The sequence below is a fragment of the Moschus berezovskii genome, chromosome 14, assembly GCF_049115385.1.
Source record: "Moschus berezovskii isolate FMDL1 chromosome 14, NW_MosBer_1.0, whole genome shotgun sequence".
In the NCBI taxonomy this organism is placed as follows: Eukaryota; Metazoa; Chordata; class Mammalia; order Artiodactyla; family Moschidae; genus Moschus; species Moschus berezovskii.
Window position 1 is genome coordinate 52,412,882 of NC_142473.1, and position 72,089 is coordinate 52,484,970.

The window sequence follows — 72,089 nt, forward strand, 5'->3', positions numbered from 1 at the left end:
CATTTACTTAACCAAGCCCACTGGAGAACAAATATTCAGAAAGGAAGAAAACATTTAAACAGACCTTTACTAAAGTCATTGACACTTATTTCATTGGCAGATAAATGTGCTAGAATCAGATCAAATTGGATCCACAGCTCTTCTGGATAGAATGTTTGCTGCTAGTTTTTCCCAGAACAAAAATCTGATTAAATCCAAGATCATGTCATACCCCCTTAAAAATATGATGGGATTTTTTTTTACACTCTCCATTTAAAAAATTTGACTATACTCTCCCTGTAGACCTATGCCTGCAATTTCTGTGTAGTTAAGCACATTCAGTCCTTCACCTTAAATGCGTGTTTCTTTGAGAAATGAGGTGAAAAATTCCCTGGCGGATCTGCTTAGTCTTTACACTGTAGATGATGGGGTTCATCACTGGAGGCGCCAGCAGGTAAATATTGGCCATGATAACCTGTACTAGAGGAGGGGCATGCTTGGCAAATCGATGGGTCATAGACACCCCAACCATGGGCACATAGAGGACCAGAACAGCCAGCATGTGGGACAGACAGTTATTGAGGGCCCGCAGTCGCTCCGTCCGCGAAGCTGTGCCCAAGATACTTTTCAAGATGAGTGTGTAGGAGAGCACGATGAGCAGAGGGTCCATCACAATAATGAGCAAAACCACAGCAAAAGCATACCAGTTGTTGACTCGGGTGTCAGCACAGACCAGGCGAATCATATCCTGGTGGAGGCAGTAGGAGTGAGAGAGAAGGTGGGAGCGGCAGAAGGGCAGGCGCTTGAGTAGGAAAAGGGAGGGAAGAACAGCCAGAACACAGCGGCAAAGGATGGCTAGTCCCATCCTGCCAACGACACTGTTGGTGAGGACGGTGGCATAATGAAGGGGGCGGCAGATGGCTACGTAGCGGTCAAAGGACATGGCCAGTAGGACTGAAGATTCCATAACGGAGAATGAATGGAGGAAGAAGAACTGGGCAAAACAGCCCTCAAAACTGATCTTCTGATTGTTAAACCAGAGGAGCTGCATGACTGTGGGCAGGGTGCTGAGGGTGAGACCCAGGTCAGTGAGGGCCAGCATGGAGAGGAACAGGTACATGGGCTGGAGGAGGGATGGCTCTGTGCGGATGACAGCAAGAATGGTGGTGTTTCCCGTGATGGAGATGGTGTAGAGACAGCAGAAGGGGATGGAGATCCAGATGTGGTAGGCCTCAAATCCAGGGATGCCCGTGAGGATGAAGTAGAAGGGGTCTTGGGTGGTGTTCATCACCTCGGACATGGTAGGCAAATGTAGTTTCCTGTTGAAGCTCTTCACTCAGAGGGAACCAGAAACATTAAAAATAATCTTTATCTTTGCCTTGTTTGATCTAAACTCTATCTGAATAGAGATACAGAGCTGTTGAGTGTTACTAAGGAAGCTTAGGAAGACAGTGGTTGCTCTTCCCTGCAGAGACTGTTTCCACACAACTCATATTCTCCTGATAAGTCTATACACATTAACTCATGAACAAATCTTTAATTATTTTCCTGCCTGTAGTTTTCAATTCCCATTGTTTTCTTAGTGCCCTGGAATCTTCCTTTTATCCAAACCACATTACTAATATTATTCTCACAAAGACTTAGAATGAGCTCTTAACTGGGTAAGACCTAGCCCTCAGCTTTTCACCCAGCATCTCCTTTTGAAATTTTCTTTGAGTGTTATTAGACTTCTCACTTGTTTCACTTATTCTAAAGTCATCACTGACTCTTCCTCTACTTCTTATTCATTTCATCATGCAGTAAGGTCATTTTTCATCTTGATCAGGTCTTATTTCTAATCTATCTTCTTATTCTCATTAGTTGATATCATCTGACACCATAGACTCCATGTGTGTAATATTAGAAGAGAACTGGAGGCAAAGGTTGGGATACAGAGGAAAAGAAAGAAAGTAGAGTTCAGGTGAGGATAATCGTATTTACTGGCTGTCTCAATACTTCAGCGCTGTTCTAAGTGGATTTCCTGTGTTAGTTTAGATCATCCTCTAACAATAGTTATCACCCCTCCTTCCTTTCCCTCAACATTACCAGAGAAATATTATTTGTGGTTTCTCCTACTTGGGTGGTTCCCTCTCCACCGCCTGTGGCTTCTGTTTTCTCAGTTTGTCACACAGAGTAGATGTTATAAGCTCTATGCAAATCTCTAGGCTAGCAGTGGAGAGGTGTGGCAAGTCCCTTCAGAATTGCATGGAGAGACATAGTGAGACCTGGAGTCCCAATGGGCAGGCAGAAAAGTTAGCTGTCACTGTAAGAACTTTGTTGCCTCTGGTGTCCTTGTGGAGAGACAACTCAAGAAACCACATCGATACTCTGTTTTTACAACTTGTTAACTTATATGCAGAGTACATCATGAGAAACGCTGGACTGGAGGAAGCACAAGCTGGAATCAAGATTGCCAGGAGAAATATCAATAACCTCAGATATGCAGATGACACCACCCTTATGGCAGAAAGTGAAGAGGAACTAAAAAGCCTCTTGATGAAAGTGAAAGAGGAGAGTGAAAAAGTTGGCTTAAAATTCATCATTCAGAAAACTAAGATCATGGGATCTGGTCCCATCACTTCATGGGAAATAGATGGGGAAACATCTATATTCTCACTTCATGGGAAATAGAGTGTCAGACGTTATTTTTTGGGGCTCCTAAATCACTGCAGATGCTGACTGTAGCCATGAAATTAAAAGACGCTTACTCCTTGGAAGGAAAGTTATGACCAACCTAGATAGCATATTAAAAAGCACAGATATTACTTTGCCAACAAAGGTCCGTCTAGTCAAGGCTATGGTTTTTCCAGTAGTCATGTATGGATGTGAGAGTTGGACTGTGAAGAAAGCTGATCGCCGAAGAATTGATGCTTTTGAACTGTGGTGCTGGAGAAGACTCTTGAGAGTCCCTTGGACTGCAAGGAGATCCAACCAGTCCATTCTAAGGGAGATCAGTCCTGGGTGTTCATTGGAAGGACTGATGCTAAAGCTGAAACTCCAATACTTTGGCCACCTCATGCGTAGAGTTGACTCATTGGAAAAGTCTCTGATGCTGGAAGTGATTGGGGGCAGGAGGAGAAATGGACGACAGAGAATGAGATGGCTGGATGGCATCACCGACTCAGTGGACATGAGTTTGAGTGAACTCCTGGAGTTGGAGATGGACAGGGAAGGAGTGCTGCAATTCATGGGATCGCAAAGAGTCGGACACAAATGAGTGACTGAACTGAACTGAGCTGAATATGATTTGAAACTACATGTTTATGCTTGAAGAAAACTGCTTAGGATGTCAAAAACTAGGCTTAAAAAGCTTTGGTCTCTAAGCAGTCTGAAGCTGGGGCAGCACTAGAAGAGCCAGGTGAGTTGTCAGGTGGAAGAAATATCACATACCAGTTATCAGGAGCATTCACCTTGCAGTGATTCTCTGGACATACTAAGATGACATTTTCTAATATGTTTATAAGATAAGTAAATGCTGAGAACTTTATCAAACCTAAACTAGAGGGCTTCTGGTAGCTCAGTGGTATAGAATCCACCTGCCAGTACAGGAGATACAGGTTCGATCCCTGATCTGGGAAGATCTCACATGCCTTGGAGCAACTAAACCCATGTGACACACTATTGAGCAGTAGTCCACCTGCCCCAGCTACTGAAGCCCATGTGCCCTAGAGTCTGTGCTCTACAACAAGAGAAGAAACTGCAGAGAAAGAAGCCTTCACACCACAACTAGAGATTAGCCCCCACTTGCCATGACTAGAGAAAGGCTCATACAGCAATGAAGACCCAGCATAGCTAAAAATAAAATAAATAAATGTTTTTATTTAAAAAAAACTAAATGAAAAAGGAAAATTGTTAAATTATTATTTACTTATTTGAAGATTCACTTAACAATTTATACAAACCTGAATTCCAAATCAATAAAGATGTAAATCGTTAACAAAAGTTAGAGAAAAAAAATATAAACATTGATTACAGTTCTCACTGGGGAGACTATTTAAACAGCAATAGACAAAAATCCAAAGAAAAAGATGTCTGAATGTTAGTACAAAAGTTAAATAATTTTTTATGACAGAAAAATGATGAAATTTAAAATAAACTTCCAAAAACATTTATGAAGATATGACAGAAAAGGATTCTATATCTTAAATGTATCAATATACATACACATAGGTAAAAGTTGAAAACATCACAGAATAAGATTAGTGAAGGGAAGAAAAATTAAAATTTATAAAGAACAATCTGCACGCTAACATTCACACAGATCCCCTCTCATCACTGCCTTCATTTCTTACCCCACATTTGTATTCTTTACATTTATTGAGAGTGCTTCTTGATCTTAGCTTCCTGTTTCTTCATCAAATGTATTCCTACAAACCTAAGGCAGTTTACAGGGTATTTCTATTTAATATTCATTCAATCTTGTCATGGAGATATTTTATACAATTCACAAATGGAAAAGCTCTGCTTCCACAAATTTAAACAGTGTTCTCTGCTCACTTATTAACAAGTCATGATGGTAACTCAAAGGAACCCAACAAAATAGGAACACAGTTTGAGCCAGCTTAGAACACAAGTCTAATTTTAAAAAATTCTCACTGTTTCTATACATCATACTCTTAAACTCTTTTTAGGGATTCCCTGGTGTTTCAGACAGTAAAGAGTCCGCCTGCAATGCAGGAGACCTGAGTTCAATCCCTGGATCAGGAAGTTCGCCTGGAGAAGAAAATGGCAACTCACTCCAGCATTCTTGCCTGGAAAGACCCATGGAAGGAAGAGGTTGGAGGGCTACAGTCCATATGGTCACAAAGAGTCGGAAATGACTGAGCAACTTCACTGTCACTTTTCAAGCTCTTTTTATGCTTGTCTCCAGAGATGGTTGTCATAACTTCTCCATGTGCCTGCCATCTTCTTTCAGCAGGAATTCCATGTGCCTATATCCATTTCTATCATTGAATTTAAGTGAACTCTGCATTATAAATGTGTTCAATGCTTTCTCAAATTCTCAGGTTGCTTTCATTTTGGTTTTTGATACTTGGTACTTTTTCCCAGTAACATTGATATCCAGAATGGTCTCTCTTTCTTCATTGACTTCCTAGTTGATGAAGATTCTCTTTCATTATTTCCAATTGAGTTGATATGTATACCTCCATGTAATTAAAAGCTGACATTTGCCTTAGTAATTATTTATGAAGGCATGAATACTTTATAGCTTTCATAAAAATTTGTATACAGTAATTAACCTCTTGAGAAACCTGTATGCAGGTCAGGAAGCAACAGTTAGAACTGAACATGGAAAAACAGACTACTTTCAAATAGGAAAAGGAGTACATCAAGGCTGTATATAGTCACCCTGTTTATTTAACTTACATGCAGAGTAAATCATGAGAAATGCTTGGCTGGAGGAAACACAAGCTGGAATTAAGATTGCTGGGAGAAATATCAATAACCTCAGGTATGCAGATGACACCACCTTTATGGCAGAAAGTGAAGAAGAACTAAAGAGCCTCTTGATGAAAGTGAAAGATGAGAGTGAAAATGTTGGCTTGAAGCTCAACATTCAGAAAACTAAGATCATGGCATCCGGTCCCATCACTTCATGGGAAATAGATGGGGAAACAGTGGAAACAGTTGCTGACTTTAATTTTCTGGGCTCCAAAATCCCGGCAGATAGTGATTGCAGCCATGAAATTAAAAGATGCTTGCTCCTTGGAAGGAAAGTTATGACCAACCTAGACAGCATATTAGAAAGCAGAGACATTACTTTGCTAACAAAGGTCAGTCTAGTCAAGGCTATGGTTTTTCCCGTGGTCATGTATGGATGTGAGAGTTGGACTGTGAAGAAAGCTGAGCACTGAAGCATTGATGCTTTTGAACTGGGGCGTTGGAGAAGACTCTTGAGAGTCCCTTGGGCTGCAAGGAGATCCAACCAGTCCATCCTAAAGGAGATCAGTCCTGGGTGTTCATCAGAAGGACTGATGTTGAAGCTGAAACTCCAAAGCTTTGGCCACCTGCGAAGGTCTGACTCATTTGCAAAGACTCTGATGCTGGGAATGATTGAAGGAGGGAGGAGAAGGGGACGAGAGAGGATGAGATGGTTGGATGTCACCACTGACTTGATGGACATGAGTATGGGTGAACTCCAGGAGTTGGTGATGGACAAGGAGGCCTGGCATTCTGCAGTTCAGTTCAGTTCAGTTCAGTCACTCAGTCATGTCCGACTCTTTACAACCATATGGACTGCAGCACGCCAGAACTCCCTGTCCATCACCAACTCCTGGAGTTTACTCAAACTCTTGTCCATTGAGTCAGTTCATGGGGTTGCAAAGAGTCGGACAAGACTGAGTGACTGAACTGAACTGAACTGAATCAGCATTTAGAGTTTATAAAGCAAAATATTGTATTATACTATGTGCTTAAAAACAGCATCAATGTAAAGAAAGCAAAAAGGAATTATATATTGAATTATGGTTTTAAATATTTTTTCTTCAAAATCATATAGTTAGTGAAGGGCAAAAGGTGCTTTAAAAACTTCTGTCTTTTAATTTCTATTAAAAGAAATTTTGATTTCTCTTTATTTGCATCAGAAGTTTCTTATACAATGCTGTTATTTCCCCTATCAATGCTACTTACAGTTTTGATGGTACTTGGCCCTGCTTTTGACTCCATCTTTGTAATAAAATTATTCCCATATACCTCAAATCCAGTCCTTAATACATTTTCCTTTGGAAGAGTAGATGGAAGATTCCCTGGCGGATCTGCTTAGTCTTTACACTGTAGATGATGGGGTTCATCACTGGAGGCGCCAGCAGGTAAATATTGGCCATAATAACATGTACTAGAGGAGGGGCATGCTTGGCAAATCGATGGGTCATAGACACCCCAACCATGGGCACATAGAGGACCAGAACAGCCAGCATGTGGGACAGACAGTTATTGAGGGCCCGCAGTCGCTCCGTCCGCGAAGCTGTGCCCAAGATACTTTTCAGGATGAGTGTGTAGGAGAGCACGATGAGCAGAGGGTCCATCACAATAATGAGCAAAACCACAGCAAAAGCATACCAGTTGTTGACTCGGGTGTCAGCACAGACCAGGCGAATCATATCCTGGTGGAGGCAGTAGGAGTGAGAGAGAAGGTGGGAGCGGCAGAAGGGCAGGCGCTTGAGTAGGAAAAGGGAGGGAAGAACAGCCAGAACACAGCGGCAAAGGATGGCTAGTCCCATCCTGCCAACGACACTGTTGGTGAGGATGGTGGCATAATGAAGGGGGCGGCAGATGGCTACGTAGCGGTCAAAGGACATGGCCAGTAGGACTGAAGATTCCATAAAAGAGAACACATGGAGGAAGAAGAACTGGGCAAAACAGCCTTCAAAACTGATCTTCTGATTGTTAAACCAGAGGAGCTGCATGACTGTGGGCAGGGTGCTGAGGGTGAGACCCAGGTCAGTGAGGGCCAGCATGGAGAGGAACAGGTACATGGGCTGGAGGAGTGATGGCTCTGTGCGGATGACAGCAAGAATGGTGGTGTTTCCCGTGATGGAGATGGTGTAGAGACAGCAGAAGGGGATGGAGATCCAGATGTGGTAGGCTTCAAATCCAGGGATGCCCGTGAGGATGAAGTAGAAGGGGTCTTGAGTGGTGTTAGCCATGCTTGATGAAAGCAAATCCAGGATCTGCAAGTTCCGCATAAGAATCCCGTCAGTGTGTTACTGCCATAGAGACATCTTCTGTTCAATCCAGGCCCTAAATGTGTGTCTAGGATTGTTCTTCAAGCACCATGGAGCAGTACGCCAGTCAGAGCATGAACAACAGAACTGTGGTTCTTCCTGCCCTACATCCTTATTTACAGGGACCTTTTGGGGACTTTCCTCGTGGTTCAGTGGCTACGATTTCATGATCCCAATGTGGGAGACTGGGCTTTGAGCCCTGCCAGTGAAGTAGATCCCACTTGCTGCAACTAAATGTTTGCAAGCTGCAACCAAAGACCCGCTGCTACAGTGAAGATCCAGTATGCTGCAACTAAGATCTAGTGCAGCCAAATAAATAAGCGTCTTTTAAATAAATAAATTTTAAAAATAAAATCACCTATTTTTTCAACTTTCATGCCTGACCCTATTCACTAAAATTTAGCATTATTCTTCCTATAAATCTTGTTACACACCTCTGACCTGCTCATGTATAAATATGTATGTACATACAAAACTTATATGTGTTTCCCAAGTAGCGTTAGCAGTAAAGAACCTGCCTGCCAATGCCGGAGACAAAAGAGATGCAGGTTCAGTCCCTCGATCGGGAAGATTCCCTGGAGGAGGAAACGGCAACCCACTCCAGTGTTCTTGCCTGGAAAATCCCAGAGGAGCCTGGTGGGCTAAGGTCCACAGGGTCACAAAGAGTCAGGCCCGACTGTAGCGCCTTAGCATGCCCACACATAAACTAATACATATTCATTTTCTAACTGAAACCTCTCTCATCAATATTTCAAATAACTTTTCTAGTAACCAAATCCAAAGACTTAATTATATTAATCTTATACTTGACACACAGAAAAATAAGCTTCTGCTAACTACTTCCTTCATTTCAGTTGAATGGAACTATTATTGAGAAAATAATTTATGGCCACATCACGGTATCTTGTTGAGCAACTGTATGGTTGCAAGAGTCAGACACGACTTAGCGACTAAACTACCGCCATTATAGTCCCAATTACTTTTGTCACATTAGAAGAAGAGACGGGGGAAAGATTATAGGCTTCGTTTGTGCATGTTGAGTTTGATGTTTGTAGGTGCTATCCAAGAGAAATGACAACTAGGCAGATAAATATAAGGCCTAAGAAACAGAAAAATTCTGTTGAGCATTTTCAGAGTCTTTGGCATATTGGTAGTAGCCAAGAACCTGGAAGTTGATGTGATCATCTTGGCAAGAGATAGGGAGAAAAATGAAGAAGGTTGAGGCGAGATCTAGATAAAAATGCAAGATGTAGCAATAAGGTAGATGTAAAAGGTAAACTAAAGGATACTGTGAAAGACTGCCAGTAGAAGTAACTAAAATATAAGGGAAATGGTAGCCACAGAGGCCAAGCAGGTAAAGAATGTGCTCCATAGTCTAGTGCTTTGTAGATATTCAGTAAAATACCTACTAGAAAGTGTCTATATAATTTAGGGATGTAAATGCTAGTAGTAATCTTTTGGAAAGACATTTCTGTAGAGCAATGGGACAAGAAGCTAAATTAAAGTGGTTTGAGAAGTGAATTAATATGAAGGATTGGAGACAGCTTCTGTATGTCATGTATTCTAAAGGGGAAGCTATACTGTCCCTAGAAGATTAATAGAGACTTTTATTCTTTAAATACAAGGGTGAATGTAACTTGAGGAAATGAAAGACAACTAATGTTTGAAGTGCACTGAGAAGGAAAGCTGTGAACCTTCTTGTGAGGAGATACACATAGCATTTAATGGGTCCTAGTATTTGTGGAGTCTAGTCAAACTCCCCGTAAAGTGCCCATAAATGCCAAACTAAGAATCCTTCAAAAATCATTATACTTATGAATTTAGAAAATAATTCTAAATAAAATTAGGGGAAAAGGGAAAATAAAGGAGTAAAATGAAGGAATTTTTCAATTAGAAAAGCAAAAAGATAAACATTCAAAAATTATGTGTTTGAAAGGATCTATGTAATCTGAATTCCTCTAACAAATCTGATAAAGAAAAACAAACAAGCAAACATTTAGAAATGAAATACAATGAAAGAGGTAAAACTGTTGAGGAATTCTGGAGGTCAATGAGAGGTCACCGATAAAATTTTAAGTAATAGGAATTATTTGTAGGACTTTGACTATAAACCAAAAGACAGGAGATCAGGACAAAGGTTTTTTAAACTTAGCACTGAGTACTAATGAACTTGATTAATATGGCTATTAGAAATACTTTCTAAAATATTCCAAGCGAAAAACATGCTTATCAGAGAGATGCATGGTCTTTATGGAAGCATAAAGGAAAGAACATTGTAGGTACAAATGGTGATGGTACCTATTCAAATACTCATGTCCAGACTCACTTTTGTGCTTTCTTGTTCTTTCAGTGTTCTCTGTGGCCTTTATTCTCTATTCTGGCAGAGTATGGTTTTATGCTCCTGAAGATCCCAGGCTAGATTGTAAGAGGTGGATGAAGAAACCTCTGAAAGAATCTTATAAGAATACAAGGACTGTGCTCTGAGACTTAAGGCCCCAAGGGACAGAACCAGGAAAAATACAGTAAATATAAAAGATAACTTTTACTGAGTGCTCAACATGTACCAACCACTGAGCTAACCAACCCATGGAAATGTGTAGATTTTGTGAGGTGATGTGGAAAAGACATAGCCTATGCACTGGCAGATTTTTTTTTTCTTTTTTCTCAGCAATCAGTTCCATTCTGCTTACTACAGTAAGAGAGAGACTGTTACGTTGAAATAGTGCTGCTGGCCTTCGATGTTGTCATCTTGAATGTGATTAAACTCAGTTTTGATACAGCTAGATTTGGGGAAAGATATCCCAGATCTCTTGATAGATTCAGAAGTCAGAGAGGCAAAATGGATTTTTTTTTTCTCTTAGGGTCTTACAGATAATAACCTGAACATACATTGTATTACTTTTTCCCCAGGAAGAAATATATAGAGATAATTGACCTAGGGTTTTATGTGTGAGCTTATTTAGAGTATGCTTTTCCCTGGTGACTCAGATGGTAAAACATCTACCTGCAATGCAGGAGACCTGGGTTTGATCCCTGGGTAGGGAAGAGACCCTGGAGAAGGAAATGGCAACTCACTCCAGTATTCTTGCCTGGAGAATCCCATGGACAGAGGAGCCTGGCTGGCTACAGTTCATGGGGTCGCAAAGAGTCAGACAAAACTGAGCGACTTCTCTTCACTTCACTTCACTTTCTCCAGACAGTGGAAATCAGCAACTGTTTAGGTATTCACTGTGAAATCTGTTGTTTCCTACAACCAAAGACAGTGTTTCCTGCAAATGTGGCTTATCTTTGTGATTCCTCCTGTATCTGGCTTACTTGACTTTTGAGACCTTTTTGGTTCCAGGGAAGACCCCTCCCACAAGAGATACGGATTCAATCATTGGGTCAGGAAGATTCTCTGGGGAAGGGAATGACTACCCACTCCAGTATTCTTGCCTTTAGAATTTCATGGACTGAGGAGCCTGGCAGGCTACATTCTATAGGGTCACAAAGAGTCGGATATGACTGAGTGACAAACACAATTGAGTATTTAATTTTAGCTATTTGTAATTTTAGTATTTCCATTTTATTTTTAATAGCTTTCAATTTGTTGCTTAAATTCTACATCTTGAAACTTAAGTCCTAGGCTATATTAATCAAAATTATTTTAATGTCTGTGTATGCTAACTCCAATACCTGGATCACCTGTGGATCTTATCCTTTTGTTTTCTTTTTTGATCTCTTAATTTATGTTCAAATTTTGTACTTTGCATTCCTGTTTAGGTTTTAATGAATGTCATGAAAAATTATGAGAATAATTTGAAGCATCAATTAATAACTTCCTGCTGAGAGTATTTAATTTTACTTCTGGTTAGAGTGACCAACCATCCCAATTTGTGACTGAAGGATTTCTTAGGATTTGGTACTATCTGAGATACAGTTAGGGAAGTTCTGAAAAACTGAATTGGTTGGTTGCCCTAATTCTTACAGACAGAAGAGTAAAATTAGGTAGTGAGTTGATTTTATAAAGAAAACTAGGGACTTCCCTGGTGGTCTAGTGATTAAGACTTCACCTTCCAATGCAGGGGGTGTAGGTTTGATCCCTGGTTGGGAAGCAAAGATCCCACATGCCTTCCAGACAAGAAACCAAAACATAAAACAGTAGGAATATTGTAACAAACTCAATAAAGACTTTAAAAATAAAATAGAGAAAAGAAAATGTTTTTTATTTTATATAAATAAATTTTATAAAATAAAATGTTTGTTAGTCTAGTTTGTTTCTAAATTTCTCTATTCTAAGGTGAGAATTTTCTGAGATAAAAATAAATGCCCAGGCATTTATTGGTCCCCTTATTCTTGGAGATATTCGTATTCTAATTTTTTTTCCCTTTGCAATACAGTCCTTTGAGAATGCTGTAAGTGCTTCTGATTTTATAAGTTATTACTTTTGAATTGACAAATTCCTTAAGTGGGTGAAGTGCACAAAAACAGCCTCACTCTTCTATGTCTCCCTTGTATTTGGAATCTCATCCTTTACATCTTCCTGGCATTGGATGCTCTTTGAAGTCATTTACAAAACATTTCTTTAACTTTTCCAGTTGTTCTTGACAAAAGGATTGGTCTGAAACATCAATATTCCCTTGATGAAGGTAAAAATGCCTATATTTCTTGCAGTTTCCAAAGTGTTCTGATTAGTAATTTAGCTTATGCCTACTTGAATATGATTACAGAATTTTGTCCTCTTGAGAGAATAAACAATCAAGGTGGTGTCAAAGGTCTAAATTTTAAGTTAGGATAGTAAATATAAAGAAAGAAAAATATAAAGACAAATGATATTTTTTCATAGTCACATTGGATTCTGCTTATTATTCAATTTTATAGACACCCAAAGAGTTCCCATATGGATATGGTAGAGAATCTGTCAATGAAGATGATGCAGGTTCAGTCCCTTGGCGAGGAGAATGGCAATCCATTCTAGTATCCTTGCCTGGAAAATCCCACGGACAGAAGAGCCTGGTGGGCTACACTCCATGGGATCTCAAAGTGTCAGATATGACTGAGCATACACAGCACAGATATAGAGACTTCTAAATTATTTTCACTGTGTGATTTTCTAGAATTTTGTCTTATCTTGAAGTTGTGTTTGAGTCTGGACGTTAGGAATATAGAGTGATTCAGACTGGAAAGATTGGAGCTAGCTGGACAAGGCATGGTGTACAGAGTTCTTTCTAGGAAAGAGTTAAATTAACCATGATCTGATAACTAATGATACACTCTGACTATAACAGAATATAAATGTCTTTGATGGCCTTGAATATAGAATTAATAATATTCTAGAAGCCTGAGGATTCATCATGTAATCTGAGAGAGAAAATGGAAGTGAACACGTAAGATCTTCATTTTATGTCAAGCTACTTGACAACCTGGTCCCATCATCTCTTACTGAAACTTTTAGCTATAGAATATCTTTCTCCAGACACTCTAATGATATCCTGTATTCCTTCCTCCTCCCAGGGAATCACCATTCTCTCACTTCTCTGGTCATCTATGGGATGCTCCTTCCTGTGCGTTTACCTGCTTGGTTTCATTTGATATTTCTAAGTCATAATTCTCTTCAGAGTTCTACCATCCATCAGCAGGCTGCGAATCTAGGATATAGTTGCATATGACTGAAAATCCCTAGGTCACAGTATATGGAAAAAGTATCTAGAAACCTGGTGGTAGAGTTACAGAATTAACTTTTACAAAAAAAAAAAAAAAAACCTTTCAATTTTTTTTGGCACCTCTACAACATACAACACAAGCAAAGATTTTAAAAATTAAATTCATATTCAAAAACTTTAATTTTATTCAAAAGTATTACGAGGTTTATTTAAAATTGGTTCTAAACACCATTTTGGGAAGCATAAACTTGAACCCTGTAGTGGCAGAAAAAATATAGTTTCTAAACTCCATGAGGAGCTTAAGTTCTTTTGTCCTCACATTGTACCTAAGGCCTAGATTTGTGGAATAAGTAAACAAAGATAAATTTCTTTCTGACCCATTGAGTTTGTTCAATTAATGATATTTGACTGACTACTGAGAGGATTCAAAGAGCTTCAGTTCTTGCTTAGCTGACAATATAGTTTAAGCTTTTATGCTGGAGTTTGGTCCAGCTGGATTCCACTGCTAATTTTTGGATGTATAAGTTTCAGTAAGATACTTACTATATCTAAGCATCAATTTTCACCTGAAAAATAATAATTGCATTGAATATAACTCATAGGATTTTTGTGGGGAGTAATTGAAATAATAAATATAAACTTCCTAGTGTACATTTTCATCTCAAAATTCTTAGTTACTTTCCATAAAATATAAATGTTATATTTTTACATTATTCCAAATATCTGCAAAGAAATATCAAATCAGATGGAGCATATTAATGTCTACAAAGGGGATTTTGCTTTTTTGAAAGATCCTGTGTTATGGGTGGGAGACCTTCAGACTTCTGCATAATGAGCAAGATTTGTAATCTTCAGACTCCCGGAGTCTTGGTGAGAATGAATGAATGCTACATTGGAGCCAGTATTGAATGTCTACTCTGAGCGAGCTACTTAGTATGTCCTTCAGCTATTGAGCTATATTGTCACCTTGCTTATTTAACTTATATGCAGAGTACATCATGAGGAACGCTGGGCTGGAAGAAGCACAAACTGGAGTCAAGATTGCTGGGAGAAATATCAATAACCTCAGATATGCAGATGACACTACCCTTATGGCAGAAAGTGAAGAGGAACTCAAAAGCCTCTTGATGAAAGTGAAAGAGGAGAGTGAAAAGGTTGGTTTGAAGCTCAACATTCAGAAAACAAAGATCATGGCATCTGGTCCCATCACTTCATGGGAAATAGATGGAAAAACAGTGGAAACAGTGTCAGACTTTGTTTTTTTGGGCTCCAAAATCACTGCAGATGCTGATTGCAGCCATGAAATTAAAAGACGCTTGCTCCTTGGAAGGAAAGTTATGACCAACCTGATAGTATATTAAAAAGCAGAGACATTACTTTGCCAACCAAGGTCCGTCTAGTCAAGGCAATGGTTTTTCCCGTGGTCATGTATGGTTGTGAGAGTTGGACTGTGAAGAAGGCTGATCGCCGAAGAATCGATGCTTTTGAACTGTGGTGTTGGAGAAGACTCTTGAGAGTCCCTTATACTGCAAGGAGATCCAACCAGTCCATTCTAAAGGAGATCAATCCTGGATGTTCATTGGAGGGACTGATGCTAAAGCTGAAACTGCAATACTTTGGCCACCTCATGCGACGAGTTGACTCACTGGAAAAGACTCTGATGCTGGGAAAGGTTGGGGGCGGGAGGAGAAGGGGACGACGGAGAATGAGATGGCTGGATGGCATCACCGACTCTGTGGACATGAGTTTGAGTGTACTCCGGGAGTTGGTGATGGACAGGGAGGCCTGGCGTGCTGTGATTCATGGGGTCGCGGAGAGTCGGACACGACTGAGCGACTGAACTGAACTGAACTGAACCAATAACTTAAGAAAATGTAAATCCTTGCACTTTCTCCTTTCCTAGAACAGTTGAATCAATAGATTTCAATCTTCCAATTTCTGATTACTTTTTTTCCTTATGTGGAGTTCTATGTCTTCTTAAACAATCCTTCTTGCATTCTTGTTCCATCTATGCAAGGTATGCACACAACATGTTTTAAAATGACATCAATTCTTTATACTGTTCTGTCATACATAATCCCTGTCCACTTGCACCCTAACTCCTGTTCACTGCCATATTATGGATAACCTCCTCTTGTGCTCAGTCGCTTCAGTTGTATCTGGCTATTTGCTACCCTATGGACTGTAGCCAGCCAGGCTCCTCTGTCCATGGGATTCTCCAGGCAAGAATACTGGAGTGGGTTGTCATTTCCTCCTGCAGGGGATCTTCCCATCCCAAGGATCAAACCCACATCTCCTGAGGCTCCTGCATTGCAGGAGGATTCTTTACTACTGAGCCACCAGGGAAGACCAACCTCCTGTTAGATACTATATTTTAAGGTAACATCATTTGTATAACATGCAAGCTGGGACCACCTGTGATTATAGAAAAAGTCTCTTTCTACTTTGTCCTTTGTCTAAACTCTGGCTTTCTTCTCTGATAATATCAAGGAAATGCCACGACGGATTTCCTTGGTCTTAATGCTGTAGACAATGGGATTGACAACAGGTGGTAAGAAGAGGTAAGCATTGGCCATCATAGCATGGAGCAAAGGGGACACATGATATCCAAAGCGGTGCACCATAGACAAGCCAATCATAGGCACATAGTAAGAGAATACAGCGCAGACATGTGAGCTACATGTGCTGAGTGCTTTCCTCCGCCCCTCCCCAGTGGCAATGCTTAGTACAGTGTGGAGTATGAACCCATAGGAGACCACAATGAGGAGTGAATCAAGCCCAAAGGTGGAAGTAACAATGAAAAGCCCATAGATATTGTTGATAGTAGTGTCCCCACAAGGTAGATGGATAAGGTTGGGGTGAAGACAATAGGAATGGGAGAGGATATTATGGCCACAGAAGGTCAGGCGCCTTAGGAGAATGGTCAGTGGGGCCATGAGCACAATGCTTTTCAACCCAATACTGGCTGCCATGCCAAAAATGCGGGGCAGGGTTAGGATGGCTGCATAGCGCAGTGGGTTGTAGATGGCCACAAATCGGTCAACAGACATGGAGAGCAACACAGCGGACTCCATAATGGAGAAAGAATGGATGGAGAACATCTGGAGAAGGCATGCATTGAAGCTAATCTTGGTAATACCAAAAAGGAAAACACCTAGCACTGTAGGCAGAGTGGATGCAGAGACACCAACTTCAGCCAGTGCCAGCATGGCAAGGAAAAGGTACGTGGGCTTGTGTAGAGCAGTGTCTGTCCTGATGACATGAAGAATGGTGCCATTCCCAAGGAAGATGATAATGTACATCAAGCAGAAGGGGATGGATATCCAGATGTGCTCTGCCTCCAGGCCTGGGATGCCAACCAGAATGAACATTGTAGGTAGGAACTCCAAAGTACCACTGGAGTTCCTCATGTTGAAATCTCATTCAGTAAGATCAGTGCTTCCTTGATAATTAAAAGCAAACTAGTGAGATGACACTATAGTGGAGACTGACTCCTGGACACTAAGGAAAGGGAAGAACAAGACAAAGTTACAGATTAATGTGGTTAAATGTCTCATGCCTGAAAACTGACAGATGATCATCATCAGGAAATTCCCACTTACAAGGAGGGGATAGTAACCAACAGAAGGAAGTTGACTGAACTGAACTGAGCTGAACTGAACCCTTTCAAGGACCAAATAGAGGTCTGCCTCTGGATAGAATCTGCCTGTCAGTGTAGGAGAAGAAAGAGACTCATGTTCGATCCTTGGGTAGGAAAGATCCCCTGGAGAAAGGCAAGAAATCCACTCCAATATTTTTGCCTGAAAAATCCCAAGGACTGAAGAGTCGGATGCAACTGAGCACACACCTGTACTGTTAATCCTATTGCACCCTATTTCTTGCCTATCTCACTCCCAGTGACCTGATATTTGGAAGGGACAGTCTTGAAGGATACTTGAATCTAGAGTTTCCCCTCCCCGTTAGAAGCTGTCTTCTCTGCTTCTTCATGCTCTCTTTTGTTTTCTTTCTTTTTTTCCCCTTACCTTTATTATTATTATTGTTTTTTTGCATTCTTCCTATCCCCAAGAATCTTCTCAAACAAAACTCATGTCTTTTTAAAGAAGATATTAAAAGGCAATTATTCCCCTGACTTTAGGATTTGTATGACAAGAGTGTTTCAGTTTTAGAGAGGTTAAAAGGCATAATTTAGTCTATCGCACACATAAGAAACAACAAATCCTTAGAAAGAAAAGTATGCGATCCAGTTCATACTACATCTCTGAAAGTGAACAGAATTAGAAATGAATGCTATGTGCAGAGTACCTTTACTTAAGCATTTGTGAAGCTTCCTTTCTTTATGTTTAAAGATAGAGATATGGATACCTACATCTCAGAGTGGCTCTAGGTGTTTAACGTGAGCTTTGAGTAATCAGTGAATATTATTACCCCTTGCTCTTTCTACCTTCACCTTCAGGCATTATGAGAAGGAATCATCCAAAGTCAGTTCATCCCCACATTTCTATTAATATTGATATATTTTTGTCATTGTCTCACTCATACTCAGACCATATCTGTGAGGGAAACAAGGACACAAGGAGTTTCCACTTAACAGATGAGAATATAAAGAAGATATATACATTGCATGACCAACTGAAGACAGTACGATGACTAAACTCTTTCTGAAATCCATGACAGTTGGATGATTTTATTTTGTTCTTCATCTGCTACCAAGTTTAGGAACATCTTCTCATCCTGTCACATAGGCGCAGGAGGCTAGAAAGATGGCCACTGACTATAGAAATATCTAGAGGGCAAATTGCAGGGTAGAGTTGAGACTCTTGGTAACTGCTTCTGAAAGCTGCTTCAGGGCTGAAGATTATGGGCTTGAGTACTCACCACAAACAGACCTGACCTCTGAACATCAAGTGGGACTAGGGAGCTCAGTTTACCAAGTCCCAGCCATCTTGGTTTTAATGCTTCCTTCATCCTAGGGGGATGCTGTGCCCTTCTTTGTAAGCTGATCAGCTCTGGTGAGTGGAGGAAGAGAGAGGGATTTGTGTTCCCCGAAGAGCAATTACTTAGGTAATTACATTGCTTCTTTTCAACATCCAGGGATCCTTGAAAGAAACAAGCAAATGTACTGAGTCAGTACCTCTGTGAAATGAGTATAATAATAGCAATAATAATTGAATGCATCCTGTATGAAAATGAGATAATTCATATATACAAATTGCTTAGAAAAGTGTCTAGATTATCAGAAGTACATCATAAGGGCTAGCTATTATAACTATTATAAGAAAATTAATCCCAGAGAAATTATATATTCCTCTACTATGATCATTGGCTATGGCTTTCACAAATATGTATTTAATATATAAGGAACAGGGCACAAAAATGTTGATATCCATAAATATCAAGGATGTTTAATATCAGGAGATGACAGGATCCAAGGGGTTATATTATTGTGAGAAAAAGTTCCAGATTGAGTTAGGGTCAAGGGAAGGGGAGATTGGTCAGAAAGGTGTGATGAACAGGGCTTCCCAGCATAAAATGACTGTGGAAGATCTAGTAGAAAGTGAGCATTTCCAGAATCCAATGTTAAAATGATTTTAAATTGCTGAGCAAAATGAGTTTTGATTATATGTAGATGGCTGCTTAATTTGCTAATTTTCTGACTGACAAGAGGGAAAAAAGAGTTGGCTTAAAAATTCCACCATTTATAGAACCTTTTTAAAGTTATTGAGGTATAGTTGGTTTACAACATTGTGTTAGTTTCTGATGTACAGCAAAGTGGAATATGTATATATATAGAGAGAGACTGCAGCCCACCAGGCTCCTCTATCAATGGGATTCTCCAGTCAAGAATACTGAGGACTACTGCTCAGGAAAAAAAAAATAATAATAATGAGTATGACTGCTCATTGGCAATGTACCTGGTCAATAAAGTGCTATAATTGCAATATATAGTGATTCTTCTAATGGTTCTGGGAAAAGGAAATTGAAAAAAATTTCTGGAAATTATCCACTTTTTTAGATGCCATGATGCTAAAGCTGAAACTCCAATACTTTGGCCACCTCATGTGACGAGTTGACTCACTGGAAAACAGTCTGATGCTGGGAGGGATTGGGGGTGGGAGGAGTTGGGGACGACAGAGAATGAGATGGCTGGATGGCATCACTGACTCGATGGACATGAGTTTGAGTGAACTCCGGGAGTTGGTGATGGACAGGGAGGCCTGGCGTGCTGTGATTCATGGGGTCGCAGAGAGTCAGACACGACTGAGCGACTGAACTGAACTGAACTGAACTAAAGAACATTTCTAATTCATGGGAAGAGGTCAAAATGTAAACATTAACAAGAATTCGAAAGAAATATTAACCCTCATGAGTAATTTGGAGGGGTTCAGGACTTCAGTGGAGAAAGTAATTATTGAAAATCTAGTTGCATAAGACACTCATCTTATGGCAGTGTCCTAGGTCGTGTTGTATTCTAAGGCTCATGCCTTGGGATTCCTTTGGTAGGATTCCCACTCCATCATAGTTGCAAGGAGATATACAACTTGATTTCCCTTTATAAGCAACCTTGATTCATTTAGATATTGCAACCATCACACTTCTCAGTGTGCCTTTATATATTTTGTGGCATCTATAATCCTTTGTTCCCCAGAGATAGAGAGAACGACTAAGCAGCTATGTTGGGATGGTGAAGTCTTGGCAAAACCTTGTGCAGCATTCAGGTTTCCCAACAAACTGTTTAGAGGTAAGCTTTCCTGTGCCTCCTCCATAGCTATCTCAACTTACACCCTAAGGAGAGTTCCATTCTTCTTCCCTGGAAATAAAATAGATTAAATGGCTCTGTTTAATAGGAGCTTATGTATGTGGAGCACCTATTATGGTCCAGCTAGAGCTTAGAATCCTATCATACATCCAACCCTCCTACTCTGCATAAACATTGCAATCTGCCAAACAAGAGCTAGAAGGTAACTTTTATAAATGAGAATCAAGAAGGACAAATACTTCATAGATGAAAGACTAAAAGATAGAGCAGACGCATTTCAAAAGTTATTTTATTGTACTTTTCTCACCTATTCTTACATGCTGTCCACTTTATTCATTAGAGTCCTTGGCATATTGTTCATAGCTCATTTAAATTTCCCATCCAATACTTTCAGCATTCTTTTTTTTTTTTTTTATTTTACAATATTATATTGGTTGGTTTTGCCATACATTGACATGAATTCGCCCCGGGTTTACATAAGTTCCCCCTCCTGAACCCCCCTCCTACCTCCCTCCTCCCTTTATCCTCCCTCTGGTTCATCCCCACATGCCAGCCCCGAGCATCCTATAACATGCATTGAACCTGAACTATTGATTCATTTCACATATGACAACATACGTGTTTCAATGCCATTCTCCCAAATCATCCCACCCTCACCCTCTCCCATAGAGTCCCAAAGACTGTTCTATACATCTGTGTCTCTTTTGCTGTCTCGTATACAGGGTTATCATTTTCATCTTTCTAAATTCCATATATATGCGTTAGTATACTGTATTGGTGTTTTTCTTTCTGGCTTACTTCACTCTGTATAATAGGCTTTTGGTACATATACACAATGGAGTATTATTCAGCCATTAAAAAGAATACATTTGAATCAGTTCTAATGAGGTGGATGAAACTGGAGCCTATTATACAGAGAGAAGTACTTTCAGCATTCTTGTCGAATCTGATTCTGATTCTGGTTCTGTCTTTTAAAATTGTGGGATTTTTGCCTTTGGTATGACTTGAACTTTTTTCCTTGATAACTGTTCGTGATGAACCTGGTAAAAGGAACTGTGATAAGTGAGCCTTTATTAATGTGGTGATGAGGTGTGAGGGCAGGAAAGGCATTCTATAGCCTTATGATTAGGTCTCAGCCTTTTAGTGGGTCTATACCTCTGGACTGTGAACCTCATAAGTGCTTCTTATTTTTTTTTCTCTCTCGCCCCTTAGGTGAGACAGGATGGGTCGAGCCACCTGTGAAGTTTGTTATGTCCCTTCCCCACTTAGTTAGACATTGATAATATACCTTAGCTGGTTGGTTAACTAGTTTCCCTTGAGGACAGACTTTATTAAAGAAGAAACAGTGTTCTGACATATCACAACACGGTTCCTTTTCCTCTTCTTTTGATGAAAAAGCCTGAGATAATTTTTCTCAGATATTTACTGTGGACTCAAACAGAGCTAGTTGGGGGTAAATCTCTCCTAAGACTTAATCCTTTGGGAATTTTTTATTCTGTTGTCCCCATTGAGCCTTCAGTAATACTCAATTACAGATCAGTTTTTCCTGTCCAGACACTGGTGGCTGCACTTGCTTCTGCTCAAGGGGCTCTGCATTGGAGGCCTGGCGTGCTGTGATTCATGGGGTCGCAAAGAGTTGGACACGACTGGATGACTGAACTGAACTGAAGTCATGACTTATCCATCTGTCTCTTTATTCTTGGGAACAGCATTTTGCTCTGTATCTTCCCCTCTCTTATGGATCTAAGAAGAGTTTATTGATTTTTTCAGTCTGTTTTGCTTCTTATTTGTTATAATGGAGTGATATAATCAAGCTCCCTACATATGGAATCAGAAAACAAGAATCCTTTTCTCCATTAAAAAATTTTTTTTGACCCCATATTCTTATATTGTTCCTCTTGTCTCATTAATCTTCGCTCTGGTCTCCTTTTCTTGATTGTATACTTTGGCCACCTCATGCGATGAGTTGACTCACTAGAAAAGACTCTGATGCTAGGAAAGGTTGGGGGCAGAAGGAGAAGGGGACGACAGAGAATGAGATGGCTGGATGGCATCACCGACTCTGTGGACATGAGTTTGAGTGAACTCCGGGAGTTGGTGATGGACAAAGAGGCCTGGCGTGCTGTGATTCATGGGGTCGCGGAGAGTCGGACATGACTGAGCGACTGAACTGAACTGAACTCTAACAAAACCATAAATATTATGGTTCTATTAAACAGCATAATAAATATTATGTTCTATTAGTATTCTGTTGAAAACTATTTTGGCTGCCTATACTTACTTTCCCTAAATGTCATTTTCACTTTTATGAATTTTAAGACCAGCTATATGCTTATGACTCACAGAGTTATAATTCTAAGCTTGAAACTCAACTGTCCAAATATGAATCATCCAAATATGAACAATGAGGGTAAAAAAGCAGTGTTGGAAGGTTTTGCTTAAATCTACATGGTTACTTTGATGAAAGGATATAATAGAACTATTATATTATGAGGAATTGTGGTATATCCATTAGTTAATCCAAGGAATATGAAATGATGATTCAACTTTCCACATCATCAGAGTAATTTATCATTAATGCCATTATTATAGAATTAATGTTCTAATAAGTCAGTAGAAGATAAAATACAAAAATCACGTTAAGGGCGTCTCTGGTGGCTCAGTGATAGAGAATCTACCTGCCAATGCAGGAGACACAGGTTCACTCCCTAATCAGGGAAGATCACATGCGCCATGGAGCTATCCAGCTGGTGAAGCACAAGTACGGAGCCTGTACTCTAGAACTCAGGAGCTGCAACTATTAGAGCCCATGCGCCACAACCAGAAAACTCACCACAATGAGAAACCTGTGAAGCAACTAGAGAGTAGTCCCTGCTCACTGCAACGAGAGAAAAACCCGAGCAGCAATGAAGACCCAGCACAGCCGAAAATAAATGAATAAAATTATAAAAAATAAAGTGTTAGTATCTCATGCAGTTTATGAAAAAGGAGAAAAAGAAGTCACTTTAAACTTGCAGACACTTATGTAAAAGACAATCATTTTTATGTAAGAAAACTTTTTCCTCTATATTTATAACTACATATGCAACTAGCAATATAAGTATATACAAGTAGCAATAAAGATACGTTATATCTCAACGTTAGAGTGAATTAATGACGTACAAAGGGCTTCCCTGGTGGCTCAGAGGTTAAAGCGTCTGCCTCCAATGCAGGAGACCCGTGTTCGATCCCTGGGTCGGGAAGATCCTCTGGAGAAGGAAACGGTAACCCACTCCAGTATTCTTGCCTGGAGAATCCCATGGACGGAGAAGCCTGGTAGGCTACTGTCCATGGGGTCGCATAGAGTCGGACACGACTGAGCGACGAAATGGAACGGAATGACGTACAATCAACAGATCAAACTAAGTGAACAGAAATTGTTTTGTGATAGGAAGACTCTAGAAAGAAGCTTTACTGCATTCCTCATTTTAAATTGCCCTGGTTCATCTCTACTGTCTCACTGTATCTTCCCTAGGTAGAGCACCTCGAGGATGGCCCTGCGGATCTGCTGGGTCTTGACGCTGTAAAAAACAGAGTTCATCAAGGGTCGGAAGAGCACAGAGACATGGCCCATAGGGTGTGCACCAGGGGTGAAGTGTGGCTCCCAAACCTGTGTACGATGGACAGACCTAGTGTATGCACAGAGAAGCAGAGCACGGCCAGGAGGTGGGAGACACAAGTGTTGAAGGCCTTGAACCTCTCCCCAGCAGAGGCAATGGCCAGCACAGTACTGAGGATGATTGTATAGGAGAGCAGGGTGAAAAGAACATCAGAGCCCATGGCCAGCATGATGATGCACAGTCCATAGAGTCTGTTGAAATGTGTATCTGAGCCAGTCAGGTGGATCATGTCCTGCTGAAGGCAGTAAGCATAGGACAGTGCTCCACGGTGACAGTAGTCAAATTTCAAGAGATGCAATGAAGGTGCGGTTGTGATGACAGCGCTCAGCAGGCACAGCAAGACCCTGACCAATGCCACACAAGGCCCCGTGAGCATAGATGCGTAGTGCGGTGAGAAATGGATGGCCACCAGGCTGTCCAGAACCATAGCAAAGAGCACGGCAGAGTCCACGAAGGAGGAGTGTAGGAAGCCCTGTTGCAGAACACAGGGCACCAGGTCCACCATCTGGGCCTCTAACCACAGTGCACCCAGCACTGAGGACAAGCACAGGCCCAAATCTGTCACAGCCAGGATGGCCAGGAAGTAGTACATGGGCTGGTGGAGGAAAGGGTCCGTTCGTACCCAATGCAAGATGGTGGCATTGCCCAGAAGGGCCACAAGGTAGCCTACACAAATGGGCAGGGAGTTCCAGAGGTGAGCCCACTCCAGGCCTGGGAAGCCCGTCAACAGGAATGTAGAAACTCAGGTTGGCGCTTGGTAAGGTGGACACATCATCATTCTCAAGAGTCCTCTTTGTTCTGTGAAAGGTGGCCATGGGTTCAAGTTAACTAGGCCAATGAACATGAGCTGTTATGCTGTCATAGGGGAATAATGCCCTGCTGGCTGGTCTGGCCTCTCTGCTCTCCCTGGAATTCAATGACCTTGCAGTAAACCCTTGCCCTCACAGACAACCTGTCCTTTTCCTGTTTTTTCTTCTTTCCCTTATTCCCATGTAATCTTTTACTTTGATGACATAAGATCTCAGCAAGGGTTTTCTGTATTCTTATTCTGAACCAGCTAGTGAAAGACAGTTGTTTTTTTTTTAACTTCTATTAAAAAATCTACATAGCTCAATCTTAGCAGAATGCTCAGATTCTCAGAAATATTGTTACTCCCAAATTGCCTTCGTTTGACTTTAACACCTCAAGCTTTTCCTATGGAAGAAATGATCTCTAAATTTTAAAGTGAAGTGAAGATGCCCATAAAGGGTTTCCTCATGCAATCTGCTCTCCCCTCTATCTCTTCATTGTCATGATGTGAACCTTTCTGCATGTCCATGCGATCAGGAGAACTAGTATTTTGCTAATCTTCTCAAAGAACCCAGGTCTCTCTATCAAGTATCTTATGTCTCAAACATCTTCGCAGGTCCCCTGGGAACCTCATTTTTCCTCTTACAAACTCACACTAATTCATCTTATGTAGGCTACATCTTTAAAGCTGCTACTTTTGCTCTAATTCCTGAGATGTCTTTTTTTCAAATCTATTTTGAGTACACTGATGGGCCAGCTCCCTTGATTTTTTGTTTGCTTTGTTTTTGTTTTCAATATTCATTTCAGTCTTTGTGTTTTTAAACATATCTCTTCCTCAAATCTGAGGTGGAGGTCCAACACAGCTTACATAACTTTAATGAATTGGGTAAATTGATTAGCATTGTTGACTCAATGGACATAAGTTGGAGCAAACTCTGGGATACAATTAAGGACAGGGAAGCCTGGTGTGCTGCTTTCTGTGGGTTCTCAAAGAGTAGAACACAACTGAGCAACTGAACAACAACAAACTTATTAGAGCAATGTTTCCTAAACAGGTATTTCAAAAAGTTCATATTGTGTGTGTACCTTGAAACAGAAACAACAATAACAAAGCCTTTTCCTTGCTCAAATCAGTTTATTACATACTAAAAACCAGGACTACCTAACGAGAGGCTCACAAGAAAAGTTCCCAAAGGAGGACATGGCAACCCACTCCAGTATTCTTGCGTGGAGAATCCCATGGACAGGGGAGCTTGGCGGGCTATAGTCCATAGGATCGTAGAGTCAGACACAACTGAAGCAACTTAGTTGTTCATGATTAAGGGATTTAGTCCACGCATGCACGGCCTGCTCCCAAACCAAATGCTGATTTTCTTGTAATTTCCCTTATTTTCTTTGCACTTACCTTCTCCTATTATATACAAATATACTCCATCTCCTTTTTAATGTCGGGGTGCTTTTGATATCAGCATCAAGTGCCTTATACCTTTGAAAGATCAGGGATGTTCAGAGAGACTAATGGACTGAAGAAGGAATTGAGGGACAAGGATAAAAGGGGATCCTGAGGAATAGACCACAGCTTACGCTGAGAGACAGAAAGCAAGGCTGAGGGGCAGAATGAAGGATGAGGATGGGGAACAGGAGAAGGTATAGTGAGGGTCAGACAGGGGAAGAATGAGAGACGGTGAAATGGTGGCCTTCACAAAAATATGTCGAGAGGCAGAGATGCAGATAATCATGGCTCAAGAAGCAGCGGAGGCTTCTTGAGAGAGTGGAAGAAGAAGAATGGTGATGAAAGTTGATGAGAAAGATGAAGGATAGGAAAAGACAAGCTGAGTGTAAGAGATAAAGAGGGTTGTGTAGGTTAGAGGAAGAAATCGAGGAGCAGAAGATGAGGGGGGTGTGAGGCCTAAAGGGTTGGGCTAAAGGGTCTGGAGAATGGAGAAGCTAAGATCAGAGAGAAGAGAGAGGATGATGGCAGAAAGACAGAGAGAGAAAACATGGGATGACAAAACAGACGGAGGAATTATGAAGGGAAAGGTCAAGTAACACATTGATAGGAAGCCCAGGAGGTGAAAGTGGTTGGGAGAGAGGCAGAGGGAGACGCAGAGAGAGGAGGAGAGGCAGTGCGTGCATGCTGAGTTGCTTCAGTCCACGGGACTCTCTAGGCCAGAATACTGGAGCGCGTTGCTGTGCCCTCCTCCAGCGGATCTTCCTGACCCAGGCACTGAACCCACATCACCTGCACTGGCAGGCGGATTCTTTACCACAAGTGCTACCTTTAAAGCCTGGAGAGCAGAGTGGGAGTCAAATAAAAGAGGGCCGGGAGATTCAGGAAGTAAATCTCTTGTGAGACAGCAGAAGACAAAGGGCAGGGCTGAGTAACTGGGAAGATAGGAAACAGGGAGGCGCTCAGACACCAAGGGGCTGATATGGGGAAGCCTGCGGAACAAAGGGAGGGACTTGGGAGCTTGAAGCAGGTGCCCAAGGGAAGGAGGCCAGGGACTCTCTCACAGCCCTTTGTCCAGGCTTCTCAACTCTAGACACAATTTCAATATACAGTGTGGTGGTGAAGTAGCTTCCCAGGTGGCTCAGTGGTAAGGAATCTGCCTGCCAATGCAGGAGACGAGGGTTTGATTTCTCAGTTAGGGAGATCCCCTGCAGGAGGAAATGGCAACTTACTCCAGGATTCGTGCCCGAAAAATCCTGTGGACAGAGGAGCCTGGCGGGCTACAGACCACTGGTTCACAAAGAGTCAGACACGACTGAGTGAGCACTCAAGCATGCACGCACATAGCATGCATGCCTGCTCTTCCCTTTATGCCTTCTGTGGGCTATAAGTTAGTAACTGATCTGATGACACTGAACATCAAGAAATTCAAGGGACTCAGAGCTCATAAGTGGTTTTTGGACATGCCAGCCACATTTGGTGAAAGGACCAGATACTCTGCAACTTAGCTTCTTTTTTGATGGAAGATTTTTACCTGTTCCCTGCCTCCTTTCCAGGGAAACTATTGGGCTTAATAGTAATGAGAAAGAATTGCTCTGAAGTGTTGGAAGGAGCATCCACTGGGGGAGGGGAGAAAGTTGTTGAGATTATGATTCCTTGTCTGCTACAATCCTGTATCACTCCATTCCCGAGCCCAACCTAGTGATGCCAAAATGATCATGGAGAACTATCATAGAACAGGTCTAACCACAGACTTGCCATCACCCTGGAAGCTGCCCTAGTCTATAACTTACAGACCTGCAAGATAAGAAGTATCAGAGAGGTCATTGGATTGGCTGCCTCTGTCCACAAACCAAAGGGCTTTCAACAACTTACTGGCCCTTTGCTGCCTGTAGCTGCTTTCCTAATCTCTGCGGCTCTTCTTAGTCCTCACTCCCATCCCAGCCTTTTCTGATTGACTCAGGATAACAGCATCTGTTGCATTTGCACTTGTAAAGCTATCTGTTCTCCCTTGAGTCTTCCGGCCTCAGAGAAAACTCTTTAAATGGATGCAGATCTTACAAACACCAAAGAGGGATCAGCGCTGTCCCAGAACTTAGTCTTTGGAGCACCATGAGATATACCAGCAGATCAGATGCTTTTTCTTTCTGTCCTCCCACTAACTGCTGTTATAAAAAAAGTATCAGTTGACCCTCAGTCCTTCATCCTCTTCCCCAGAGAAGCCTCCCCTTTGAGAGTCTCCTTCCTACCAAGCAGTTCTTCACCCTCATTCGTTCAGTAAATATGTAGAAACTACAAGCTTTGGGTCATATACTTGGATGCAAAGATAAGACACAATCTCTGTCTTTGAGAAAATCTTTCAATTCTGGTTTCCTCGCTGTGTATGCCCAGGAATGCGATTGCTGGATCATATGGCAGTTCTGTTTCCAGTTTTTTAAGGAATCTCCACACTGTTCTCCACAGTGGCTGTACTAGTTTTCATTCCCACCAACAGTGTAAGAGGGTTCCCTTCTCTCCACACCCTCTCCAGCATTTATGTTCATCGCAGCACTGTTTATAATAGCCTGGACGTGGAAGCAACCTAGATGTCCAACTGCAGATGAATGGATAAGAAAGCTTTGGTACATATACACAATGGAGTATTACTCAGCCATTAAAAAGAATGCATTTGAATCAGTTCTAATGAGGTGGATGAAACTAGAACCTATTACACAGAGTGAAGTAAGCCAGAAAGAAAAACCAATGCAGTATACTAACGCATATATATGGAATTTAGAAAGATGGAAATGATAACCCTGTATATGAGACAGCAAAAGAGACACAGATGTATAGAACAGTTTTTGGGACTCTGTGGGAGAAGGTGAGGGTGGGATGATTTGGGAGAATGGCATTGAAACATGTATATTATCATATGTGAAACGAATCAACAGTTCAGGGTTGATGCATGTTACAGGATGATCGAGGCTGGTGTGCGGGGATGACCCAGAGGGAGGATAAGGGGAGGAGGGAGGTGGGAGGGGGGTTCAGGAAGGGGAACTCATGTACACCCGGGGCAGATTCATGTCAATGTATGGCAAAACCAACCAATATAATATTGTAAAATAATTAGCCTCCAATAAATATAAAAAAAATAATAAAATTTAAAAAAAAAGAGAACATCTTTGTCTTTTGCAGGAAATGGATATAAAAAGTCTGTCTATGCCTGCAAAAGCAAAACAACAAAATTGAACATGCCATAATTTACAATTTTCTTCCTAGATATTTGGGGTATTTATAGGTTTGGAGGGATTGATATGGACACATTCAGTTCAGTTCAGTCGCTCAGTCGTGTCCGACTCTCCGCGACCCCATGAATCACAGCACGCCAGGCCTCCCTGTCCATCACCAACTCCCGGAGTACACTCAAACTCATGTCCACAGAGTCGGTGATGCCATCCAGCCATCTCATTCTCCGTCGTCCCCTTCTCCTCCCGCCCCCAACCTTTCCCAGCATCAGACTCTTTTCCAGTGAGTCAACTCGTCGCATGAGGTGGCCAAAGTATTGGAGTTTCAGCTTTAGCATCAGTCCCTCCAATGAACATCCAGGATTGATCTCCTTTAGAATGGACTGGTTGGATCTCCTTGCAGTATAAGGGACTCTCAAGAGTCTTCTCCAACACCACAGTTCAAAAGCATCGATTCTTCGGCGATCAGCTTTCTTCACAGTCCAACTCTCACATCCATACATGACCACGGGAAAAACCATTGCCTTGACTAGACGGACCTTGGTTGGCAAAGTAATGTCTCTGCTTTTTAATATACTATCAAGGTTGGTCATAACTTTCCTTCCAAGGAGCAAGCGTCTTTTAATTTCATGGCTGCAATCAGCATCTGCAGTGATTTTGGAGCCCAAAAAAATAAAGTCTGACACTGTTTCCACTGTTAAAACAGATAGTCAACAAGGACCTACTGTATAGCAGAGCATACTTGGTTCAGTATTCTGTAATAATCTAAATGGGAAAATAATTTGAATAAGAATGGATTCTTGTATGGGTAAAACTGAATCACTTTGCTGTACATCTGTGAGTAACACATCTTATTATTAATAACTATACTCTATATAAAATTAAAAAATTAAATTATGAATAATAAAACAACTTGTAATTTTATTTATTAATTTAGCAATATTTATTGAGTCCTGATATAGATGTTAAAGTTAGCTTTGTTACCAAACAGAAAAACAAATATTTGGGAGTTTCCTGGTTGCCTAGTGGATAGGATTCTGGGCTTTCATTGCTGTGTACTGGGTTTGATCCCTGGTGGGTGAACTGAGATTTCCACAAGCTTCATGGGATGGCCAAACATTTTTTTTTTCTAAAGAAAAGATAAAGAAATATTTGTTTCCAAGGAGCTTACACTGTTGTTGTTGTTGCTGCTAAGTCACTTCAGTCATGTCCGACTCTGTGTGACCCCATAGACGGCAGCCCACCAGGCTCCCCCGTCCCTGGGATTCTCCAGGCAAGAACACTGGAGTGGGATGCCATTTCCTTTTCCAGCTTACACTGTAAGATCTTTATTTTTCCATTTTTAATTGTTTTATTAAGATAGATTCAAGGAGTGGTATTTCCGAGACAGGACATATGAATATTTTTAAAAGTCTTTTAATACATTTTTTTTCCTGCGGACACTGAAAGTCACTATCATGTCCCACTCTTTACTACACCATGGACTGTAGCCTGCAGGCTCCTCTGTCTATGGGATTCTCCAGGCCAGAATACTGGAGTGGGTAGTTGTTCCCTTCTCCAGGGGATCTTCCCAGTTCAGGGATTGAACCCAGGTCTCCCACATTGCAGGCAGATTCTTTACTGTCTGAGTCACCAGGGAAGCCAAATCATATTATGTTTTCACACCAGTGTATAAAAATCCTTCTTTTACATATACTTGTCAGCACAGACTTTCATTATTAACTGTTTTCTTCAATATTTACTTGTTAGTATGATTTAAATATGTTAATTTGCATTTTAAATTTCAGCCAAGTAGAAATTTTAAAATATGCTATTATGTATCCATATTTCCTAAGTTCAAAAATAAGAAAACTTCAGTGCTAGTGGCCTATTTGCTAGTAAGTGACAGGAATTGAACTCCAACTCTAAATCTTAAATCTATTCTTTAGACCTCATTCTACTAGTCGGATCCATAGACAGTAAAGTTCCACTCAGTATGGAGAAGAACATTCTGAGTCTTAGGATCGCTCTTCAATAGTGTGGCCTACAGTGTGGATTTCAACTGAAGTTCAGTGTGGAATCTGTCTGTGCAGGAGGCCTGCCCTGAAAAATGTCCACGAGGAAGCAACCTCAATGCTGAGACTCCAACATGAATTTTGTTTAGTCAACAGTAGGGGAAATTTCTGCCATTTTTAGGTTCACAGTATCATTAGCAACAGGAACATGACTTAGATGTATTTGTGGTAGTTTCCTTTATTAGAGCTTTGTCGCATTTCAGGTCATTGTGCAAGACCTCACAATTCAAATGCCCAGAAGCAAACACTGACTTCAGTTAATGTCAATAAATCCATACAGAAGATAAAATCAGAAATGGTAAAAGCCAGGGGTGGGGTCCAGGGTGTCTACTAGATGAATAAGGCTAGAAGAGAGCACATCATTAGAAACATTTGGAGGAGTTTAAATTAGAAAAGAGTACAGGAGTTCTGATTCTTCCAATGTGACTCAAGAGTCCAAAGGATATGGGTTATGCAGGATAGAAACTTAAGTGAAAGATTTTGGCCAGCTGAGAAAGGAGGCAGTCCCAAGGAGCCATGGAAGAAAGTACATTTTGTGAAGTGAATTTAAACAACTGACACTTATCTGTTCCCTTGTAAGTTCTGTTCTATGTGCTTCTTTGCTGATTACTCTTCAGTATTTGCTTAGTTTCACTTTAGTTTTTACACTTTGATAGCAGTCTTCCTCTGGGCAGTTTTGCTGCTACCAAAATATCTAAGTCTTATATAGAGAGGAAGGCATTGTATTTCAAGCAAGAAAAAGTCAGCATTACCAACTCATAACTCAAGAAAGAAATTCACCCATATTTTATTTAGGGCAGTGGAAAAAAGCCTAGGGAAACAAAAGGTGTGATAACAGGTACTAAATACTGCCAATCTTTGGCCTGATTTGAGACTTTCTTCTGGGCACTCAGTGGAATTTTTAACCCAGGAGCTTGCTGATGACATGGCGAATCTCCTTGGTCTTAATACTGTATATGATTGGATTAAGCATGGGAGGCACAAAGAGGTAGACATTGGCCATAAGAAGGTGGACAGCAGGTGGAGCATGCTTTCCAAAGCGGTGAATCAAGGACAGCCCCATCATGGGCACAAAGAATACCAGCACAGCACAGAGGTGTGAGGTGCATGTTTGGAAGGCTCGGAGACGCTCCTCTTTGGAGGCCAGTCTTGCCACTGTGTGCAGGATGACCCCATAGGACAGTGCAATGAGCACCAGGTCCAGCATCACAGTAAAGACCACCAATGACAGTCCGTACAGGTTGTTGAAGGTGGTGTCTGTGCAGGCCAAGTGTATCACCTCCTGGTGCAGGCAGAAAGAATGGGAGAGGACTTTAGCCCCACAATAAGGAAAAGTCTTCAGGAGGAAAACAATGGGAATGAGGGCCACAGGTCCCCGCAGAATGACAGTGAGGCCTACCCTGACCACTCGCTGGCCAGTGATAATGATTGAGTACCTCAGGGGATAACAGATGGCCACAAACCGATCAAAGGACATGACAAGGAGTACTGAGGACTCCATGAAGGAAAAGGAGTGGATACAGAACATCTGGATTTGGCAGGCTCCAAAGTAGATGCCATGGGACTTGAACCAAAAGATTCCCATAGTAGTGGGCAAGGTGGACACTGACAGGCCCAGGTCAGTGAAGGCCAGAAAGGAGAGTAGATAGTACATGGGTGTGTGCAAACGAGGGTTGGTCTTTATAATTATCAGGATGAAGCAGTTGCCTGAGATGGCCACGAGGTACATAAAGAAAAAGAAGATGAAGATCCAGTGCTCGATGGTTTCCAATCCGGGAAAGCCAGTGAGGTAGAGCATGGGGCTGAACTGCGTGATGTTGGACAGGAGCACAATGTGAGGACGGAGGGGATATTGGACTGGCATTCTTCAGGGGCTGAGCTGAGAATAAATGGAAGTTCTGGTTATTAATTTTTCAGCTTCACAAACACACCATCATCAGCTTTGATGACCATCAAAGATCAAAGATCATGACCATCATCAGCTTTGATATCCTCTACTTCACTGTTATCACTTATTATACCAAACTATCTGATTAACACTTTCTTTGAATATAACAGATTTTCTCTACATTTATATTTCTTCTCAGTCTTCTTTCCTGACTTTTTAAAAATTTTAATTGGAGGCTAATTACTTTATAATATTGTATTGGCTTTTGCCATAAATTGACATGAATCCACCCCGGGTGTACATGTGTTCCCCATCTTGAACCCCCTCCCACCTCCCTCCCCATCCCATCCCTCTGGGTCATCCCAGTGCACCAGCCCCGAGCATCCTGTATCATGCATCGAACCTGGACTGGCGATTCGTTTCACATATGATAATATATGTTTCAATGCCATTCTCCCAAATCATCCCACCCTTGCCCTCTCCCACAGAGTCCAAAAGACTGTTCTATACATCTGTGTCTCTTTTGCTGTCTTGCATACAATCGTTACCATCTTTCTAAATTCCATATATATGCATTAGTATACTGTATTGGTGTTTTTCTTTCTGGCTTACTTCACTCTGTTTCATCCACCTCATTAGAACTGATTCAAATGTATTCTTTTTAATTGCTGAGTAATACAAGAATACATTTGAACCAGCAGTTAAAAAGAATACTGACTTTTCTTCATTTATCATTGCTGAGATATAGCTGCTTTTATCCTTGGAAACTTTCTGGCCTTACTCTATTGTTCCTCCTCATACAACATCATCATTCCCGTAATTATTTACCGTACTTAAGCTGATGAATGTCAAATGCAAAGCTATAATTCTCGTCTTCTTTTATATGTCTAGCAGTAGGCTGAGCATCTGCATTTAGGTGTTTCACTGTTATTTCAAAAGCATGTCGAAAATTTTGATTATAGTCACCTCCCCCAACAAGGTTTCACCTATTCATTTTCATTGACTCAGTAGTAGAAATGTGGACTTCAGAAATAAGTTGAAGAAGAGATACATGTTTGAGAGGTATTAGTATATAGGCAGGATACAGAAACGTAAGATGTTGGTGTAGGGAGAAGTTTCCAGTATTGACTGTACAAATCTGATATTTAGAGTTGGAGAAGAAAAGACTCCACTGAAAGAGACTGTGGGGAAAATGCCAGTCAGAATAAAATCAGAAGAATGCGATCTTTTATCAGTTTTTTTTTTTTTTTAACTAACCTCTCTTTAATTTTTTAAAAACAGGATATTGCTGTCAGCTGTGTGGCACTTGTGGTCTTTTTTTTTTTTGTAATTAATTTATTTTTTATTGGAGGCAAATTATTTTGCAATATTATATTGGTTGGTTTTGCCAAGAGGGATTAATTATATATGATGTTGTCAAGGGGTCAGGGTTATAAGGACTGAGAATTGACTAAAGGATTGAGCAATGTGGAAGTTACAGCTGACCTTGAGAACAGTTTCAGAGGAGTGGTGGTGGTGGTTTAGTCACTAAGTCGTGTCCGACTCTTGCAACCCCATGGACTGTAGGCTGCCAGGCTCCTCTGTCCATGGGATTTTCCATGCAAGAATACTTGGGAATAAAATCATCCCTGCTTACTCTAGCACTATGACCTTGTCAAAATTGCTACTTCCCTCTGCTGTGAGCCTGTCTGCTTCTGATCCTGAGCAATCACAGTTCTCAATTATTTTCCACAGGACTACTTGAGTGGACAGCTGCGCAGTATCAATAAAGCAGTTCTTCGGGAGGAAAAGTGCATTCCTATCTTCATAAGATAAAGAGGAAAAAAATAGGAAGAGAGAGAAAATAGGTGTCCAAGAGCAATGTAGTAGGATTCCAGGCACTGACAGAAGAATATTTGAGATTTGTAAGTTCAAAGTGGGACCAGCCAGTGCTTTTAGGTGTGTTCTTAATCACTACACTATCTAATTCCAAAGTGGGCAGTCCTAAAAGGATGTGTTAATAATATTCCATCATTGCCCAGTCCTTTCTTTCTTTGGCATCTTTCCAAATTTTTTATTTCCCACCATTAACAAGCCCATGTTGCTTTTTTTTTTTTTTTTTGAGAATTCCCCATATGTGTTTTTTGTTTTGTTTCTAATCTTTATATTGTTTATATTTTACTTTCCTAACAGAAAGCACCTTGTTTTTTTGACCAGTGAATATTTGCTAATTCTTTAAGACAGTACAGATACCATTTCTCTGACAAATGTCTCTTCACTTTCACCTGTAGGCTTTAGGCAAATCCCTCTCTGTATGCACATAGTTCCTTTGCTATAGCACCATTAAAGTTGTAAATGTATAGATATACATCTTATACATTTTATATTTATTTCTTTGTTTATAAGGGCTTCCCACTTGGCTCAATGGTGAAGAATCTGCCTGTCAATGCAGACGCAGGTTCAGTTCCTGGAATGGGAAGATCCCCTGGAGAAGGAAATGGCAACTCACACCAGTATTCTAACCTGGGAAAACCCATGATCAGAGGAACCTGGCAGGCTACAGTACATGGGGTTGCAAAGAGTCAGACACGAATGAAGCAACTTAGTGTAGCATAGCATAGAATACAGTCCCTATATATGTGTGTGTATTTATAACCTGATTTTTATCCACTTAAAAAAAATTTCAACTAGACCACTGGGGCCCACTGCAGTGTCTAACACAAGGGGACACCACTCTTTTTTTTATGTGAAAAACTAAGCCAGTGCTTACCTCTTGTCCTGATTAGCTGTGTCTAGAGTTTGGGGTCGGGTCTTGTTTTCACAAACTTTAGAATAGTCTAAAGATCTGGGGGAAATGAAAATTTTATACGCAGACCATGATGGGGTTGGGATTATTCTTCCTGAAAAGGATGTTCCAATGAGATTTCCCTAAAAATGGAAGATTGTTCTCTATGTTATGACACCAACAGAGTCCATTTGCCAGTACATAGTCATGGCTTACAGTAATCCATTTTAAATATTCACAACAAAAGAGATATAGTCGAGACCAAAAGAGGAAATTCATGAAAACAGTGATATTCATTATGAAGTGAGCAATTAGATCTCTACCTCATCTGTGTGTTCTAAATATTCATGTTTCAACTCAATATATTCTATTTTAAAAAATTAATTAGTGGTGGAGACTGCTGCTCCTTGTGTGTAGGAGAAGATGCAGATGGAGCCATGCTTGAGCACAAGGACATAGATCAGACATCTCACCTTTGAACGAGGAAGAACCTTCCCACAGTTGTCAAACTCCTGTCAACATACCTCTTATGAATGGGGTAGCAGAGGACTTTGAAAGAGGGAGGGTGGGTCCCAAGTGCTGGGGAAGTCACAGGGGGTGTCTTTTCACAAAAGCTGAGACAGGACCATCTCTGCTTTAACTGATCTGGGACATAAAATGCACTTAATATGTGTGTTGATAAATAAATGGTAATTTGATGGATAAGAGGAAAAGGAAAAGCTACCAGCCAGCTCACCAGAGAGGTGTCTGTGGAGACTAAAGGGCCTGTGATATCCTGAAGGCATTTGGAGCCTGATTCCAGATAGGAGCCAGGAAAGAAATGGCCTGGCCATGAAGACCAAGATCAGGAGGAGAGAGGCAGCCCTCTCTCTAATCCAAGTAATATGATAGTGCAGATGGTCACCCCCAGTTCTCTAGGGGGAGCAAGAGAACTGATCCCCTTTCTGGCTCTGGGTCTGTCCAAACACACTGAATATCAGAAGTGAAAGAGCTTCTGTGAGAGCCTGGATTCCAAGACTTCATTTTGCATTTGAAAAAATCAAGCAAGGTCCAACATAGAGAACATACCTGTCTAAAGTCTTTTAAGTGTTAGGAGAGGAGCCAGAACTCAGACTACCTCCTTCCAGATCATTGCTTTCTTGGAAATCTCTACATTCCCTCCTCCCTGTATTTTCTCCCTTTCTTCTCCTATGACCCCCTGAGACCCTGGCACAGGACAGTAGTGGAGACTCACCAGCAGCTGCTTTTAAAAAGAGAAGCTAGGTCATCAGTATTGAAAAAGGATGAGGGTAGGCAGGATGGCACCAGTGTCACTGAGGAGTATCAGGCGGGGTCTATCATGGAAGAATTTATCCTGCTCTACTTCTGTGCATGTGAAACACCAGGGATCTACCTGGGAAAAACAAAGAGTCCCCAGGGCTGGAGGCCCATGGGCAGGAGCTGTCGTGACTCTCATCTACCTTGCCTTCATTCTTCGCTCCTTTCATGGGCTCACTGAGGCTGGAAGTGAAGTCGCTCAGTTTTGTCCGACTCTCTTTGGGACCCCATGGACTGTAGCCTACAAAGCTCCTCTGTCCATGGAATTTTCCAGGCAAGAGTACTGGAGTGGGTCACCATTTCCTTCTCCAGGGGATCGTCCCAAGCCAGGGATCGAACCCGGGTCACCCGGCGTTGCAGGCAGTGCTTTATAATCTGAGCCACCAGGGAAGCCCACCTGAGGCTGGAGAACCCTAAATTTATAGGATTCAGTCTCTAGGCTTTAGCTCCAGACATCTGCTGCAGAAAACCCTCTTTAGGTTACAAAACTGAATGTGTTATTTGGAAAATTTGAGTAATGCAAAGATGGAGAAATGCACAACAATAAATTTTATATAATGTTTTTCTATGGGTATATTTTAAAGCTTTTATCCAGCAGGTGTTTTCAAATATATATTTTTAATTTTTTCACTTAATATAGTGTTGAAAATGGTTTTCTAAGTGTTTAAATATTATTTTTCAAAGCAACAAATAATTTATCAAATGAAAATGCCAAAATCTATGTGATATTCTTCCTAGATATCTGGAATGATTACAGTTTTTTCTTATTATGAATAATAAAACAACTAACTTGTAATATTAATATATCTGTTATTTAAACATTATTTATTGAGCCCTAAGGTAGGTATTGAAGTTACCTCTGTGACCAAACAGGATAACAAATATTTGTCCATAAGGAGCTTGCATCCTAAAACCTTTATTTTCCATTTACAATTATTTGATTAAAATAGAATTCCATTCCAAGTGTGGTATTTCTGAGACACAGTGTATGAATATTTTTAAGTCTTTTAATGTATTTTGCTCTCTACAGAAAACAAATCAGATTATGCTTTCACATCAGTGTATGAAAATCCCTCTTTCACCACATACTGGTCAGCATGGATCTTGATTATTAACTACTTTTTTTCAATATTTGGTTATTAACAAGATGTTAATATATTAATTTGCATTTTAAATTCCAGTAAGGTAGACCTTTTCAAATATGTTATTATCTATATGTATTTCCTAATTTTGAAAATAAGGAAATTTAGATGTTAGTGGCCTATTTGCTGGTAAGTGGCAGAAATGGTATTCCAACTCTAATCTCAATCTGAATTCTATTTTCTTTATACTTCAGTGTACCCATGGGATTCACACAGTAAATTTCCACTCAATATGGTGAAGAGCATTCTGAATCTCAGAGTTGCTATTCAAAAGTGTGTTCTACCCTGTGAATTTCAAATAAAGTTGAGTGGAACCTGTCTCTGGGCTCTGAGATTCAAACATTCCTACCCACCCTCACCACCCACTGCCCGACATGCAAGAAAACACACAAACACAAAAGCTCTCATATCCAGTTTTAGAATCTGGTTTTTGTTTTTCTTTTTAATTTCATTTTGAAAGTTTTTTTTTTTTTTCCAGAAAATGCTTCAGTTGTAAAATAAAGAGGATGATATAATGATCACTTGACTAAATGTTAATGTTTTAACGTTTTGCCTATTTGCCTCAGATTTTTTTCCAGATAGAATTGACACCGTCCATGTAACATTTTTCACTTCAGTTTGCTTCCCTTTTTCCCCAAGAGGAGATTTCCAGAGTTCTTATTTATCATTTTCAACATGGTTTTTATACCTTAATGCACATATACACATGCAAACACTTCAGAGACATGGCATTGCATACTTAAAGTACTCTATAAAAGTTATAATATAAATGTGTATTTGCATTATGATTTATTCATGTTATTATTTTGCTAAAGTTCATTGGTTTTAATAGTGTATATTAGTATATATTAATTTATTAGTCTATTTACTTTCACCTGTTTTTTCTTATATTGATGGACAGCTAGGTTATTTTCATTGTTTAAAAATGGAGCAGCGGTAACATTCTTGTACATATTTCCTTGCACAAGAGGTAAGAACATTTAGATAAAAGTCAGTAGCTGTATCATAAAGCAGGTACATCTTTCACCTCTAATAGATATTCCCAAATAGATTTGCATAGGTTACACTAATCTACACTGACCATAAATTATGAATCATTACTTCACAACTGCACCAATATTTGGTATTATTAGGCTTTTGCCATTTTTGCTATTTTTATTGGTAAAATATGGTATCTCTTTGTTATTTATTTTGTTTTCAAATTTTATAGTGAAGATAAAAGTGTTTTCATATCTCTTTTAGCACATTATTTTCCTCTTTTCAACATTGTTCAATCTCATTTGGAAATTTTTTTTTTAATTTTTACTGACTCACAGACACTCTAGGAGTTCTGGATATTAAATCACCATTAGTCATAGATATACATTATAAATGTCATCTCTTAGTCTGTGAGTATCATTGTCTCTGTTTCTTGGTATCTTCCATTTTACAGTAGTATAACTACCTATTTATCTGTCTATCTATCTATCTACCTATTTGTCCATGTGTCTCTTCATTCTTCTGTATTTCTTTTAAACACTTTCAGGTTTTCTTTTCAACATTCACGTCTTTAGTTGAATATGTTTTTTTGTGTACTCAACAATAATGATAAAATTTTATTTTCAATTAAAAAAAAAAGTCACTCAGCCGTGTCCAACTTTTTGCGATCCCATGGACTATTCTCTAGGCCAGAATACTGGAGTAAGTAGCCTTTCCCTTCTCCAGGGGATCTTCCCAACCCAGGGATCAAACCCAAGTCTTCCACATTGCAGGCGGATTCTTTCCCAGCTGAGCCACAAGGGAAGCCCTTTATTTTCCATATGGATAACCAATTAGGTTAGCACTATTTCTTGAATAAGCCAATCTTTTTCAACTATTTCAATATTACTTCTTTTTTTGTCAGTCAACTCTTATAATATTGTAAAATAATTAGCCTCCAATGAAAAACATGTAGAAAAACAAAGTTTACTCTCAAACAGAAAAGAGTAGACTGACAAATATTACTTCTTTTAAGTATTATTATATCTATGAGTCTGTGCTTTTTTATTATTTTCTGTTTATGTATTTAATTCCACACAAGCACTACACTACAACATGCTATAGCTTTTCAAAACTCTCTGGGTCTGTTAGGGGTTACTCTCATTGACAGTTTATGTTTAAATTGTTGTGGTTGTCTTTGGCTATTTTCACTGTTGTATGAATTTCAGAATCACCTATCAAGTTCTACAGGATGATCAGTGGAATTTCACTTAGAAGTAGATTGATTTGCAGGTTAATTTTAAATAAATTGACATATTAAATAAAATAATGAATCTTCTTAATCATTAAGAAAATATTTCTCTCTACTTACTTATGCCTGTATATTTTGTTTCAATGACATAGTCACAGAAAACTTGTTCATCTTTTGTTAAATTTATTATTAAATATCTTTATCATTTGTCTATTTTTCAACTTTTTAGTTTTGTTGTTTAGTCACTCAGTCATATCCAGCTCTTTGTGACACCATGGACTATAGCCCACCAGGCTCCTCTGTCCATGGGATTTCCCAGGCAAGAATACTGAAGTGGGTTGCCATTTCCTTCTACAGGGGATCATCCAGAACCAGGGATCTAACCTGGGTGTCCTGCACTGCAGGCAGATTCTTTACCTGAGCTACAAAGGAAGACTTTTAGTCTTATTATTAGAAAAACTATTTATCAGATCCCATATCTGGAAGAAGTGTTGTCTTCCATCAAGATTCAAGAAATATGGAAGCCAAAGGATGCCTAGATCCTGGACAACCAGAAACTAAAATAATCAGGACCATAATACGAACTGGGAACATTGGGAAGCCCAGTAGGTTACAGTGGTGTCTGATGTTTCTAACCCTACTAGGGTTATTTGTTTATTTTATGGCACTCAGGTCTCTCTTTGTTGTCTGAGCAAGAACATGAGTTGGCACAGGGCTATGATGGCTCCAGGACTGTACAAAGAGGTTACTTTCACCCCTATTCTCTACCTCTTCATACACATATTCTAAATATACAGACTAGTTTCTAATTTAAATCACCACCAACACTATCTGCTACCATCATCTCTCCCCTTAATTTGATCATACAGAAAAACAAACAAACACAAAATTTGAATCAGAAACCATTTTATCAATTATCAACCATTTGTATACCACTTTAAGAAATTCTCTCAGATTGTGTATCAGCTAAGGAAAGAGATGGGAAGCTAGAACATAGAGGCAAGGAAAGTTGCCTTGTGTAGAAGCAGGGATATGGCTGTTCAGAGCCTGGGAACATCTATATTCCTAAATCCATGGTAAGAAAGAGAGAATTGCTGAGTAGATTAAACTGACTCAACAAGTTTTCTGTTGGATGCTAGATTAGGCAGAAGGAGTAGTAAATTTCATTTTTACAAGGTGTTTCATGCTCCAAACCTGTGAAGAGCAACTCCTGGGAGGACTTTCTGTTCATTGTAATTTTGATCTGTGGCAGAGGGGGCTTCAAGGACCATGAGCCCAAACAGAGCACAAGTAGGAAAAAGATGGGGAACCTCTTGTATGGATGCCATGAACAAGTTTCCTTGGGATTTCTGGATGTGAAGATGGAAAATTTCCTTGGAAAATAAGAGACATTCTCTTTCTTAGCTTTGAATCTCTCTTTGAGCATGTTAGTCACTTAGTTGTGTCCAACTCTGCGGCCCCATGGGCCCCCATCAGGCTCCTCTGTCCATGGAATTCTCCAGCCCAGAATCCTGAATCGGTAGCCTTTCCCTTCTCCAGGGGATCTTCCCAACCCAGGGATCAAACCCTAGTCTTCCACATTGAAGGAAGATTCTTTACCACCTGAGCCACCAGGGAAGTCCTGAATCTCACTTTATGCATATATTAATATATTGAGGAATGCATTTAGATAATTACTCCTTTAGTATCTATTATGAGACAATTGTTGCATTTATGGAGATTGAGAATGAGATGGCTGGATGGCATCACCGACTCTGTGGACATGAGTTTGAGTGAACTCCGGGAGTTGGTGATGGACAGGGAGGCCTGGCGTGCTGTGATTCATGGGGTCGCGGAGAGTTGGACACGACTGAGCGACTGAAATGAACTGAACTGAACTGAACTGATAAACAAGGCATGAATAATCTTTCTAAAGAGCTTAATTTAGGAATCTAGTGTGAAGGACCGAGAAAGAAACTGAACTAAGACACAGAAAAGTCCATTCAGTTCAGTTCAGTTCAGTCGCTCATTTGTGTCCGACTCTCCGCGACCCCATGAATCACAGAATGCCGGGCCTCCCTGTCCATCACCAGCTCCCGGAGTTCATTCAAAAGTCCCTTACTATGAAACAAATGTTACAATTGGAAATGCAGGATTCTGAAGGAGAAGATAGATGAAGAATCTGCTCTAGTTTTGGAGAGAGAACCTGCCATGAAAATGTCCATGAGAAAGCAACCTCAGTGCTGAGACTCCAACATGAATTTTGTTTAGTCACAGTAGGGGCAATCTTGGCCAATTTTAGCTTCACAACTTCTTGAGCAGTGGAATTATGACTTACACTTGTCTGTGATAATTTCCTTCATTGCAGCTTTATTACATTTCAAGTCATTAAACAAGGTCTCACAACTAGAATGCCCAGAAGCAAACACTGTCTTCAGTTACTGTCAGCAAATCCATAGGAAAGGTAAAATCAGAGATGAGAGGAGTCAGGGGTGGGGTCCAGGGTGTCTATTAGATGAACAAAGTCAGAGGGAGCACATCATGAGAAACATTTAGAGGAGTTCAACCTGAATGAGCCATTAGGAAAGAGTGCAGGAGTTCTGATTCTTCTAGTGTTATTCCAGAGTGCAAATGATATGCTTATCCAGAATAGGAACTGAAGGGTAATATGTTGCCCAGGTGGGGAAGAATGAAATAGTCCTAAGGAACCATGGAAAAAAGGTATGTTACTCAAGTGAATTCAAACAACTGACATGTATCTGTGCTTTGCTAGTTTCTATTCTGGTTGCTTTTTAATTTATTGCTTCTTTTAAGTTTTAATTCAGTTTCCTTTAGTTTTAGTTTTTACACAAGCCTCAAGAGGGTCTCCTCGGGGCATTTTTTGTTGTAGCCAAAACATCTAGGTCTTATATATACATAGAAGACCGTTATAATTTAAGCAAGAGAAAGCATTGCTAACTCGTAATTCAAGAGAGAAATTCATTCATACTTTATTTAGGGAAGTGAGTAAAAATCTTGGGAAACATAATTGGTACTAAATGCTATTTGAATCTTTGGTCTGATTTGGGACCTTCTTCAGGGCACCCAGTGGAATTTTTAGGCTCATGACTCAGTATTGGCCTTTCTAAGACCCAGGAACTTGCTGATGGCATGGCGGATCTCCTTGGTTTTAATACTGTATATGATTGGATTAAGCATGGGAGGCACAAAGAGGTAGACATTGGCCATAAAAAGGTGGACAGCAAGTGGGGCATGCTTCCCAAAGCGATGTATCAGGGACAGTCCCACCATGGGCACAAAGAATACCAGCACAGCACAGAGGTGTGAGGTGCATGTTTGGAAGGCTCGAATCCGCTCCTCTTTGGAGGCCAGTCTTGCCACTGTGTGCAGGATGACCCCGTAGGACAGTGCAATGAGCACCAGGTCCAGCACCACAGTGAACATCACCAGTATCAACCCGTACAGGTTGTTGAAGGTGGTGTCTGTGCAGGCCAAGTGTATCACCTCCTGGTGCAGGCAAAAAGAGTGGGAGAGGACTCTAGACCCACAGTAAGGAAAAGTCTTCAGGAGGAAAACAATGGGTACAGTGGCTATAGGTCCCCGCAGGATGACAACCAGGCCTGCCCTGACCACTCGCTGGCCAGTGATAATGATTGAGTACCTCAGGGGATAACAGATGGCCACAAACCGATCAAAGGACATGACAAGGAGTACTGAGGACTCAATGAAGGAAAAGGAGTGGATGCATAACATCTGGATTTGGCAGGCTCCAAAGTAAATGCCATGGGACTTGAACCAAAAGATTCCCATAGTAGTGGGCAAGGTGGACACTGACAGGCCCAGGTCAGTGAAGGCCAGAAAGGAGAGTAGATAGTACATGGGTGTGTGCAAGCGAGGGTTGGTCTTTATAATTATCAGGATGAAGCAGTTGCCTGAGATGGCCACGAGGTACATAAAGAAAAAGAAGATGAAGATCCAGTGCTCGATGGTTTCCAATCCGGGAAAGCCAGTGAGGTAGAGCATGGGGCTGAACTGCGTGATGTTGGACAGGAGCACGATGTGAGGATGGAGGGGATATTGGACTGGCATTCTTCAGGGGCTGAGCTGAGAATAAATGGAAGTTCTGGTTATTAATTCTTCAGTTTCATAAACATGCACACCATTATAAGCAGAATCATGACCATCATCAGCTTTGGCATCTTCCACTTCACTATTGTTTCTACCATCCAACTACCTGATTGAAACTTTCTTTGAAAGTACCACACCTTCATCAGTTTTTATCTGTATTTTTATTTCTTCTCAACCCTCTTGGCTGTCCTCTTTTAATTGATGAACCCTTAAATATGATCATCCTCAACCTCAACAATTTTCTGTCCATGCTGTATCTTTTCTTCCTTAAACAACATCATCCTCAGGACTTTACTTAAGATCTTTCTATTAACAAAATATAAAATATCTATAATTCTCTTCTTTTGGTATGCAGACTCACATATCTTACAGTAGGCTAAGATTCTGCATCCAGGAACTTCATAGTTATTTTAAAAACATGTCAAAATGTAACTCATAGTCATTTCTACTAAGAAGCTTTCATGTATTCATTTTCACTAACTTGGTAGTAGAACTAAGTTGAAGAAGAGATAAACATTTGGGGAGTATTAGTATACAGAGGAGGAAACCGAAGAAGTGAGGATAGAGAGAAGTTTCTAGTTTTGCGTCCTGGGCAAAACTGAAATTTAGAGTTGGAGAAGAAAAGCTCCACTAAAAGTGAAGGAGGAACATAAAAGCCAGTTAGAAAGCAAACAAACAGGAGACTGTGGTCTTGTATGAGTTTCAAGAGGTATTAATCATCCATACATGGTGTTACCAAGGGGTCAGGTCACAAGGACTGGGACATGACTAAAGGATCGAGCAATGTGGACATTACAGCTGACCTTGAGAAGTTTCAGAGGAGGGGTTGGGAATAAAATCACCCTCGCCTACTCCAGAAAGACTATGACCTTGTTGATATTCCTACTTCCTTCTGCTTTAGTTGAAGCTGCTTCTGGGCTTGAACGATCACAGTTTCCAGGTATTTTCCACAGGGTGACTTGAAGTGGACAGCCATGTAGTATCAATAAGACAGTTCTTAGGGAAAAAGTGTGTCTAGGTGTTTGTGAACTCAAGGGGAAGAAACAGAGAACAGGAAGATGAGAGCAATGTAGTAGGACTCAGGCAGTGATAAAGGCACATTTGAGCTCCATGAGTCCAAAGTGGGACCAGCCAGTGCTTAGGTGTGTTTTTAATCACTGCACCACCTAGATCCAAAGGGGGCAGTCCTAGTACGATGTACTACTTTGTCTTTACCCAGCCCTTTTCTGCTTTGATATCCTAAATTCATCTTTTTTCTGCTATAGTCTACAAACCCATATTGATTTTTTCCTACAGTTCCCCATATGTACATTTCTTGTTTCTATTCTTTATATTACTTTATAGCTTGCTTTTCTAACAGAAACCACTCTTGCTTTTGTCACCAGTGAACATTTGCTGATCCTTTAAGGCAGCACAAATATTTCCTCTAACAAATCTCTCTTGAATTCTTTGTGTAGAGCTAGGCAAATTCTTCTCTGCACTCCCTTAATACCTTTGCTGCAGTACTACTGGAGTGTAAAAACACACACATACATCTTATACATGTGTATATTAAAAATATATATATATAATGTGTAACATACATACACATACATATATACTTACATATAGTATGTACTAATGATTATGTAAGTATATATAATTAGAAATATGTATACATATAAATAACATATATAATGTATTTACCTATATACAGTATTTTTATAATGTAATATGATATATAATATAATATAATATTTATTCTTTGTATACATATGTATTCTTTATATAGTATACAGTTGTTCTTTTATATAAGAATCTATAAAAGTATAAATCAGCATAAATGTATGCTTAAACATATATACTTACATATGTTTATCTTATATACAATGTAAATATTACTTGTACATTATATATAGTCTTTTTATATGTTTATAACTTATGATTTTAACCCACTTTTTTGTACCAACTAGACCCATGGAGCCCCATGCATTGTATAATGCATAGTGGGCACCTCTCTTTATTTGCATGAAAAAATTAAGTGAATGAGTGACCAAGGGCTTACCTCTTGTCCTGATTAGTCGTGCCTGAAGTTTAGAATTAAGTCTTGTTTTCACTTCAGAATAGGCAAGACAAGGAGTATGATCTGTGGGAAGTGAGAATTTTATACAGAGACCATGATGGGGCTAAGATTATTTTCCTTGGAAAGGAAGTTCTAGTGAGTTTCTCCAGGAAATGAAAGATTATTCTCTATGCTAAGGGACCAAGAGATGTTTCTCCAATTCTACTAGGAAAACAGAAGTCCATTCGATAGCACATAGTCATGGCTAGTGGCAATCCTTTTACAATATTCATAGCACAAGAGATACGGGTGAGACTAAAGAGGAGAGTCCTGAAAAGAGAGATTTTCACTATGCAGTGTGGCTAGACCTCTATCTCTTCTATATGTTCTAAATATTCTTCTGTTTCAATTTGATGTACCCTATTTAAAAAAAAATGAGCTTGTGCTAGAGACTGCTGTTTTTTATGCATAGAAGAAGATGCAGATGGAACCAACCCTGAGCACAAAGATGTGGATCAAACACCTTGCCCTTGAACCAAGGAGAACCGTCCCACAGTGGTCAATTTCCTGTCAGTACACCTCTTGTGGCTGGAGTGGCAGAGGGCTGTGAAGGAGTGAGAGTGTATCCCGGATGCTGGGGAAGTCACAGGGGTGCCTGTATTATTAGTACAGGGCAGGAGCTTCTATGCTTAACTGGTCTGGCACATAAAGTGCACTTAATATGTGTGCTGTTAAGTGAATAGCTGTTTGGTGGATAAGAGGAAAAGGGAAGGCTATATGTAACAGCCAGCTTTACCAGAGAAGAGTCTATGGAGACTTGAGGTGTGACATCCTGATGGCATTTGGAGGCTGATTCCAGACAGGAGCCAGGAAGGAACTGGCCTGGCCATGGAGACCATGGTCAGGAGGAGAGAGGCAGCCCTCTCTCCAATCCAAGAAACATGATAGTGTAGATGGTCAACCCCACTTCTCTAGAGTGAGCAAGCTTTGATCCCCTCTCTGACTCTGCTGCTGCTAAGTCGCTCCAGTCGTGTCCGACTCTGTGCGACCCCATAGATGGCAGCCCACCAGGCTCCCCCGGCCCTGGGATTCTCCAGGCAAGAACACTGGAGTAGGTTGCCATTTCCTTCTCCAATGCATGAAAGTGAAAATTAAAGTGAAGTCGCTCAGTTGTGTCCGACTCTTAGCGACCCCATGGACTGCAGCCCACCAGGCTCCTCTGTCCATGGGATTTTCCAGGCAAGAGTACTGGAGTGGGGTCCCATCGCCTTCTCCTCTTTGACTCTGGGTCTACACAAACACACTGAATATCAGAAGTGAAAGAGCTTCTGTGACAGCCTGGATTCCCAAATTTCATTTTGCAAATGAAAAAAATTAAGCAAGGTCCAACATAGGGAATAAATGGATGTGAGAGTTGGACTGTGAAGAAAGGTGATCGCCGAAGAATTGATGCTTTTGAACTGTGGTGCTGGAGAAGACTCTTGAGAGTCCCTTGGACTGCAAGGAGGTCCAACCAGTCCATTCTAAAGGAGATCAATCCTGGGTGTTCATTGGAAGGACTGATGCTAAAGCTGCAACTCCAATACTTTGGCCACCTCATGTGACGAGTTGACTCACTGGAAAAGACTCTGATGCTGGGAGGGATTGGGGGCGGGAGGAGACGGGGATGACAGAGAATGAGATGGCTGGATGGCATCACCGACTCGATGGACATGAGTTTGAGTGAACTCCGGGAGTTGGTGATGGACGGAGGCCTGGCGTGCTGTGATTCATGGAGTTGCAAAGAGTTGGACACGACTGAGCAACTGAACTGAACTGAAAGTCATTTAAGTGTTAGGAGAGGAGTTAGGATGAGAACACAGACCATCTCCTTCCAGGATCATTGCTTGCTTGGAAATCTCTACATTCCCTTCTCCCTATATTTTCTCCCTTTCTTCTCCTATGACCCCCTAATACCTGCCCCTGAGATCCTGGCACAGGATAGCAGTGGAGACTCACCAGCAGCTGCTAACTTTTAAAAAGAGAAGCCAGGTCATCTGTACTGAAAAAGGATGAGGGTAGGCAGGATGGCACCAGTGTCACTGAGGGGCATCAGGCTGGGTCTGTCATGGAAGAATTTATCCTGCTCCTCCCTCTGTGTGTGTGAAACACCAAGGCTCCACCTGGGAGAAGCTGAGGAGAAACAAACAGTCCCCGGGGCTGGGGGCCCGTGGGCAGGAATCGTCATGACGCTCCTCTCGTTCGCCTTTATTCCTCACGCCTTCCATGGGCTCACCTGAGGGTGGAGAGCCCTAACTTTATAGGAGTCAGTCTCCAGGCTTCGGCTGCTGACAGGTATTGCTGCAGGAAGCCTGGTGCTGTCTTACTTCACCTACTAATTCTCCTTTATGACGAAATCAATCCCAGTCACCTGCCACCTCATTTATTCCTTTCTTTTGCTCATTAGAATAAACCCACAGTTTGCTAGAGTGGTTGTATACGATATATGAAGATTATCCATGCAACTTCCACATCAGCTATAAATTGCTCATCTTCCTTGCACTGCCACACCTACCTGTGCCCCAAAGTTCTTTCACTCTTACACTCATTTTTCTACCAATTCCTGTGTTTCCTTTTACATGATCATTAACTTGCCCTTTACCTCTACCATGGACAGTGTCTTTGAGTGTAGTGGCTAGTCAGAAAACCTTTTACATTTATTTCCACCCAAATACCTGTCCAGGCCAGTGTCTCAGGATTTTCCAAGGCTCTCTATTCAGGAATAAAATATACAATAAAATCTTTGTGACCTTTGTTAAGACAAAATATCAAAGGTGTAAAGAAAAAATATTGAATAAACTCAGTTTCATCAATATTAACATCTGCTCTGCTCTCCAAAAAACTGTTGAAGTAAAAATTCAATTCAGAGATTGGGCAGATATTCTTTATAATATACACACTTGAAAAAGTGTGCATCCAGATTATGTAAACGACACGTACAACTCAAAAAAATATTTAGAAATCCAATAAAGCAGACAAGTCTTTAATTTTCACAAAAGAAGATAGTTTACTAGCTGAGAGGTATATGAAAAGAATAAAATTATTCATCACTAAGGAAGTGCAAATTAAAACCATCATAAAATGCCCCTCTTTCACACCATAGCAACTACTATTGAAACAACAGAAAATGACACAGCGTGTTGTTATAGACACGGAGCGCCTGGAATTCTCATGTGTTGATTGCAGGAGAGTGAAATTCTTTCATAACTGGAGAGGTACTCGAGAGTTGAGATATCGAGGCAAGGCATGTTTGTATAAATATCTTAAGGTCTCATAGAACTCAACTGTTTACAAAATGCAAGTCAGTGATGTATTAGACAAAGTCTTAGTTTTTTAGTCCTTCATATTATCTACTGGAAAAGAGTTTTCAGACTACCTTATTATTTTGTGCTTTGCTATATTGCACTTCAAAGGTCATGTTTATTTGCAAGTTGAAAGTGCATAGCAATCCTGTATGAAGCAAATCTATCGACACCATTTTTTCCCACAGCATTTGCTCATGTCTATGTCACATTTTTGTAATTCTCCCCATATTTTACACTTTTATATTATTACTGTATTTGCTATGGGGACCTGTAATCAATGATCTTTGATGTTACTATTATAATTATTTTGGGCTGCTGCCAACTACTCTGATACAAGATGACAAACTTTATCAGTAAATGTTCTGATAACAAAATTCTGACTTCTCCACCTACAGGCTGATGCTCCATCTCACTCCCTTCTCTCATTTAGCCTCCCTATTCTCTAAGATTCAACAATATTGAAATTAGATCTCAAATAATAAGCCTACTGCTGCTGCTAAGTTGCTTCAGTCATGTCCGACTCTGTGCAGCCCCATAGACGGCAGCCCACCAGGCTCCCCCGTCCCTGGGATTCTTCAAGCAAGAACACTGGAGTGGGTTGCCATTTTCTTCTCCAATGCATGAAAGTGAAAATTAAAGTGAAGTCGCTCAGTTGTGTCCGACTCTTAGCGACCCCATGGACTGCAGCCCACCAGGCTCCTCTGTCCATGGGATTTTCCAGGCAAGAGTACTGGAGTGGGGTCCCATCGCCTTCTCCTCTTTGACTCTGGGTCTACACAAACACACTGAATATCAGAAGTGAAAGAGCTTCTGTGACAGCCTGGATTCCCAAATTTCATTTTGCAAATGAAAAAAATTAAGCAAGGTCCAACATAGGGAATAAATGGATGTGAGAGTTGGACTGTGAAGAAAGGTGATCGCCGAAGAATTGATGCTTTTGAACTGTGGTGCTGGAGAAGACTCTTGAGAGTCCCTTGGACTGCAAGGAGGTCCAACCAGTCCATTCTAAAGGAGATCAATCCTGGGTGTTCATTGGAAGGACTGATGCTAAAGCTGCAACTCCAATACTTTGGCCACCTCATGTGACGAGTTGACTCACTGGAAAAGACTCTGATGCTGGGAGGGATTGGGGGCGGGAGGAGACGGGGATGACAGAGAATGAGATGGCTGGATGGCATCACCGACTCGATGGACATGAGTTTGAGTGAACTCCAGGAGTTGGTGATGGACGGAGGCCTGGCGTGCTGTGATTCATGGGGTTGCAAAGAGTTGGACACGACTGAGCAACTGAACTGAACTGAAAGTCATTTAAGTGTTAGGAGAGGAGTTAGGATGAGAACACAGACCACCTCCTTCCAGGATCATTGCTTGCTTGGAAATCTCTACATTCCCTTCTCCCTGTATTTTCTCCCTTTCTTCTCCTATGACTCCCTAATACCTGCCCCTGAGACCCTGGCACAGGACAGCAGTGGAGACTCACCAGCAGCTGCTAACTTTTAAAAAGAGAAGCCAGGTCATCTGTACTGAAAAAGGATGAGGGTAGGCAGGATGGCACCAGTGTCACTGAGGGGCATCAGGCTGGGTCTGTCATGGAAGAATTTATCCTGCTCCTCCCTCTGTGTGTGTGAAACACCAAGGCTCCACCTGGGAGAAGCTGAGGAGAAACAAACAGTCCCCGGGGCTGGGGGCCCGTGGGCAGGAATCGTCATGACTCCCCTCTCCTTCGCCTTTATTCCTCACGCCTTCCATGGGCTCACCTGAGGGTGGAGAGCCCTAACTTTATAGGAGTCAGTCTCCAGGCTTCGGCTGCTGACAGGTATTGCTGCAGGAAGCCTGGTGCTGTCTTACTTCACCTACTAATTCTCCTTTATGACGAAATCAATCCCAGTCACCTGCCACCTCATTTATTCCTTTCTTTTGCTCATTAGAATAAACCCACAGTTTGCTAGAGTGGTTGTATACGATATATGAAGATTATCCATGCAACTTCCACATCAGCTATAAATTGCTCATCTTCCTTGAAGTGCCACACCTACCTGTGCCCCAAAGTTCTCTCACTCTTACACTCATTTTTCTGTGTTTCCTTTTACATGATCATTAACTTGCCCTTTACCTCTACCATGGACAGTGTCTTTGAGTGTAGTGGCCAGTCAGAAAACCTTTTACATTTATTCCCACCCAAATACTTGTCCAGGCCAGTGTCTCAGGATTTTCCAAGGCTCTCTATTCAGGAATAAAATATACGATAAAATCTTTGTGACCTTTGTTAAGACAAAATATCAAAAGGTGCAAAGAAAAAATATTGAATAAACTCAGTTTCATCAATATTAACATCTGCTCTGCTCTCCAAAAAACTGTTGAAATAAAAACTCAATTCAGAGATTGGGCAGATAGTCTTTATAATATAATACTTGAAAAAGTGTGCATCCAGATTATGTAAACGACACTTACAACTCAAAAAAATATTTAGAAATCCAATAAAGCAGACAAGTCTTTAATTTTCACAAAAGAAGATAGTTTACTAGCTGAGAGGTATATGAAAACAATCAAATTATTCATCATTAAGGAACTGCAAATTAAAACCATCATAAAATGCCACTCTTTTCACACCAGAGCAACTACAATTGAAACAACAGAAAATGACACAGCGTGTTGTTATAGACACGGAGCGCCTGGAATTCTCATGTGTTGATTGCAGGAGAGTGAAATTCTTTCATAACTGGAGATACTCGAGAGTTGAGATATCGAGGCAAGGCATGTTTGTATAAATATCTTAAGGTCTCATAGAACTCAACTGTTTACAAAATGCAAGTCAGTGATGTATTAGACAAAGTCTTAGTTTTTCAGTCCTTCATATTATCTACTGGAAAAGAATTTTCAGACTACCTTATTATTTTGTGCTTTGCTATATTGCACTTCAAAGGTCATGTTTATTTGCAAGTTGAAAGTGCATAGCAACCCTGCATGAAGCAAATCTATCGACACCATTTTTTCCCACAGCATTTGCTCATGTCTATGTCACATTTTTGTAATTCTCCCCATACTTCACATTTTTTTATTATTACTGTCCTGTAATCAATGATCTTTGATGTTACTGTTATCATTATTTTGGGCTGCTGCCAACCACTCTGATACAAGATAACAAACTTTATCAGTAAATGTTCTGATAACAGCATTCTGACTTCTCCACCTACAGGCTGATGCTCCATCTCACTCCCTTCTCTCATTGAACCTCCCTATTCTCTAAGATTCAACAATATTGAAATTAGATCTCAAATAATAAGCCTACTGCTGCTGCTGCTGCTAAGTTGCTTCAGTCATGTCCGACTCTGTGCAGCCCCATAGATGTCAGCCCACCAGGCTCCCCCGTCCCTGGGATTCTTCAAGCAAGAACACTGGAGTGGGTTGCCATTTTCTTCTCCAATGCATGCAAGTGAAAAATGAAAGTGAAGTCGCTCAGTTGTGTCTGACTCTTAGTGACCCCATGGACTGCAGCCTACCAGGCTCCCCCGTCCATGGGATTTTCCAGGCAAGAGTACTGGAGTGGGGTGCCATTGCCCTCTCTGAATAAGTCTACAGTCTTCACTAATTGTCTAAGCAAAAAGAAGAGTCACACATCTCTCACTTTAAATAAAAATCTAGAAAAGATTAACGTTAGTGAGAGAGGTGTGTAAAAGCCAAGATAGGCTGAAGACAGTCCTTTTGTGCCAAAAATTAGCCACTTTGTAAAAGAAAAGTTCTAGAAGGAAAGTAAAAGTGCTACTCCAGTGAACACATGAATGATGAGAAAGCAAAACAGCATTATTGCTGATATGGAGAAAGTTTCCACGGACTAGATAGAACAGCAAACCAACTTCGACATTCCCTTAAGCTAAAACCAGAGCAAGGCCTTAATTCACTTCAATTTCATCAAGGCTAAGAGGGCTTCCCTGGTGGCTCAGAGGTTAAAGCGTCTGCCTCCAATGCGGGAGACCTGGGTTCGATCCCTGGGTCGGGAAGATCCCCTGGAGAAGGAAATGGTAACCCACTCCAGTATTCTTGCCTGGAGAACCCCATGGACGGAGAAGCCTAGTAGGCAAGCTGCAAAAGAAAAGCTTGAAGCAAGCAATGGTTGGTTAATGAGGTTTAAAGAAAGAAACCATTTCTATAACATGAAAGTGCAAGATGAAGCAGCAAGTGCTGATGTAGAAGCTGCAGCAAGTTATTCAGAAGGTCTAGCTAAGATAATTGGAGAAGGAAATGGCAACCCACTCCAGTGTTCTTGCCTGGAGAATCCCAGGGACTGGGGAGCCTGGTGGGCTGCCGTCTATGGGGTCGCACAGAGTCGGACACGACTGAAGTGACTTAGCAGTTAGCAACTAAGGTAATAAATGAAGGTGGCTACATAAAGCAACAGAATTTCAGTGTGGATGAAATGGTCTTATTTTGGAAGATGCTATTTAGGATATTAAAAAAAATTAATGTTTTTTTCTTATATTATTATTGTTTGGAAGAAAACAAAAGTGATTTATTTAAAATAAGACTGTTGATAGAAGAATTTAGATAAATTACTGTAATATATTATTAGATTTTCAGACTGATTGTTTAAGTTCTTTCCTTATACCACTCCGTTGTTCCAGTGTATAGTTTGGTTGTTTGTTTGTTTTTTAGTTATTTAGGACTTTTATAGCTAGAGAGGAGAACTCAATGACTGGCTTCAAAGCTTCAAAGGACAGAGAGGCTGACCCTCTTGTTAGGGGCTAATGCAGCTGGTGACTTAAGAGCTGAAGTCAGTGATTATTTACTATCCCCCAAACCCTAGGGACCTTAAGAATCATGATAAACATAATCCATCCCAACTTTGAGAAACCACTACCCTCATCAGTCAGCAGACATCAACATCAGTTCAAGACCCAACACCAACAAAAAGATTAGGACAAGCAAATAAAATCAAAATCAAAATATGTAATAGAGAAGATTGTTGGAAGTTCCTGGCTCAGTGTTTCATATGATGAGTACTTTGTAAAGAGAATTGTCTCCCATTAATTTTTCCCTTTAGAAAGAATTCCAAAAATCCTGTTGAAAATGTCTCTAGAGAAGCCATCTGTACAAAGTGTTTTATTTGTTTCTTTGGTTGGTTGTTTTCTGATTTTGATTTGATGTTGCTCAGGTTTTCGCTGAAAATCAGCTTGGAATCTCTGTGCATTTTTTCGTCCCTTGTCCAGATGTGATCCAGAGCAGTCCAAGTCCAAATCTTTCTTGCTTCTGTCTCACGGGATCCTGTGAACAAAGATACTACCTCCTTCCCTGAGAACCTGACGTAACCTCTACAAATCCTTCTACTCTTCAGGGTGAGAAGTTCTATGGAAAGCTGAAGGCACTGGCAAGCTGAGACAGGTGAGGTGCATGGTCATAGAATACTGAAAAGATGTGATAGGAAGTGAGGCTGAACAAGAACTGAACTGTTCTGTGAACTGAACAGAGAAATATGTGCCACTGAAGAGCTGTAGGAAGGAAGGGTTGTGCTGGAGGAGCTTGAAAAAAAGCATTATCTAAAGTTCTAGATCATGGCCTGAGAATTCACTGGAGTTATACTGAGACACAAATTACTGAAGGAAACTTTCTATGGGTAACTTTTTGAGGGGAGAGAGGGCACCGAGGAGAAGGTTTCTGAATGATGGGAAAGGTGCTGGGACTCTGAGGCTATCAGTGTAGAGGAGGATAGTGATGGATCAGCAGAAACAGATTCTGTTTCCATAGCCTGGGATTCCATCCTTTCCTGCTTTCTTCTCCTTCCTTACTGGACCAGTCTTCACAATGATTTAGATAATACCGATGATGACTCTCATTTGCTGAGGGATTTCTGAGTACCAGTTTTTATTTTCTGATGGAGGGCAGAAATACCAAGATATTTTGAGTTCTTCAAATGTAAGTTTGGGGAAAATAACAGGGGAATGAACTAGTTTACCCAAACAACTGTACAGAAGGAAAACAAAATTTCCCTTTACCCCCATCTATATTTCTGGCTGAATGCCCCTGTAATAAAAGACAGATAAAGAGGAGGAAGGGTTTCCCTGGGAATGCAGCTCGTAAAAAAATCCACCTGCAATGCTGGAGACCTTGGTTCAATTTCTGGGTGAAGAAGATCCCCTGGAGAAGGGATAGACTACCCACTCCAGTATTCTTGGACTTCCTTGGTGGCTCAGACTGTACAGAATTCACCTGAAATGAGGGAAACCTGAGTTCGATCCCTGGGTTGGAAAGGTCCCCTGGAGAAGGGCATGGCAACCCACTCTAGTATTCTGGCCTGAATATTCCCAATGGACAGAGAAGCATAAGGGGCTACAGTCCATGGGGTCGCAGAGTCGGGTAGGACTGAGCGCCTAAGCACAGCACAGTACAAAGAAGAGGAAAATAAACAAAAGTTTAATAATATGTATGCCTCCTGTATGTAAGGAAAATACTCAAGCAAGCTGAGTAACTACTTGAAATAACACAAGACATAACCTTAAATGCCATCTGAAGCTAAAGAAAAAGAAAGATGCTGGCTGGTGGGGCTGCTAATGAGAGATTATCAGGAAAAGTACAGTAAACAAGGCTAAGTTGTCATACAGAGTTAGGACCTAGTCTTCTCCATTGGTAAGAGTTTGCAGAGGTTTACTCAACCTTCTCTTCCTGGTAAGGGGAGCAAGACACATTTACAAATAAATTCCTTCTTTATCAATGTAAATATCTCTTTCAGAAAATTAACTTCTATTCAGTTATCAGAGATTTTCCTGTGTCTGCTGTTTCTTAAAATTAAACAGTTCAAGATAATTCTTCTGCCAAAGAGGCATATTTGGGGGTGGCAGATTCTTTCCCTCTTCATATCAGTCAATATGAACTTAAAAACTTTACAGAAAACTACTGGTTTGCCAAAAAGAAAAAAAAAGTTTTATGTACCAAGAGGATCTTTCAACTTAATCCAGCCCTGAGACTGTTCCTACAGAGATGCTCCAAGCTGTTACAGTCTTTTTCAGAAAGTGCTTCCTGGGCTAGTTTTGTTTTTGTTTTTTTTTTTAAATATAGGATCTTCTGACAAAATCTGGCACCCAAGATTTACCCACTTTGCTCATTTAGGTCCTTTTCCAGTCCGTCTGTCAACAGAATCAGTATACCACATGGCATCTAAAGGTTCTTTCTCAAGATCCCTAGGTTCTAAAGAGAGGCATTATCTTTCACCACACCTTACCTCAGTTCTTTTCTTTCTTTGTGACTTGGTTGGCTCAAAAAGTTAATAGGTGTATTGAACTGATCTTTACATTTACTGGTCTTTGCTCTTTCCTTCTAACTTTTTGAAAAAATATATATGTTTCAAGCTTTTGTTTTTATTTTATTTATGTATTTATGGCTGCACTGGGTCTTCATTGGTTTGTGCAGGCTTTTTCCAGTTGCAGCAAGTGGATGCTGCTGTTTGAGCGGGGATTAGTCTTCCTTGCAGCACACGGGCTTCTCAGTGAGGTGGTTTTTCTTGTTGCAGAGCACAGGCTCTAGGTGTGCCAGCTTCAGTAGTTGTGGTATATGGGCTTAGTTACTCCACAGCATGTGGACTCTTCCTGGACCAGGGATCAAACCCATGTCCCCTGTATTGACAGGTAGATGCCCATCCACTGCGCCATCAGGGATGTTTATCTCCTAACTTTTTGACATCAAAGGATATCCTATAGTAAAATCTTCTCCACATCTATTTTCTCCAAGAGCCACAAAACAATCCTATACCTTCCTGCTGTAAAAGCATAACTGCTTTCTGGACATATAAAGATTCCCTTGGGTAAAAATCAAAATCGCATTTATGATCTTAACTAAGAAAATAACAAGGGAAGAGATGGCAAGCTCTGAGCTAAAACCAACAAATACAATAAAAGATCTGTTAACTTATGTCCCTGCTGTTTCCCTTCCCCAAGTCTTCCTTGATGATCTATTACATAGTGATTTCAAATGGTCGTAGAAAGTTTGCTCAATTTCTGTATTTTCCACTTTTCATAGATTAGTCAAAGAACTCTGGTCTTGTGGCTGCCTTGAGTCATGTTTTTGGTTACTAACTCCTCCCAAGTCCCCTTCTACTTCATCCTCATGGGCATCCCTGGCTTTGAGGTCTTCCATACCTGGATTTCCATCCCATTCTGCTGTCTCTGCACTATCTCTATTGCAGGCAACACCACCATACTGGCTGTCATCAAGGCAGAGCCCTCTCTGCCTGAGCCCATGTACTTGCTTCTCTCCATGTTGGCCCCAACAGACCTGGGACTTAGACTCACCACTTGGCCCACAGTCATGGGGATCCTCTGGTTCAGTGCCTCAGGGATCAGCTTTGAGGCTTATTTTGCTCAGTTCTTCTTCCTCATGGATTCTCCATTACGGAATTCTCTGTGCTGTGGGCCATGTCCTTTTGCCCACTACATGGCCATTTGCCGCCCCCACCCTGATTTTTCCATCCTCACCAGGAAGGCAATCTGCGGAATAAGTCTCGCCATCCTTTGCTGCTGTCTTCTGGCTGTTCTTCCTGCATTGTTCCTGTTGCAATGGCTCCTCTTTGGTGGCTCCCCTCATCTCTCCCACTCCTACTGCCTCCATTAAGACATGATTCACCTGACGTGTGGTGACACCACTACAAATAATTGGCACAGATTTGTTCTAGCTCTGCTCATTACATACTGGACCCCTTGGTCACTGTGCTGTCCTATGCACTCATCGTGAGAAGTTTCCTCAGAATTGCTTCCCAAGTTGAAAGCACCTGGGCCCTCAATAACTGTCTGTTCCACATTTTAACTGTTTTCATCCTCTACATGTGCTTGGTACATGTGTCCATGTCTCACCACTTTGCCAAGCATGCCACTCCAATTGTACACGTCAGTATGACCAATGTCTATGTACTAGCACCTCCCGTGATGAACCCCATTATCTACAGTATAAAAGCCAAACATATCCATCGAGGGATTTTTCACCTCTTTACTTGTAAACAGTTGCAATAGAGTATTGAGAAGTCATTTCCTGATATTATTCCTTCAGAAAATAATTTAGGAAACTTGGAAACTTATGCTCCATGTGTCCAGTCATGAGTGAATCACAAAACAAGAATGCAAGTTAAATACAAAGTTTTGCTTCTTGAATTTGTAATTTAAACTAAGTTGGACCACCTATATGTGGTATAACAGCTTGATTTATACAAGATTTTTGCATACTAAGTTCCTCAAAGCTATAATTCTCAACTTTTTCTTCTTGCTTACATTTACTCATCATATTTCTGTCCTTAATTCCACCTGGCTAATACTATTCTTGTTGTTGTTCAGTTGTCCAGTCGTATCCGACTCTTTGTGACCCCATAGACTGCAGCACACCAGGCTTCCCTGTCCTTCACCAGTGCCTGGAGCTTGCTCAAACCCATGTCCATTAAGTCAGTGATGCCATTCAACCATCTCATCCTCTGTCATCCCCTTCTTCTCCTGCCTTCAATCTTTCCTAATATCAGGGTGTTTTTCATTGAGTTGCTCCTCTCATTGCTGCTGCTGCTGCTGCTGCTAAGTCACTTCAGTTGTGTCCGACTCTGTGTGACCCCATAGACGGAAGCCCACCAGGCTCCCCCATCCCTGGGACTCTCCAGGCAAGAGCACTGGAGTGGGTTGCTATTTCCTTCTCCAATGTGTGAAAGTGAAAAGTGAAAGTGAAGTTGCTCAGTCGTGTCTGACCCTTAGCGACCCCGTGGACTGCAGCCTACCAGGCTCCTCCATCCATGGGATTTTCCAGGCAAGAGTACTGGAGTGGCTTGCCATTGCCTTCTCTGGCTCCTCTCATTAGGTAGCCACAATATTGGAGCTTCAGCATCAGCAATAGTCTCTCTAATGACTATTCAGAATTTATTTCCTTTAGGATTGACTAGCTTGATCTCCTTGCAGGCCAAGGGACTCTCAAGAGTCTTCTCCAACACCACAGTTCAAAAGCTTCAATTCTTCAGTGCTCAGCCTTCTTTATAGTCCAACTCTCACATCCACACATGACTACTGGAAAAACCATAGCTTTGACTGACAAATCTTTGTTGGCAAAGTAACATCTCTGCTTTTGAATATGCTGTCTAGCTTGGTCACAACTTTTCTTCCAAGGAGCAAGTGTCTTTTAATTTCATGGCTGCAGTCACCATCTGCAGTGATTTTGGAGTCCAAGAAACTAAAGTCTGTCACTGTTTCCATTATTTCCCATCTACCTGTCATGAAATGATGGGACCGGATGCTATGATTTTAGTTTTCTGAATGTTGAGTTTTAAGCCAACTTTTTCACTCTCCTCTTTCACTTTCATCAAGAGGCTCTTTAGTTCCTCTTTACTTTCTGCCAGAGGGTGATATCATCTGTATATCTGAGGTTATTGCTGTTTCTCCCAGCAATCTTGACTGCATCTTGTGCTTCATCCAGCCCTGCATTTCTCATGATGTACTCTGCATGTAAGTTAATTAAGCAGGATGACAATATACAGCCTTAACATACTCCTTTCTCAATTTTGAACCAATGTGTTGTTCTGTGTTTGGTTCTAACTGTTGCTTCTTGACCTGCATACAGATTTCTCAGGAGGCAGGTCAGGTAGTCTGTATTCCCACCTCTTGAAGAATTTTCCACAGGTCTTAAACTATTTAAGAGTTGTAGAATACTACAACTAGTTGAATAGTTGTTGAAGCTATTCTTATCTGTTAATTATTGTTAATTCTTGGCATCCATGTTATAACCATAGCATCTTCTTCAGGTTTCATCATATAGATTATGACTTCAGCATCTTCTGCTCTCTCTGGATAAAAAGACTCATTTTAATTACCAAGGAGGAAGAAATTTTCCTCTTCCCTTCAGGCTTTTATGTTTGGTGTAAAAATTAAACTGATATGAGACAGATTATCAGGTAAAAATCACATGAAAGTTTAATTACACATATGGGAGAGATCAGGAAAACTGAGCAACTCTTTGAAGTGGCCAAAGCCCTCAACTTAAATGCCATCCTCAGCTAAAAATGAAAGAATTTTGAGGGTAGGAAAAGTCAAATATAGAAGATTACCAGAAAAATCACAGTTAGTAAGGTTGCGGTTGTGACTGTTATGGGGATTTAAGTCATTGCCTTCTTCATTGACAAGAGTTTCTGGTGATTTGGTCATCCTCAGCTAGGGAGATACCTTTACAAATGAAGCTTTCCCTTATAAATGTAAATGTTTCTTACAAAACGGGAACTTCTACTTGGTTTTCAGTATTTCTCTCATGCCTGTTGTTTTTTAGAAAATCGTATGCCAAAGAGACATATAATGGTGTGGTAAATTCTGCTCCTCTACCATCCATGCAGTTGACCCTTGAACAACACAGGTTTCAGTTGCATGGATCTACTTATTCATGAAATTGTTTCAGTAAATACATATAATAATAGTACATGATCCAGGATTGGTTCAATCTATGGATAGGGAACTGAGGATATGTAGAGATGACTTAAAGTTATACATGGATTTTAACTTCATGGTGGATGATGCCCTTAAATCCCATGTTGTTCAAGGCTTAATAGTATATTGTACAGATCTAACATGAAAAAGAACTAGCTAGGAAGTGATCAAACAGTATAAAATATTGCTCAGTTCTGTAACTGGCCTAAATGATTTTGCATTATATTGAATTATTTAATAATAATAAAATCACTCATTACCAAGCAACTAGTTTTATTTTCATGCAAAACTGTTGCTAGCCTAGTAATATAAATAACACTTTGTGTTTGCCTTCTCTTTTTTCATACTTCAATCTTTTCCCTCTTTCTTTGTCACTGCCTTCAGATTGTTTCCTCCAACAAAGCATTAGCTCATAGATTTTTCTCAAGTTTTGTTTTCTAAAACTTTCTCTTATTTTGGTTTCTGTCATCAAATTGCACTTTGTGAGGAGAAATTCTTGGACATCAGCCTAAAGTTGTAATTATTTATTATTGCATTTGTGTTTTTAAAATTTGCCTTCCTTGTTAAAATATAACATCGTATAATTTACATCATAGAGGTAAAGCACACTGGCAGTGGTAGATCCTTGGTAACTAGTACTTATTAAAATATAGGGGCTTTCTGTTAAATAAATAAGTGAATGAATAATTTTCATTGACTAATTAAATCACTAAAGCAGAATGGATATATTCTGTCATTAAATCTCAATGCCCAGTGATGGAACAGTAACATATCAAAAAATGTGCCCCTCTGGAGATTTGAGTTTAATTTTCTCTATAAATGACACTGACCTAATGTTCCTGCCACTTCAGTCTGTGTAGATAATATGTGTGTTTCTGCCTCACTTTTCTGTAGCAGTTCCTGCCTTGGCCTGTTAGTATAAGAGGTAGATATGTTCTTCACCTATGTGATGTCTCATAGCATTACTAATCCAAACTCTGCAATTTAGGATGTACTTAAAAGATCGAGAATGTCAGTGATAGAAATAATAAGTATGAAAAGGCAAAAAGATAAGATACAGAAAGATGAACTCCCCAGGTTGGTAGGTGCCCAATATGCTACTGAAGATCAGTGGAGATATAACTCCAGAAAGAATGAAGAAACAGATCCAAAACAACACCCAGTTGTGGATGTGACTGGTGATGGAAGTAAAGTCCAATGCTGTAAAGAGTAATACTGCATAGGAACCTGGAATGTTAAATCCATGAATCAAAGAAAATTGGAAATAGTCAAACAGGAGATGGCAAGAGTGAACATTGACATTTTAGGAATCAGAGAACTAAAATGAACTGGAAAGGGTGAATTTAATTCAGATGACCATGATATCTACTACTGTGGGCAAGAATCCCTTAGAAGAAATGCAGTAGCCATCATAGTCAACAAAAGAGTCTGAAATGCAGTACTTGGATACAATCTCAAAAACAAAAGAATGATCTCTGTTTGTTTCCAAGGCAAACCACTCAATGTCACAGTAATCCAAATCTATGCCCCGACCAGTAATGCTGAAGAAGTTGAAGTTGAATGGTTCTATGAAGACCTACAGGACCTTCTAGAACTAACACCCAAAAAAGATGTCCTTTTCATCCTAGGGGACTAGAACGTAAAAGTAGGAAGTCAAGAGATACCTGGAGTAACAGACAAACTTGGCCTTGGAGTACAAAACAAAGCAGATCAAAGGCTAACAGTTTTGCCAAGAGAACACACTGGTCACAGCAAACACCCTCTTCCAATAACACAAGAGAAGACTCTACACATGGACATCACCAGATGATCAGTTCTGAAATCAGACTGATTATACTCTTTGCAGCCAAAGATGGAGAAGCTCTATACAGTGAGCAAAAACAAGACCGGAAGCTGACTGTGGCTCAGAACCTGAACTCCTTTTTGCCAGATTCAGACTTAAACTTAAGAAAGTAGGGAAAACCACGAGACCATTCACGTATGACCTAAATCAAATCCTTTATGATTATACAGTAGACAAATAGATTCAAGTGACAAATAGATTCAAGGGATTAGATGTGATAGAGTTTCTGAAAAACTATGGACAGAGGTTCATGACATTTACAGGAGGCAGTGATCAAGACCATCCCCAAGAGAAAGAAATGCAAAAAGGCAAAATGATTGTCTGAGGAGGCCTTACAAATAGCTCAGAAAAGAAAAGATGCAAAAAGCAAAGGAGAAAAGGAAGGATATACTCATTTGAATGCAGAGTTCCCAAGAATAGCAAGGAGAGATAAGAAAGCCTTCCTCAGTGATCAATGCAAAGAAATAGAGGAAACAATAGAATGGGAAAGACTAGAGATCTCTTCAAGAAAATTAGAGATACCAAGGGAACGTTTCATGCAATGATGGGCACAATAAAGGACAGAAATGGTATGAACCTAGCAGAAGCAGAAGATATTAAGAAGAGGTGGCAAGAATACACAGAAGAACTATACAAAATAAGATCTTCATGACCCAGATAACTACAATGGTGTGATCACTGACCTAGAGCCAGACATCCTGGAATGTGAGGTCAAGTGGGCCTTAGGAAGCATCACTATGAACAAAACTAGTGGAGGTGATGAATTCCAGTTGAGCTATTTCAAATCCTAAAAGATGATGCTGTGAAAGTGTTGCACTCAATATGTCAGCAAATTTGGAAAACTCCGCGTGGCCACAGTACTGGAGAAGGTCAGTTTTCATTTCAATCCCAAAGAAAGGCAATGCCAAAGAATGCTTAAACTACCACACAATTGCACTCATCTCACATGCTAGCAAAGTAATGCTCAAAATCCTCCAAGCCAGGCTTCAACGGTACGTGAACCGTGAACTTCCAGATGTTCAAGCTGTATTTAGAAAAAGCAGAGGAACCAGAGATCAAATTGCCAACATCTGTTGGATCATTGAAAAAGCAAGAGAGTTCCAGAAAAACATCTACTTTTGCTTTATTTTTATGCCAAAACCTTTGACTGTGTGGATCACAATAAACTTTGGAAAAGTCTTAAAGAGATAGGAATACCAAACCACCTGACCTACCTTCTGAGAAATCTGTATGCAGGTCAAGAACCAAGAGTTAGAACTGGACATGGAACAACAGACTGGTTCCAAATCAGGAAAGGAGTACGTCAAGGCTGTATATTGTCACCCTGCTTATTTAACTTATATGCAGTGCACATCATGGGAAATGCTGGGCTGGATGAAGCACAAGCTGGAATCAATAACCTCATATATGCAGATGACACCACCCTTATGGCAGAAAGTGGGGAAGAACTAAAGAACCTCTTGATGAAAATGAAAGAGGAGAGTGAAAAAGTTGGCTTAAAGCTTGACATTCAGAAAACTAAGATCATGGCATCTGGTCCCACCACTTCATGACATGCAGATGGAGAAACAAGGGAAACAGTGAGAGACTTTACTTTTTCGAGCTCCAAAATCACTGCAGATGGTGACTGCAGCCATGAAATTAAAAGGCGCTTGCTCTTTGGAAGAAAAGCTATGATCAACCTAGACAGCATATTTAAAAGCAAAGACATTACTTTGCCAACAAAGGTCCATCTAGTCAAAGCTATGGTTTCTCCAGTGGTCATGTATGGATGTGAGAGTTGGACTATAAAGAAAGCTGAGCACCGAAGAATTGATGCTTTTGAACTGTGGTGTTGGAGAAGACTCTTGAGAGTCCCTTGGACTGCAAGGAGTTCCAACCAGTCCATCCTAAAGGAAATCAGTCCTGAATATTCATTGGAAGGACTGATGCTAAAGCTGAAACTCCATTACTTGGCCACCTGATACGAGTAACTGACTCATTTGAAAAGGCCCCGATGCTGGGTAAGATTGAAGGCAGGAGGAGAAGGGGATTACAGCAGATGAGATTGTTGAATGGCATCACCTACTCAATGGACATGAGTTTGAGTAGGCTCTGTGGTGAAGGACAGGGAAGTCTGGTGTGCTGCAGTACATGGGTTAGCAAAGAGTCGGACATGACTGAGTGAGTGAACTGAACTGAATGATTATTGTCATGGTTGTTTTTAAGTCACATTTTCGTAGCCTGTAGCATTTTCTTCTTAAATATTTTCTGTTTTCTCCAAGAATCACCTGTAAATGCTCTACAAGCCACAAGGTGGCAGGAGTGTTTTATGGAACTGTTGACTCAGCTGGGGCCATCCAGGAGCCACGCTGATGGAAGAACTTGCAGACCTGATACAAGGAGGGTTGGAGATAGATGAGAAAGTAAGGTCTTTTTCCCGATGGGAGATGCTAAAAAAAAAAAGTCCCTTTTCTTTCCATTGTTGACAGCAAATACAACAAGTGCATCACTAAAACCATGGACTTCTTTTGGGGTCTTGGTCTATATTCACTTTAACCCAAGAATGCACACAAGCCAGCACTGCTCTTAGTGTAGCAAGATGGAAACAGCCCGACACAACTCCTGCCTCCAACCAACAAGACTGTGTGTCTGAGTATTTTTACATACGTGTATCTAAGTGTGAAGAAAAAAGGGCAGAGAAATTAAAAGAAGGAATTCTTTCTAAGGAAGGTATTAAGGTAGAAGTAAGGGGTCTTTCAATTTATTTTTAATGTGTATGAAGTATATATATTACATTTGTATCATAGAACTATTTCAAGTATTCTTGGAAATTTAAAAAGATTCAATTATTTACATGATCTTAAAGATTTTCTCAAATTACCAGAGTTTTTAAGTAAAAATAAGATGTAAAAAATCTTTTCTTAATAGTGAATCTAATAGTGCTACGTGTGGCTCATACTGGCTGCTAAAATACCAGGGCTCATGGACTTCTACTATTAATCATAATTCTGTGCCTACCATCTCACACATAAGCACTCATGTCTCTCATGCTGGCCTCATAGTGCTAGATAATAAGCAGGTGCTTAAGTTACATTTGTGAATGAATGAATGTGCATATGTGTGCTAAATCACTTGAGCTGTGTCTGATTCATTGTGACCCCATGGACTTAGCCCTCCAAGCTCTTCTGTCTGTGCGATTCTCCAGGCAAAAATACTTGAGTGGGTTGCTATGTCCTGAATACCTACCTTTAAAAACTTCATCCTCCCTATATGTCTAATCCTAGATCCTGATCATATAGCTGTATATATATTGATATCCAAATATTCTAGCACAGATTCTACTTCAAAGTCACTTAACAAATGTTGATAAATGAGTGTCTGTCTAATCTGGTCCACATAACTGACCCATGACCTAGGCTTCTTGGAAGTCTATATGCTAGATATGGGAGGGACACTAGAAAGACAGACGTTTTTGAGGAAAAAAAAATTATTTTTCTTCCAACACCCTCAGAACAGACTTCCTCTGATTCCTCATGAAAATGTGCAAATTCAACAGTCTATTCTCAGGAACACTTTGACCTACAGAAGAAAGCCACCACTAGATCTGTATCTTGGTTCTTCCTGTTTTTAAGCATTAACACCTTAAATCACTCAGTGTCTGGGAACCTCAGCAACCTTCTCATAGGGGATTCCCTAGTAGTCCAGTGTATGAGACTCTGTGCTCTCAATGCAAAGGAACCAGGTTCAATCCCTGATGAGGGTACTAGATTCCACATGCTGCAACTAAGACTTTGTATGCTGCAGCTAAAGATCCCACATGCCCCAAGGAAGATTGAAGATCCCATGTGCTGCAACTTAGACCCAGTGCAGCCAAATAAATAAATAAACACTTTATAAAATTAAAAATAAATCTTCTGATAAATTGAGCTTAAACCTCCACCAGGTCCTATTTTCTCAAAGTGTCCTTGTAAGAATGGAATGCAAATCTTTCCATTAAAATATCTCACTTACTATCAAGAATTGTGCTTATAATCAAGTTTTGAAAAAGTCTTGGCTTTCTTTGACAGATCAGACCAGGTGTCTCTTCATCCTGAATATCAAATGATCCCATTTTCACAAAATTTCTAGTAATAGTAATAATAATAACTAAAACATCTATAACATTTACTATGAGCCAGGAATGATTAGGTGCATTACATGTATTAGTGCATTTAATCATTAAACAATCCAACATATCAAAGAGAACAAACAGATTAAGTGATTTGCTGGAGTACACAACCAGAAAATGAAAAGTGACATTCTAAACCATACCATTTGATTTCAAAACTATTGCACTAGCTCAGTCAATCCTCAAGGAAATCAGTCCTCAATATTCATTGGAAGGACTGAAACTGAAGCTGAAGGTCCAGTACTTTGGCCACCTGATATGACGAGCCAACTCATTAGAAAAGACCCTGATGATGGGAAAGATTGAAGACAAGAGGAGAAGGGGAGGACAGATGACAAGATGGTTGAATGGAATCATCAATTCATTGGACATGAGTTTGAGCAAGCTTCAGGAAATAGTGATGGACAGGGAAGCCTGATGTGTTGCAGTCCATGGAGTCGCAAAGAGTCAGACAAGACTGATTGACTGAATGACAACAAAGGTATATGCTCAGTCACTCAGTCATGTCTGAATCTTCATACCCCGTGGACTGTAGCCCACCAGGTTCCTCTCTCCATGAAATTTTCCAGGCCAGAATATTAGAGTGGCATGCCATTTCCTACTCCAGGGGATCTTCTCGACCCAGGGATCGAACCCGTCTCTTGTGTCTCCTACAGTGGAAGGCAGATTCTTTACCATTAGCATCACCTGGGAAGCATATGTATGGAGAACCATGAAAGGATACATTTTCGAAAGCCAGAGAGGTCGTAACTGGACTGGGGCTTCCCAGATGGCACTAGTGTTAAAGAAGTCACCTGCCAACACAGGAGACATAACAGACTTGGATCTGATCCCTAGGTCAGGAAGATCCCCTGGAGGAGGGTATGGTAACCCACTCCAGTGTTCTTACCTGGAGAATCCCATGGACAGAGGAGCCTGGTGGGCTAAGTCCACGGGGTCACAAAGAGTAGGATACGACTGAGGCAACTTAGCACATACACACATATAACTGTATCCATTCTGAGCCATATTAATGCTTGAAGATGCACCAAATCTGAGCAAGCTGGGGGCTCCACAGAAGCAGAGAGCCATGTGAAGCTTGGGTTAGTTATAAGGTATAATTGGAAGAGGGAGTAGTTTTGCTTCGTAGAAGTAAAACTTTGAAGAATGTCTGACTCTTTACTAACTGCTGAGTCAGGACTGGCAAATGCTTCATCTTGATCAAGATTTGGCTATGAGGCATAACATAATGAGAACAGATACAGGAATAATGCTTAAGGAAAAGAATACATTAGACAAGTCCATTCACAATTCCTGCTCTGCAAATAGGTTCATCTGTACCATTTTTTAGATTCTACATATATGCATTAATATGTGATATTTGTTTTCCTTTTTCTGACTTACTTAGCTATATATGGCAGACTCTAGGTACATCCACATCTCTCTACAAATGACCAAATTTAATTCCCTCTTATGGTTGAATAATATCCATTGTATATATGTACTACATCTTCTTTCTCAGGGAGTGGGGAAGAGGAAGTAAGATGAATTGGGAGGGTAGCATTGACATATATATGTTACCATGTGTAAAAAAATAGCTAGTGGGACCTGCTGTAGAGCATAGGGAGCTCAGCTCCCTAGATGGATGAGATGGGGAGGGGGTGTGTGTGAGAGGGAGGTCCAAGCAGGAGGGGATATATGTATACATATAATTGACTGGCTTCATTGTGCAGCAGAAACTAACACAACATTGTAAACTATACTCCAGTAAAAAATTATGGTAGCACTGAAAACTGTATTGATAGAATGTAAAAGGACAGATAATATTAAAAAATATATATATCTGAATGTGTATATTTTGCTAGTGTCTCTGTTGTGATTAACCAGGGAATCAGAAACATGATTTTTCATTTTAACTTCAAAAACCTCTGTTTAAAGTGACTTTATTCCAGTTAAAAGTGAAATGACTGAAACCCAGTGGTTAAAGGACTTTGAAAGTTCACATGGCTGTGTTCATCATAGCTTCTCTTCCATCTGAACCACATTGAGACCTCAGAGACTATTCTTTCCCCCTTTCCTAGAGTCTTTCCTTCTGGGTCATTCATTGTAGGGGGAGGGGGAGTATTTGCAAAGTGTGGGAAGGGAGTGGTTAGAGACCATAAGGTCTGTGCCTAAGAGATAAGACCCCAAGTGCTGGAAGGAGCTAGAAGTTTGGGCCTGTGTCGCTTGGCTCAGATAACAGCTCCACCTCAACCCTCCTAAACTTGCATGCACAGGAACTCCTTTTGGGACTGGATAGGGGTTAGTCACCAGTGAAGAGTTGTTTTCTTGAATTTAAAATTTTATTCCAGAGATTTCAAGTCCCAGAGGACCACACTGATTTCCTTTCTTCCTTTAGCATCCTACTGACAGAGAGACCTTCCCCTGGACTCCTTTCTGAGCCTCACTTCAGTTTTCTAGCTGTTTCTCCTTTGTCTTCTATACTCCTTTCGCTTATTTTCCTTTCCCTTTAATCCACTAACCTTTAACTGACCACCGACTCCAGTGTTCTTGCCTGGAGAATCCCAGGGACGAGGGAGCCTGGTGGGCTGCCGTCAGTGGGGTCACACAGAGTCGGACAAGACTAAAGTGACTTAGCAGCAGCAGCAGCAGCAAGGCCTGTTCTGGTTTCTTCACTCACTGCTTATCTTGCCCACTTGGGCTCATCTCTAAGGCGCCTAAACTTTGGCATCAGCACACAGCTGGACAAGCAATGTATGTCCCCAAGGAGTTCTTGAGTTATCAGCTGCCCCACGGTCACTCTGCTCCACAAGGCGGTAGATTGATTCTAAGCACCCCCCTAACTAGCTCCTTGCAGTGATTCAGTTTGTATGTTTCCCAGAGCAGGGGACAGTGCTGGTACTCCCCTCTCCATCCTGCACTCATGCCTCCTATGGCCACCTTCAGACTGCTCAGATTTCCCCGGAGAGGCAGGCAGAGGTCTTCTATGAATGGTTAGGGACGTAAACGTCATCCTGTCATCAGGTCAACACACATTGAGCACCTATGTGGTGAAATAAGTAGATATCTGCACCCATCTATAGAGGGCTGAACTGGATTCAATCATGTATACTGTCTAGGTGGTCTCAAGCCACATTATCATTCTGAGGCTGTGTCCTTGGGTCAGCCTCTAGTAGAGTACACAGTCCAAGTACAGGGAAAAGGAGCCTCTGATTGCCAGGTCTGGCTCACCAGTCAACTGGTGGTCACTCCCACTCTTCCAAAACCCTTGTATAATCCTATCATTTCATTGTCTATTGTTCACAGAACATATTGGTTCAGTTTAAAATTTGTCATTTTAGTCATAGGTCCTGGCTCTTCAACTGGTCATAGAATCATGAACCTACTCTCCTTAAGCCTAGACTGAGAAAAAAATCAATTTTGATCAATATTTGGAGCTAGAAAAGGTCATTTTTTTCTTCTACTTATCAGCATTGCCTCCATTCTCTCTTTTTCTCCCCACTTTACACATATAACCAGCTCTATGTCCAGTCAAGTAATGTTGTTGGTAAAAACAATAATATAATTATATATCTTTTATATTATTTATATATATGTACATACGCTGGTAAGTCAGTAGGTAAAGAATCTACCTGTAATGCCGGATATTGTCTGCAAAGTGGGAGATCTCAGTTCTATCCCTGAGTCAGGAAAGTATCCTGGAGAAGGAAATGGTACCTAATCCAGTATTCTTGCCTAACCCTAACCCTAACCCTAACATTCATCTTTCTATGGAAATCCCATGGAGAGAGGAGCCTGATGGACTACAGTCCACAGGGTGGCAGGAGGCTGGCACAACTTAGCGACTAAGCCACCACTACCACATGTATTAACAGTGATAATAATAATTTTAATAAATGTTTATTAAAATTTTAAATGAACAGACTTAGATATAAATAGATAAACTTTCCCTAGAGTTGTCATTTTAAACTGAGGAGAGTGTCTCATTGCGTCACTTAGTGCAATTTTCTAGAAACTAGTTCCATATAAGAAAATTTTCAGCAACTAGATCTGTATAAGAAAAAAATACTGGATACATGTCTGGAGTTGAGTGAATTTCTGCTAAGTATATCAAAGCCTATACATACACAACATATTGAAAAACAACGTGCTTTGATTTAAATACTGGTGGCCCATACTGTAAATCCAAGAATCATATATTGGGTGCCGTAGGTTCATTCAACAGAATGAGGTATTTGGGACAATAGCAAAGATCAGTTGGACAATTGAGATATATGTTTAGTATATGTATATTATATAATATGCAACTCAGCTATAAAAGGGCAGTGTGATATGATCCTCTAAATTGCAGAAAGGTTGGTTTATATTAACTTGGTTTTCCTTAGTTGCTCCCATTAATAAAGCTATCAGCTTGCCCAAGTTCCCTGAACTATTCTTCAGAGAACAGTGAGTCAAAGTTATGCTCTAGAATGAAGCAGAGAGAAAAAGCAAATTATACTAGTCAGGATCTGTTTGGTTTTAATGCTGTAGGTAACAGGATTCATAAAAGGTGGGAAAAGGAAGTAGAT

At 40.6% G+C, this 72,089-nt stretch overlaps 5 protein-coding genes and 3 pseudogenes across 5 annotated transcripts; 1 reads left to right on the forward strand and 7 right to left on the reverse strand.

Annotated features, from left to right (window-relative positions):
- Window positions 1-325: 325 nt before the first annotated feature.
- Window positions 326-1,279, reverse strand: LOC129553913 (olfactory receptor 51Q1-like). Its single transcript, XM_055422596.2, has one exon. The coding sequence runs from the start codon at window positions 1,277-1,279 to the stop codon at window positions 326-328; it is 954 nt and encodes a 317-aa protein (XP_055278571.2).
- Window positions 1,280-6,725: 5,446 nt separating this feature from the next.
- Window positions 6,726-7,688, reverse strand: LOC129553608 (olfactory receptor 51Q1-like). Its single transcript, XM_055422413.2, has one exon. It carries the CDS (start codon window positions 7,662-7,664, stop codon window positions 6,726-6,728), a length of 939 nt encoding a protein of 312 aa, XP_055278388.2. The 5' UTR covers window positions 7,665-7,688.
- Window positions 7,689-15,840: 8,152 nt separating this feature from the next.
- Window positions 15,841-16,794, reverse strand: LOC129553915 (olfactory receptor 51J1-like). Its single transcript, XM_055422597.1, has one exon. The coding sequence runs from the start codon at window positions 16,792-16,794 to the stop codon at window positions 15,841-15,843; it is 954 nt and encodes a 317-aa protein (XP_055278572.1).
- Window positions 16,795-23,637: 6,843 nt separating this feature from the next.
- On the reverse strand, window positions 23,638-25,118 carry LOC129553609 (olfactory receptor 51L1-like; annotated as a pseudogene).
- A 7,100-nt stretch (window positions 25,119-32,218) lies between these two features.
- LOC129553916 (olfactory receptor 51M1-like) lies at window positions 32,219-33,181 on the reverse strand. Its single transcript, XM_055422598.2, has one exon. The coding sequence runs from the start codon at window positions 33,179-33,181 to the stop codon at window positions 32,219-32,221; it is 963 nt and encodes a 320-aa protein (XP_055278573.2).
- A 10,537-nt stretch (window positions 33,182-43,718) lies between these two features.
- Window positions 43,719-44,705, reverse strand: LOC129553917 (olfactory receptor 51M1-like). The gene has a single exon (XM_055422599.2). The coding sequence runs from the start codon at window positions 44,703-44,705 to the stop codon at window positions 43,719-43,721; it is 987 nt and encodes a 328-aa protein (XP_055278574.2).
- Window positions 44,706-58,172: 13,467 nt separating this feature from the next.
- Window positions 58,173-59,119, forward strand: LOC129553610 (olfactory receptor 51Q1-like; annotated as a pseudogene).
- Window positions 59,120-71,978: 12,859 nt separating this feature from the next.
- LOC129553611 (olfactory receptor 51B6-like) overlaps window positions 71,979-72,089 on the reverse strand; it is a 924-nt pseudogene continuing 813 nt past the window's right edge.

Coding starts and splice junctions, on each gene's coding strand:
- LOC129553913 (XM_055422596.2), bottom strand. CDS start 1,279: ATGTCCGAGGTGATGAACACCACCCAAGACCCCTTCTACTTCATCCTC.
- LOC129553915 (XM_055422597.1), bottom strand. CDS start 16,794: ATGAGGAACTCCAGTGGTACTTTGGAGTTCCTACCTACAATGTTCATT.
- LOC129553608 (XM_055422413.2), bottom strand. CDS start 7,664: ATGGCTAACACCACTCAAGACCCCTTCTACTTCATCCTCACGGGCATC.
- LOC129553917 (XM_055422599.2), bottom strand. CDS start 44,705: ATGCCAGTCCAATATCCCCTCCATCCTCACATCGTGCTCCTGTCCAAC.
- LOC129553916 (XM_055422598.2), bottom strand. CDS start 33,181: ATGCCAGTCCAATATCCCCTCCGTCCTCACATTGTGCTCCTGTCCAAC.